The following is a 59,839-nucleotide window of genomic DNA, read 5'->3' on the forward strand; positions in this document are numbered from 1 at the left end:
TTCTGTCCTTCACTAAATACTTTTTCTGTATTGATCATAATTGTCCATTCTACAAATAAATAATTTCAAAAAATTAAAAAATTTGATAAAATATCATATATTTTCATTGTCATTTTTCTTTTTTTCACATTTCATATGCTATCACTCATACACTGTCTTTCATATGTTGTTTTATTTTCAATTAAAAAAATTGTTTTGTTGTACAGAAATACAATTCATTCTGAGTATCCTGGTGTAATGTATTTGTTTTATTCGTATACAATATTTTTTTCTTTTTCTGTCTTACATGCCTTCTCACTCTACATAATAGTTGATGACTTTCCATAAAGGGTCATATGCATATTGTTTGTACTTTTTTTAAAAAATGTTTTGCTTCTCTTAATTTAAACCTTTATTGTATGATGCTTAAATTTGCCCCTGCTCATCAGCCAGACTATAACCCTAGCTCGTATCAACACACATTCAGTACGTACTGTATATCTATAATGTGTAGGATGCTGGATAACAAGGTGCACCGACCGTAAAGAACACGCGTCTATATTTGTCTACCTGAACCCACGGCTTCTGTGCTTTCCATTAAGTCAGTGGCATGTAATAATTTCGCCACTTAATCCTGAATTGTTTATCATAGCCGCATTTATTTTGCCTAATTGCAAAATGGCGCACGACTTTGCTTCCTCCTCTCCCTCTGCATCTCTCCAAGCCACACATAAGATTGGTCATGTTGTCATCATCTACACTTCTAACAAGAGATGTCCACGAGGAAAACGGGCGTTTTGGAATGACAGCAAAAAAATGACAATATAAGAGTGGAAAGGGGACAGTGCAATGTGTGTGGGACACCGTTTAATGCAGGCACCCATGCACTCACCAGCCGGAGAAGACATATATACAGTAAGAAGGGAAAGGCGAGGGGGTGTGCATCTCCATAGCAACATTACCACCACCGGTAAGGGTGAAAAAAAATCTTTTAGTGACAAAGACATTCTTTAATATCTGAAATCAAGAGTATCTTTTTCAAATAGCTTTTAATTTTCTTTGAATATATATATATATATATATATATATATTCCCACACTATATGTGTATGTTTATTTTGAATAATTGTTTTTCAAAACTTTATTATACAGTTTTCCTATGTTATCACGGTTAATGGGGACCACAACCCCCCCGGAAAAAGTAAAAACCTCAAGGGTCAAACTTCCCTCAAAATTACATCCTTACTGACTGAGATTATACGACTATAACCGAAAACATCTATAGACACACAAATTAAAACACATAACACAGAATGGCAATTGAATGAATGGTCTTTATTGTCGTTATCCAAAAGTACAACAAAATTTGAAGGTTTCATCTTTCAGAGTAAGAAGGGGCTTTTAAGAACGGCTGGTTTGTTGCAAGCTAGCATCAGTTAACTTTAACTTTTCACTCTGGTTTCTGCAGTGATTAGAATACAACCGTCCCGTATGTAGCGGTTTCCCATGGGTTGTGGCTCCAGGTCATCCGTTTGATGGATAATGGATCTAGCGTTTGTGAGCTATAGGCTCGGTCGGGATGGCTTATGAGAGTTGTTAGAATTGTTAGAGTTGTTGCAGTAGGCTGGCCCTGCAGCCTCGCCATTGCCTATTTCCTCTCACTGTGTCTGAGAACACAATACATGATAGGTTGATATCAAAAACAATGAAAGTAGTTTAATTCAAAATCCATGAAACAGTTAACCAGCGATAACCGAAATGTGAGGGGTCTCTGTATTACTTCCTCATATATATATAAATAGATCTAGCTTTAGTTAATATTTTAATACATTTCCCTAATAAAATAAGTTGTATTGCTTTGTGTATTTAATCAAATACTTTTGTTTTTTGACAAATATTGTTTATTAAGGTAAGTTTTTTATTGTTCGCCATGTTTACATTGGCTCTCTTTAAATGGATTTCAGTTCTAATTTTCTCCCCTAATATATGGGATCTTCACAGTTACTTTGCCCATTTCAAAAAAGGTATGTACAATACAATTGCAATTTTTTTATTATGATGCATTCGATTGAGTTCAGTGTTTATTCACATTTTTAATTTCATTGCAGTCACGTATTAGGTGGATTCTATTCATGAATGGGGAGCTTTTAAATAAACCAATAAAAAATGGCTTCCCCTCAAGCAAAAGTGCAATGTGTCTCATGGTTTATTGAAACAAAATTGAATAGGCAGACTCAGCAAATGAAACGTGATTAAAAACTTTAATAACCACAGAACGCAATAGAGCAAACTTACCAGTAAATAAATGTTAATTATTTTTTTCATTGGCAGTGGCTTTACGGGTGAAGGTTTTCTTTATTTCTCATTTGTCCAACCCAAAATATGTTGGATTGATTCAGTGGCACGAAAGTAACATTTGCAAAGCATCTGTCCTCAGTGCCATTGACGTGAGAAGCCGTTTTTTTGTTTTGACATGATTGAAGCAGCAAAATCTTTTACTGCGCTTCTCATAGGGTCTTGTGGCTCTTGCCAAGAGTTTTGAATGAATAGTTGGGAGGGATAGTTTAAAAATGTAACCCGATACAGTTACTAGTTACCTGTTGAAAAATGTACCGTAATTCACATACCTTAATATTTTAGTAATGTAACTTCATTGCTGAAAGGCAAAGCTCTTGATCTACCGGTCGATCTACGTTCCTACCCTCACCTATGGTCATGAACTGTGGTTTATGACCGAAAGAACATGATCCCGGATACAAGTGGCTGAAACGAGTTTCCTCCGCAGGGTGTCTGGGCTCTCCCGTAGAGATAAGGTGAGTAGCTCAGTCATTCGGGAGTGTAGACCCACTCCTCCTCTGCATTGAGAGGAGCCAGTTGAGGTGGCTCGGGCATCTGATAAGGATGCCTCGTGGACTTCTCCCTCGGGAGGTGTTCCGTGCATGTCCCACCGGCAGGAGGGACAACCCAGGACACGCTGGAGAGACTATGGCTGCGTCCCATTCTTCTCACTTTCCCTCGCTATTTACCCTAGTCACTCCGTTTTGCACGTTCACATGAAAATGGGATGTGTCCCAATACTCTCAAGACCGAAGGAGAAGTGCCCTCAACCCATGAAATAACCACTTCAGATGGAGGGAGGTCAGGACCTGACTTGGAGCGAAGTCACTTCCCATAAGAATTTGCGAATTCTCAATATCAACAAACATGGCTGGAAAGGAACCCCACAAATGTATATGTCTCTAAGATGGCCTGGGAACACCTCGGGATCCCGTCGGAGGACCTGGAGGAAGTAGCTGGGGATAAGGACGTCTGGGCTTCCCTGTTAAGGCTGGTTCCCCGGATAAGCGGAAGACAATGGATGAATGGATGTAACTTCATTATTTTTGATGAATTTTGGATTAATCCAATACCCACTATAATAAGATAGAATAAACATGATATAAATAAAATTACAAATTTTTGATAAGATAAATAAACAATGTAAACACAAAAATGAATTAGAGGAAACCAATGTCAGGTAGTTGATTGCAGTCGTTGAGAAATGTAGGTGGTCAATAAGAGATCTTTTCTTCCTCATGCCATGAGGCTCTTTAACTCTACCCGGCAGAGTAAAAGCCCACATTAAACCACACCCCCTACATTGCATATTACCGAATTTTATTGCAATATGTATTCTGTGGAGCACTATTTAGATATTCTACATAACACGCTACTGTGGGCATTTGCAAGTCACATTGGGTATTTGTATATTGTATTCTTTTTGCTTTATTATTGTATTGTTCTCGGCTCAGGGATGCTGCTGGAAATGTGAATTTCCCTGTGGGGATGAATAAAGTATCTATCTATCTATCTATCTATCTATCTATCTAAACAAATAAACAGTTGACCAATTAAATTGAATAGCCCAGTTTGTTCTTATCAAACTCATCTAGGCTTTTCGGAGCACCACATACGTTTTTGGATCAATATATCCGGAAAACACATGGAAATGCCTTTTTAGTTCTTTGAGTGAATTCTTTTTACAGTTTTTGATATTTGAACGCACTTTAATCAAGATACACACTCTCGTATTTATAGATTTTTCTTTAACTAATCATCTACAGAACTTGAATAGTACACAAAAACAAGGAAAGGATAATAAAAAAACAAAGAAAGACATAATTGAGATCTTGGCTATCGCCATTTGGATAGAAAATCAAATGTAGATAAGATTTAAAGCAAGTGGGCATTATTGTAATTTGATAGAATCCCCCTTTGGTCTCGGTTTAATTATGGTGGTGCCAGTTCTGATGACCATGGTGGTAGACAGCAGTTGTCAAGGCAACCCGAAATGTTCCTCTGATTTACAAACGTGACCCCACTTCACGTTGAAACTCAGCGCCACATCAGATAATTGTTGCATAATTAAATTAGAGTTACCATGGGATTCAATGCATATATTTGACATTGTTTTATCATTTTTTTTTACATTCAAAACCCAACGTTGAATGTCCTACACAGTCCTACAAAAAATTGCCTAACTTTTAACCACATTGTATAGTTTATTGAGCAAAAATATAACTTTCTCTTTCACATGGCAGACATGATTGTCAGGACCGGAACAGGCAGGGGACTCAAATGCGAAATGTTTCATACAATGCTTTAGTAATGGGTAGGGGAAGTCAGGGCGAGAGGAAAAAGACAGCGATCTGGTGCTCGTTGGGCAGGAGCAGTGGGAAGCCCTCGCAAACGAAGCGTGGTCGGAGATCAGAACAAGTCGGGAGGCCGGGACAGGAGATGGAGCGTGGTCGGAGATTAGAACAAGTCATATAGCCGGGGTGAGCGAGAAGTGTGGGATCGGGGACCGATACAAGAAACGTAATCAGGCAAGATACAGGAAGCCAGGACAGGAGAACGGAGCTTGGATCGGAGATCGATACAGGAAAGAGAGTCAGGCAGGATACGGGTAGCCGGGACAGGAGAACAGAGCTTGGATCGGGGATCAATACAAGAAACAGTAAAGGTGGGGTACGGGTAGCCGGGACAGGAGAACGGAGCTTGGATCAGGGATCGATATAGGAAACAGAATCAGGCAGGATACGGGTAGCCGGAACAAGAGAATGGAGCTTGGATCAGGGATCGATGCAGGAAACAGAGGCAGGCAAGATACGGGTAGCCGGGACAGGAGAACGGAGCTTGGATTGAGGGTCGATACAGGAAACAGGTCGGAATCAAAACAGGAGCCAAAGTCCTAAGTGCTCGCCATGCATGCGTTGAGGCTCGCTGACGGACTGACCCAGAGTACACGAGACTAACATGCTTAAATAGGAGGATGACTAATCAGGGAACGAGTGGCAGCTGGGGTTAAAAGGGTGAGCACAGGTAAGAGCATTTGAAAAATCATGACAATGATATGCTCTGCTTTGGTTTACATTAAGAGGACATTAAAAACCCAATATTTTTTTCACACACCAAGTATTCACTTTTTACATTTCCAACAAATGCTGAGATGTCTTGGTTCCCAGTTCAAGTTTTACCTGTTGGAAGTGAATATTCATATTTACTAGGCTAAGTAAAACATTTTAACAACAAAATAACACAGTGATCATAAAGAGATTTTGAAAACACATCAACTGCAAAATCAAAAAAAAAGACAACCACATTTATTGAATGTCCTTGAACACATTACTTGCTTGCAACTGTGCTGGCCTCACAAAAATCCAGACTCACGCCAATTCAACAAGTAAGTGCTACATTGAAGGAGAAATAAAATACAGACAATTAGAGAAGTGATTTTACCTGCAACACAGCGTATGAGTTGGTTGAGCAAAAGATTGTGGCATAAGTACCATACGCGTGCCTCATTTCTGTTTCTCGAGTGTCAGTGATTGAAATCATCTCATCTCATCTCATTAGCCGTACCGCTTATCCTCATTAGGGTCGCGGCCATCTCCAGGCAGTGGGCAGGGGACACCCTGAACTGGTTGCCAGCCAATCCCAGGGCACACAGGGACAGACAACTAATTCGCTCATTCACACCTAGGGACAATTTTGGACCACCCAAATCACCCGAAATGCATGTTTTTGGAACGTGGGAGGAAGCCGAAGTGCCCGGACGAAACCCACGCAAGCACGGAGCGAACATACAAACTCCGCACAGGAAGTCTGGAGCTGGATTTGAACCCACGACAGGTTCCCATGACAAGAACTCTGCCGCACAAGCGCTAACCACTGCGCCGCCGTGATATGATAGACAGAATTAGTCTATCGGCGCATTATGTATATGTAAATGTAGTTTTGAATCAAATTGCAATCCTGATAAGTAATCTTTATTTTAACAATAGAATTAGAATTTGATTACTTCTTTTTTCTGTAACTAAACATAATACAATTAGATTTTTTTTGTATCACAATTACATGTTCTGTCAATACGGTAACATCTAGTCATTAAATATTGCACAACGTCACTTTAATTTTCTCAATACCTTCAAAAACTGTGAAATTGGTGAAAAACAATGGGCATGCAGCACTCCAAATTGAGACACCTGGCAGGCACTGAATACGTTTTTTTGTTTTTTTTTACCTCCCAACAATTGTGACTATTTATGTAGTGCTCCCAATTGCCTTGTTTAGGACAGTATTTAAGTGCATATTAGACTGTTTATGATCAAACATACACACCACGCATGTAACAATGCAAAAACAGAAACACATTTGGGGACTATAAGGGTGGTAAGCGTCTCCATAGAAACATTCCCACAGTGCAGAAGAGGGTGGAAACGTCATTTAGTAGGAAAGCCATTTGACTCAGTTCAGTGAGCTGAGAGAAGCAAGCAAAAATGGAGGGAGGAGGTGTTTTTAATGTTTCTATGCATGTGTGACTGCATGTCTGAGCGTGCTAAAAAGTGTTTTTACATCAGGTTGCACGAATTAGAGTGCTGACACTAGAGGGCCAGGCCTTAGCCGATAATGCTAATTAGCATAACAAGAGCGATGAACCATTGCAAAATCTCACAGACTTTTGACCATTATGTAACACAAAAATCATCCGGGTCAAACTTTCAATGCGACACTTAAAGTCAAGCTGTAGCATTAGCGATTACACAACTCACGTTCCCCACTGTGTGGTGTGACTAAAGTAAAGTAAAACAAATCATGCTCTGTAATTGCCAAACACCGAAGTGTGTCGGAGGCTGCAGCATTTCAACGCTGTTGTATATAATAAAGGCGGTACGGCGGTTGAGTTGTTAGTGCGTCCGCGGCACAGTTTTGAGGTCAAGGGATCAAATCCAGCTAGCAGTTTTCCTGTGCGGAGTTGGCATTTTCTCCCCATGCTTGCGTGGGTTTCCTACAAGCACTCCGGTTTCCTCCCACATTCCAATAACATACATGTCAGGTTAATTGGCTGGTATAAATTGTCCCTGAGTGTGAATGAGCGAGTGAATGGTTGTCTGACTCTATGTGTCCTGCGACTGGCTGGCAACCAGTTCAGGGTGTACCCTGCCCACTACCTGAAGACAGCTGGGATGGGCTCTAGCACCCCCGAAACCCTACTAAGGATAAGCTGTGCAGATAATGGTTAGATATTCTGCCTCATAGTTATGAATACTTTTTTTTTAATATACTGTATGTGCATAAAAATAAAAAATAATGCATTACAGATATGACAAACTGTAATTGGCGTGTAACAATTTTCGTACCAGATTTGCGATAAATGGGGACCAGAACCAATGTTCCCTCTAATTTTCCACGGGTCTGAGCGTTCACACAAAGTCGGTGAGCAACGCTTGAAACAACAGTGAGCAACGGCAATCCCAAGTGAGGCATGTACAACATTATCAAACATGTCCAAAACTTGACATCAAGTTACATTTTGCTGAGTTTCCCGGCAATGCAAAAAAAAAATTCACTTTTGAATGAATTGACTAATGTATTATTGCAAAGGTTTTACGTCCTACAAACGTCATTTGTTTTTACAACAATTCTTTCACAAGATTTTTTTTTCCTGGTATATTTTGACGCATAATACTAACATTTTGGGGGGCTTATTTTGTCGGTTGCAAGATACAGAACTGTATTTAATCACATTTTTTTAGTGGAACAACAATGTTGGCAACAAGATTTACTTGGTATAATTGGAAATGATTTGAATGCAACACAAACTTTTTCTTCTTTTTCCCTTTTTTTTCATTTGTTTTAATTCCTTTAAAATAATCTCATTGTGTTTATTTTTTTCCTAGCTGTTACTTTTTACTTTTTGTTTTCTATTTACTTTTTTCTTTTGTTTCTTTCTTTTCTTTTTTCTGGCTTTTTTTCTGATTTTTTCCTTCTTTTTTCTCTTCCTTTTGTTTCTTTTTTCTCAGCTTTTCACGGCTTTTTCATTTTGGTATTTTTTTTCTTTTTTGTTCCGTTCCCCCCTTCCTTTGGGTCATTTTGTGCACAATTTTACATAATATTTGGTCGTGTAGGGATTAAATAAGCAAAAATAACCTGAAGAGCCGTCTGGGACCCGAAAGAGCTGGATCTCTTTAGTGAGTCGAGCCGAAGAAGCCGGTTCTCGAAAAACTACTGACTTTACTTTTCAACTTCGTTCGACATTGACTTGAAAATACCAATACTAACAGCGTCAGGGGAACCTGTGTATTTTTACCTTCATGCACTGTAACTTTGACTTAATTCGCTTCTTAATAGAGGGCTCCGAGCTCTGTGCTAAAAACGAAGCCGTGTTACTATTTTTAGCACAGAGCTCGGAGCCCTCTATTAGCGATTTCGAGCCTAGATTTTTGTGCGCTGGCTAGATTTTCTTGTGCGCCGAGAATGTGCAGGCGTGTGCGATTGCGCACGCGCGCAGCTTGGAGGGAACATTGACCAGAACCACCCGCGAAAAGTGAAAATCCGCAAAGTAGCATTGCACCTTCATGAAAAACCCTCAGGATCAGACTTACTTTGAGATGACGTCATTACCGACTGGGAGTATACGAAAATGACAAATATAGTTTGACATAAAAATAACACACCACACAGAATTGCAGTTGAATGACTGGCTTTATTGTCACTATACAAATGTAAAACAAAATTGGAGGGCTTCTGAGGGCTTTTGGGGGAAAAAAGTACTTTGGAGAGCGACCGGCTAGCTGCCCCATGCATTGGTTGTCCTGGAATTGAACCAGTTCTCCACGGTGATTAAAATAAAACCGTCCCGAATGTAGCAGTTTACCACGAGTTGTAGGTTCATGTGATTCTTTTCATGGCTAATGGACCTGACGTTGGCAAGATACAGTGTCCGCAGCAGTGGCTCAGGCGAGCTGCTACCTTAGCTGAAGCAATAGGCCGGACCTGAAGCACTACTCTTGCCTTCTTCCCGACGCCGCCCCAGTCGCTTCTGGAACCCGATAACAACGGAGCACCCGCTGATAATTACCGTTTCGTTGCTCTCTTCTTACTTTCCTAAGAGTCCGATTTAATTGATAAATGTATTTTCAATGTAACAAGCCGCTTAAAGCTACGGGTTCTATTCTGCAGTTTGTTTTGGGAGGCTGCCATTCTAGCACTCACCTGCTTTTTGACTGACATACACCAGGCTATCGCAACAGTTGCGTACACAGAATGTCACGCCCACCCAACAAAGAGCACCCTCCCTAATCTGTCCCTGCTGTCTGCTGTCCATCAGAACACAATGCACGATGCAAAATGTTATCAATGACAATAAAGACAAAATCAATTCAGTTTAAAATCCGCCAAGGAGTGAACCATAGATAAACGAAGCGCTGAAGTAGCGAGGGATCTTTGTACTGCTATGTATAATAAGCCACTCTAAATTTAATGCAAGTGGGGAAATAACTAAGAAAAATACTAAAATAATTGTTTGTATTGCTTTTTTGGTAAATAAAATAAACGTATTTTACAAAATATTCTCTTTTTATTCTACATAGTCTGCCACATTGTGTTTGTAAGGTTTATTATCGCCTAAAAAGGGGAATTGCAATCATTAATAAGGGGAGCAATTAGCTGAGATTGACAGGTTTGATATGATCATTCTCTTTAATAGAGTATTTTGTTTTTCCTCTTTTATCTTATGTGATAAGGCAATAGTTTGTATTAGTCTCGAAAAATATTTCCCTTTTGGTGTAGTGAGCTTTTGGGTAGTATTGGTATTTTTGTATTTTTGTTATTCTTCATATACATTTCCTTTTGAGTGTTTCAGTCTTTGTGTAAGATCACAAACCAAGTTTGATTAATTTTGGGGAGTAGTATACAATAACACATTTATTTTATTATTTCCCAGAATTTTGCATGGTATTGTGAAAAAATAAGACAGGAGTTGGAAATTGAGATTTCTGGTAATATTTGATAGTAGGGATTCAGATTTGTAAAGCACTTTTCTGGATACTTTACAGAGAATACATTATCCCTGTCTTTTCACATTCACAGTCTATCAACCAATATTTGTGTCTTGTTTTTACCTACCATTTAATAAAGGTTTCTAAGGTGGCAGAGATATCAGTTTTGCCCTGATTATTTATTTTTTATTTTCTTAAAGTTTTCTGTGCATCGTTATTTCATCCTTGACGGTTTTTCAACTACACATGAGCATTTTCTAAAGAAAAACATTTTCCTGAGACATGATGCTGGTGGTGCTATTTCAAGCTCGGGGTTCTGCGTCCATCTGCACCAAATTACCTGTTATGGTCGCACCATCTGGCCCTCGGCATCCCAGCTGGGTACTGACATTGCAGATATGATTTGTTTCTATCACTGTCTGACCACATGACTGGCGTTTAACATTGCTACTCTGATGTGTTGTCTTTGGAAACAAGTGAGAGAGTGTCAGAAAGCAGGGGTGGGGGAGATTAGGCAGGAAGAGTGTTCTGTTACGCAAAAAAACACAAACAGAAAAGTTAAACTGTGCCCCACTGCCGCATCTCGCGTCCTCTCTGGGGAAAAAATCTTATATTTCGAATGATGACAGAGCTTTATACCCGATTTCTAAGAGAGCACCCCAGACTGTCATCAAGGCCAATTCCATATTGTACATAGATCGGGTGGTAACCAGAGGCCTGTGACATACATCAGGGAGCATTTAGGCGCCAACTGTCAAATTGAAGACTTTGCAATTCAACTTGATAAGAAACATTAAGGCAGCACGGCGGCGCAGTGGTCAGCGCTTGTGCGGCACAGTTCATGTCATGGGAACCTGTTGTGGGTTCAAATCCAGCTCCAGACTTCCTGTGCGGAGTTTGTATGTTCTCCCCGTGCTTGCGTGGGTTTCCTCCGGGCACTCCGGTTTCCTCCCACGTTCCAAAAACATGCATTTCAGGTGAATTGGCCGGTCCAAATTGTCCCTAGGTGTGAATGAGCGAATGAGTTGTCTGTCCCTGTGTGCCCTGCGATTGGCTGGCAACCAGTTCAGGGTGTCCCCTGCCCACTGCCCGGAGATGGCTGGGATGGGCTCCAGCCCCCCCGCGACCCTGATGAGGATAAGCGGTACGGCTGATGAGATGAGATGAGAAGAAACATTAAGTCCTCCACTTTGGACAGGCTCTCATCCCCAATGGTGATAAAGCAGTCCATACTTTTCCGACTAAGTGCAAGTATCCCTGATTTTCAGGCAATTTTCATCCCAATGCTTCAACATAAGTTGTTATTACAGAAATGTACTTTAAAATGGTCGCCCTTCACACCAATCAGTAACAAATGGTACCTCTCAGCTTCAAAAAAGTTGGTGACCTACTTTGGTGATCTACTGTTTTTTAATGTCAAAGGGTTGGCATGTGTGATGGTGTGCCTAGAGATTTTTTAGTGAAAAATAAGTGTGCCATGTCTTGAAAAAGTTTAGAAACACCGTGACAAGACACTGGTACCTCTAAACACAAAAAATTCCAGATACAAGTTTTATTTAAAAGAAAAATCTTGCTCCGTGTAAAACAGTAAATCCGGCTCACGAAACCACATGAGACTGTGCACCGCTCGTGACCTTTCACCTCCGACATCAGCTTATTCTAGTTTGTGCATGCAAATATAATTGGCAAAAAAAAGATGCTGTAAAAATGTTTTGTGCGTACATTTATCTGAAGTTACAGTAACGAATCTTAAGTGTACAGTGAGTTCTTACGTATCATCAACAGTCTCTTGATCACAAACCCGTCAACCCCAGTTGATCTCTCCCCGTATTAATGGCTGTAATTTCCCTTTATGAGTGATGATAACGGCACCTATTTACTCACAGCAAGACTATCGTGACGGGTGTCGTTTGTTAGTGCATTGTCGTTTGACCTAGATCAGTGGTTCTCAAATGGGGGTACGCGTTCTTCTGTGGGTATGTGAAGCTTTTCAAAATATCTATTTAATTGAGTAGGTTCGTCCATATTATAGATCTTGAGAAAAAAAAATTAAGTTTGATCAAATATAAACTTTTGTTTGCGCACTGAATTTTAAATTTGGTATTCAGTTTCAATATTCTTTGAAATTAAATTGTCCCCCCACACCAAGTTTGACCCACTGATGCACTCTTCAACGACATGTTGTTGCCATAACACTGTAACTATGGAGACGTGGCTAAAGCGCAGCAGCCATAATGTTGAAAGTACGGATGGACAAGTGAAGAAGACAAAACCAGAGGCGACGAAGTCCAGCAAGTATATGTGTAGCGAATGTGGGTGGGAAATAAATTATTCTAACAAAAAATGTATTGACCAGTTGGATTAAAGAGCCGTGTTTCGAGCGCCACATAACTTTTTTTAGATCATTATGTCAGGAAAACTGATGAAAAACCTTGTTTAGTTATTCTGATAGGTGGCTGCACACACTTTAGGTGAATTAACCGTTTTGATCGTTCAATATACCTTAATCAAGACACACACACTTTTTGATTTATGGACTTTTCTTTTACTAATAATCTACTGAAGACGCTTGAATAGAACACAAAACAATAATAAGCAAATAAAACAAAGACAACTAGAAGCAGCTGCTACCGTTTGCGTCCACATATTTATGTTATGTCTCCTTCTCACCAAAACAAAGCAAAGAAACAGACTATGCCTGTAGAAGAACTTGATCACTGCAGTTGCCTCCTTAACACCAAAAATGACAAAGATGCTTAGTGAGGTGCAAACTCAAATTTCTTATTGTAATGTAATGAGTACTATTTTTTCCTCCTGTTCATTAATCACTGCCTGTTATATGCTTTTCGGTTCAAGTCAAATGTTCAATGCAAAGTGATTCACATGCAATGTTCTTTTTTTTCTAAACGAGTTAACATTGATTATTATTAGTGAGCAAATCATTATTTATGATGTTAATTTATTTTGTAAACTAAATATTATTCATTTAGAATCAAGGTATGGATTTATTTCATTGGACAGATTTTTGTTGCTTATTTATATGTTTTATTTTATTTATTACTAGCAGCATTTTGCACATATGAGTTTTGACTGGTTTTATGCCTTCTGGTGGTCTACGTCTTCAGTTTTTCCTTTTCGTTTGCACATGCAATGTTTCCCATAATAATGTTTTTGTCAGGTTCACTGTTGTTTGGCTTGAATAAACCTAACTTTGCAGCATTGTACCTCTATTTTCTTCCAAACTGTATTACCTATGTCAGGGGGTACTTGACTGAAAATATATTTCCAATGGGGTACGTCACTGAAGAAGGTTTGAGAACCACTGATCTAGATGGTCCAGATCAGAACCGAAATGGTAAAGACAAGATCGGTCTTAAAAAAAAGCATCCTAAATAAACATTTTTAAATTGTTTAAACAATTTGAAACAGAAAATGAAACGTATAAAATACGGGAAAAACGTAAAAGTTGATAGTTCTTCGATCTCCGTCAAGCAAACGGGCCCACCCTCCTCCGCATTTTACTTTGTCAATATCAATGTATTTTGGTTTTATTGAACTACTATTTGAATGTGTTTTAGTGATCAGGATGATGTGTTTTATAGCTATTTACGGTTCACTTGAATGCTTTTGGTAAGACACGAACGGACAAATTATGCTTGAATTATTTGATATCGGGGAATTTCACTCGTTACGCGATCGATTAAAGATACGAGCACAACCCTGAACGAAATAAACTTGTAATAAGAGATACTGCTGTAAATGGACAGCAAAGCTTTTTATTCTGTGGCATTGTTTTTTTTTGTCCACTGTACATACCTGTCAACCTGTACGTTTTTGCCGTACAAATTACGTCTATTATGCATTTTAAGACGTGTACGACGTACAAGAAAATCCAAATTTGTCAATTATGAGTACCATCAGGTATACACTGACGATCACGAAACGGCAAATCAAGTCAAACGAGTTTGCCGCGGTAGCCTCTATCTCGGTATTGTTTTTTTCTGTGCAAACGGAGCGAGCGGTTTGATGCTACTGTGCGCATGCGTCTCCCGCCTGGGGATTTCCCATCATGCATCATTCCGTGGTAGTTGTGTAGTGAAAGGAAGTCTGTCTCTTTTTAGAGAACCGGCTTTTTCGGCATGCGTCTGCCGCCTGGGGATTTCCCATCATGCATCATTCCGTGGTAGTTGTGTAGTGAAAGGTAGTCTGTCTCTTTTTAGAGAACCGGCTTTTTCGGCTCAACTCATTAAAGAGAGCCGGCCCCCAAACGGCTCACTTGCTTTGATGCATTATATTACAAATTATTATGTTGTATACAGAAGTTAAGAAAAAAAGGAAGCATGTAAGGAGAAAATTAAAAAAGGCAGGTTTGTGGTTATCCCTTTAATCAGTATATTACCAACAATAATTTAATGCAGAAAATGAATTAATAATTTAATAACAAAATGTATTATTCTACTTAATTATATTTGCATGACTTTTTCATTCTACAGTGAACGTCCAAGCTAACTTTTTTTATAATAAACCTCATTCATGTCGAGCAACTCAGTATCTCACAACAAAATGTTAATTAACAATATATATGATATAACGAAACACATGTACAATATAACATGTTAAACTGCATAAATAAACACGTTTGGAAAAAAAAGTGTAAGATTTGTTTTGTATTTTGTAAGGGAAAGTACGACAGTTTGTAAGGGCATGGAGCCCTGGAGCTTGACAGGTATGACTGTAGATATTTGTCGGCATCTACTGGGCGACGTGACTTATGAGGGGGAAGCAGTCTGGAGAGTCAGCTTAAAAGAAATGTCCACTAAGGGGCACCAGAGTAAAAATATCGTCTTAAATGGCGTTCGAAGAAGATTTGAAACTATGTCACTTCCTTTGCGTGCTCATATACATCCCGTGAAAATACAACAAAACGCTCGGATCTCATTATGTTGAGCTTAATGCGATACTTACGTGGAATTTATTTTATTTAAACGCCCCATAAGAGTCATCTCTATCCTTTATCAGTGGTGGAAAATTGCAATGTGGTGACAGACGGACGGACATTTTATATTTACTCGCGTGAGTTTAAAAACCGGCGCCATGCTAATGGGGGCTCTTGGTTATACGTTTATATTGCTATTTCGATGATATGTTCCCCCTTTTATTTCTTCCCTTATAATGGAACTGAAACTGAACGTGATGCGTATGTTTGCAGCTATGTAGCTTGCCGTGATAACTATCCAGCAAATATTTTTGTAAATGGGACATTATTGTCAAGCATTCCAGCGTTTCTCAAGTGGTGGGTCGGGGCCAAAAAGTGGGTCGTATGTCTATTCTCAGTGGGCTGTGGGCTTTTGCCTTAGTTTAAAAAATGCTAAGTAAACAAAAAGAACTGAGGGTATTTTACAATCCTTAGCAGTAGATGGTCATAATGTCTTTCAAATGTGAGTTGACACCCGCTTTTTAACACCTCAGAAAGCGACTTTGAAAAGTTTGTTTACATAAATTGGGCATGGTGAATCCAGATACTGTAATCTGTTTATTGCGGATAATTGGGACCAGAAACCTCTGTAACATCGGAAATCCCCCACCTCCTCCCTCCCATTATAAAATGAGCTTTAACAATTCATTACATTTAAAGCATTTTGGTTTTAATTAAATGCAGCTAATTGAAGCTTTGGACGAAATATTACTACTTCAAGTCGTTTTGGTTTTACTGGTCATTTTGTTTTCTAAACAACGTGAATATATTCTATATTTTGTTTGTTTGTTTGTTTGTACATGATTCAATTGTTTGTTTGTTTGTACATGATTCAAATTGAATCTTTTCTTCCGGCGCCGTCACGAATGGCAGCCACTCCAGCAGCTCCCGTGTTATTTTCGATTGTTCTCGATTGTTCTCAGCTCAGGGATGCTGCTGGAAATGTGAATTTCCCTTCGGGGATGAACAAAGTATCTATCTATCTATCTATCTATCTATCTCTATCTATCTATCTATCTATCTATCTATCTATCTATCTATCTATCTATCTATCTATCTATCTATCTATCTATCTATCTATCTATCTATCTATCTATCTATCTATCTATCTATCTATCTATCTATCTATCTATCTATCTATCTATCTATCTACTATCTCTGGTTTTAGCTGCCTTTCATTCAAATAATTTGAAAAGTGTTTTTTTTTTTTATTTGGTTCACGGCTTGCAACTAGGGTGGGATGATGGGTCCTCAAGTCAGAGCAGTTGAGAACCACTAATTTACACTACAAGGATAATGAAACGTGTACATATATGTTTGACCCTGGTGTAATTGGGTGTTTAGGTCCATGGTGTCCCTCATGGATGCTTCTGCCAAACAAGGCAGCAACCAAGTGGCTGATGTGGTCTTTGTCATAGAGGGCACGGCCAACCTGGGACCCTACTTTGAATCCCTTAGGAAGAATTATGTACTTCCCGCTATTGAGTAAGGCCACATGAACTAAATTTCATCATTTTCTCATATATCAATTGAGATAAATCAGACATGCATGTGATCCTGCAGGTATTTCAATGGAGGGCCGCCAGCAGAAACAGACTTTGGAGGCGATGTGAGTCTTTATCTTCAAATTTGTACTATATAAAGGTTATAACATTTTTTTTTGCAGTTACCCATCATACTTTGTGCTGTTGATATATAACCTGACAGAAGTGATGGCAATCACATTTAAAAATGAATTGAGATTTTTTTTTGTGTTAAGTCTGATTGAAATGAGTATTACGGCATTGTGCAAAGGAAAAATAGCACATTTATCCATCTAGACTATTATGTAAATCCTCATTTGCGTGCGTTTGTATGTGTCTTTTAGGCTTAGAAACGGCTGAACTGACTTGTGAAAATTTACACAGTAGTACTTTAAGCCTCTGGGGCTGTCTTTTTGCTAGGTTTTGTGTCAAGGCACTCCTAATAAATATCAACAAAATCCATAAACATAGGCTTTCGTGTATAAGCTGCTCTGGAGCTGCATGCGGTCATACATTTCTTGGCTCTCTGTGGTGTCTCCATGGTGCTTTTTCAACAAACCACGGCCCCAACACCCTTGCTCAAATAGAATGCCCGTCAACGCTAATATTTTTGCTAGTGTTTACACAAACATGACTTCCTGAGCACAATTTCCGCCAATAGCGTGAAAAATTGGTAGATCAATGTTATTGGCTGGAGGACGCCTATGGCACTGTCCCACACACACCAGGTGCTGAATTCAGCTGCTCGATTCAGCCTGATTTTAAGTTGTTAAGGTCACATGTTTTCGGATCAGTTGAGAATTCAAGTTGGCTACTACTACAGAATGATATGACTATGAAGATGGTGATTACTGTGCCTTTTACTACTGAGCTGAAAGAGAAGATAAATGAAGGCTTAGTCGTGTCAAATGCTGTGTAATTTATATTTCAGTCAATAGTGTCAGGGCACTTTCAACATCCTCACAATAAAGCATTCTATGGACAATCCGGACTGATTACAACACAGACCGTGAAGAAGTTGTCTTTTTCTGTTTTTGTCATTGGTGTTTGCCACAGTCTCATCGTTCGTTGAGGGAACTATATAAACTGGACAATGACTCCGAAAATACAGAAAGGGAACCGCACCATGTAACAAACCCTTCTGTTCAAATCGGATGTCTTGCGTGAGGACTTGTTAGATTTGTGGTTAAAAAAGTTCAAATACCTTTAGTAGCATCCTGCCTCCTCTATGAATAATATAGACATAAACATTGTCTAATTTATCCCACACCGGAGGGTCTAAAATTTATGTGTTTATTTTTTTTTTTTAACTTCACCTCTGACACCGGTGTGTTTTGTGGAAACGAGCAGCTCGTTAATTTTCTCTTTGCCTGCACAGGAGAGAAATTATCACCAAAATAATCAAACACGTGGTATACACGACACTTACTCTTAATCTGTTTTTCCTGCAGTATGGGGGGACGCAGTACGGCTTGGTGGTGTTCAACACTGTGGACTGCGCTCCCGAATCTTATGTTCAATGTCATGCACCCACCAGCTCCGCGTTCGAGTTTGTTTCCTGGATTGATAGCATCCAGTAAGTCCACTTTTGTGTTAGGTGCTCCGATATTTTATTTGGGTAACGGTGGGAAATTTCAAGTGTTACCCTACTTGAATCGACAGATTCATGGGAGGAGGAGCGGAGAGTTGTAGCCTGATTGCAGAAGGCCTCTCCGTAGCCTTACAGCTTTTTGACGACTTCAAGAAGATGCGGGAACAAATGTGAGGGCCTTTACATCAACTTCTTAGTCAAGTCCTGTCATTAAGTTTTTCTGTTGTTGTCCTTTCTGTCAGCTTTTGTTTTGAAGGCCCAGTCTCGTCATAGCGTATTCCTTCATCAAATTCTTTACCACCCGTACCCATTCCCTGTCCTTGAATTGTTTACCTCTACCCCATATCTCTTATTGTTACTCTTTTCTATTGCCATATCATCAAGCCAACCGTTTTAGTCTGAGTCTGTGCCTTTCATTTGATTATTGTAGCACCAAAGTAATTGTTTTTTTCTTACAGTGATTGCTGTGATTTTTTTGTTGCTGCTTTTGTTCCTCAGTTGTTATTTTGCCTCTTGTTTTTCTATTCAGCCCTGCTGTAATTTCTTCGTTCTTACTTTCTGAATAATATAAAAATCAAGCCTTTTTTGTAGTCATGTAATTGGTTCATTATCTGCTTCTTTGTCACCAAGCAGAGCCAAACTTGATGCAATGTATGTCTAGGAAATGATAATTTATCATGTGAATGAGTTAAATATATAAAAATATCATTAATGAAAAAAAAATTGTGCAAATGGCTTACAAAATTCTCCCATATTGTCAGACCTTGAGGAAGAATGGCATACTTAATTTCCCAGTTCAGAGCCTGTTTTTTTCAGTCTTTTTTTTTATAGGTGTCCGATTATGACCAACATGTCTATTTATGGTCGTCAAACTGACTAACGAGTCTATACAAGTGAGTCATTTCTTTTGCACAATGTCCCTTTTTTCTGCCGTCACAAGAGGTCAGACACACAAAGTGTGTGTCCTGCTATGTAACTCTCCGCCATACTTGCTTCCCGCTGTGGAGAGCGTTAGCTACGCAGGCTGTACTGCCGACAACCTGGTCAAAATCATCAGAGATGTGAGTTTTCCCAGACACTTGTGATGTTTGGTCGTGAAACTAAGCTCATTTCAATGTACTCTCCTCAGCGAGGGATCCACTTCTCTGTGGTGGCCCCAAGAAAGCTACCCGCCCTAAGAGCTCTGTTTGAGCGGGCTTCCCCACTTGGTGGTGTAGTAGAGCCTCATCCAGACTACAGCCAAGACATGGTGCTTGTCAGGGGCATTTCACTGCCAGGTAAGTTGTAGTACATAGATAACCAGTATTCTAAATTTTTTGTGCAATTTATGTCATATCACTGGTCAATTGTTATTTAGGTTAAAATTAAACCGTCTTATTATACATTCATAACTAGAAATCTTTTAAAATACAGAGCGGATGTGAGCAGGATTAAAATGAATAAATGCATTTTGTCACAGGATCGGTTATCATCTATGAATAAGTACCACCGCTTATTGACCATTATTGAGTGAAAAAGAAAAATCTTTCCAAATAGGCTGTACAATTAACTTGACATTTTTATCAATCATCAATATATGGATGTGGCTCTGGACAGAGGTAAGATCAGGTTAAAATAATCCAGCCTGACCTCAACAGTGTTCTCGTTTGCCCGCGTCCCTGCGTCCTAGACGCATCATTTTTTGCTGGGGACGCATAGTCTCAAATCAACGTGCCATTGTCATTATAACCCGATTACTTTTTTTAACAAAGTTTTACTGCACTCCAAACCTTTCGTCAGGCATTTTTGTTTTGGTCTCGCGGTTCGAGTTTTCGTCTGTATGCCGATCTCGGCCATCGAGATGTCGTTGTGGAGTGAAAGGAAGTCCGTTTTTTTTTTTAGAGAACCGGCTCTTTTGGCTCAACTCATTAAAAAGAGCCGAGATCACTTGCCTTGATGATTTATATTACGAATTATGTTGTATAAAGAAGTTAAGAAAAAAGTATAAAAGGAGAAAGTTAACAAAAGACAGGTTTGTGGTTATCCCTTTAATCGGTATATTACCAACAATAATTTGATTCAGAAATGAATTAATAATTTGATGATTAAAACTGAATTAATATATAGATTTATATTACAGTGGGACCTCGCCACTTCGGGGTTCCACGTTCGCGGGCTCAGAGCTTCGCAGGTCTAAAAATAATAGAATAAAATGATTTTTAAAAATGTATTATTTTTTTAAAGCATTTTTGAAGGGGCGTCGCTACTTCGCAGATTTTCACTTTTCGCGGGTGGTTTTGGTCCCCATTAACTGCCGTAACCGAGGAATTACTGTATATATTTATCGCAGATTTACGATTTCAACCTCGATAACACAAAATTTTGGGGACCTATAGATCTCTGTTGACACCCATAGATTTTTGAGCATGCGAGTCCCCGGGACCCATCACTTTTCAGAGGTAAAATGAACTCTGCCTCAACATAGGCCTGCAGGCATTAAAACTCAACCCAGCCCGAACCCAATCAATAAACTTGATTTGCCTGTAGCAAAACAAACTTTTCATATCATACTTGTGTGGACTTGGGAGGAGAGGTTAATTAATGATAACAAATTGTAATAAAAAAAAGTTAAACAAGACTGTACGAACGATTATATGTTTTTATATTTATGTATGTAGTGGTTACATTTACTGACAATTTTCCATCATTGACAGATTTTTATAAAAGTTGATGGGAAATTTTTTAGGTCGTCCGTTATTTTGTCCGGTTGAAAATTGGGCCATGAACAGTAGCAGCAGTGTGTACGTCTTTTAAGATGGGGTGTGTCATTTGAGGTGTCATTAAAAAGTTGAAAGTTAATCATTTTCCCTATCAAGTTTTATGTGTTAAAAGAGCACTCATGCTTTATTTTTCACTTCGCCTATCTGCTTCTATGTTACTTTTGTCAGAGCTGTTCGGGGTGTAACACATATGGTTCAAAGAATGGGGGCTGGAGGAAGTCCTGGAGAGGGAGGTCATGCTCGTTCCTGCGTTAATTAACATGAAAATAGTGAAAGTAAGAAAATGCTCTCTTCAAGTATGGTCCAATACCAACCCAAACGCCAAGAAAGCCGGGGAAAAAAATTATTCACGCACTTCTAAAAAATGCTTGTACTTGCACGCGTATCATGAATGAGCTGTCTAAGGCTGCAATCATGACTTTAAGGTAGGAGATTGCAGCAGAGAGTGGCAATGTTTAAAATTCCGTACAGTTGATGATTAAATTAAACTTAGTAATACTGTCAATATTATCATTGAATAGTGATCAAGCATGATAAACCGTCTTCTTTTACACTTTCAGTGTCCTCAGCTGGAGGCCCCATGCCCATGAAGCCTGTCCTGCCTCCACAGCCGCTGTCTGTCAATCAGCCTATGCTCGTAGGCCAACAGGCTCCTCCCCAAATGAGCGCCGCACATCCTTATCAGGTGCGCTGCCAGTGTCCAGCAGCGGCACTCTTAATTGACTGCATTTTTCGTCTGGCAGCCGTTTACCTGGAATTGTTTTTGTTGCTTGGACCAAAATATTTGATCCAGCTTTGTCTTCCTTTTTAATCCGCATGCCAACAGAATCCACCCACCATGACTGCTGCTCAGGTGGCTGCACAGATGGTTGTGGAGGCAGCCAAAGGTCAGAAAAACCGATGTGAGTTGCCAGCTGACTGTTTTTGTTTGCCAAGTTTCCACTTGTTTTTGTCTCGTTCTCTTTCACTTATTCCGCCGATGTGCTTTTTGGATGTAGTTACTAACGAGAAGTGTTAATGCACGTAAATGTGTCATTCCACGACAGAGCTGCTATTAGGTCTTTGTAGAATGTAATTTATGAGACACATAAATGGTAACAGCCACGCCTGCGCCACGGCATAATTTCAAATTATTTCGAATGTGCACTTGTGCATCAACTAATTTTGTGACCGAACAGTCTTTTTAAAAGTAGACGGATTAAAAGAAATATGTTAACGTAGCCATTTACTTCATTTGTGCAAAAGCTTGTGAAATACTTTACTAAAAGGCTTTAAAAAATAATTTGGCCCAACAAACCTTGATAATTTTTTGAGTGCAAATTAATTTTGTTACACCAGTGCAAACAACTAAATAAAGGCTTTAAAGTTTGAATGCAGGAAATGATCCAATAATAATAAAAACATACTGACTGATGTTTATAAATGTTATGAATAAGCAGTTTTCATCCTAATAAAGAGTAATCAATCTGGTCGAATATAAAATGCATAAATGTTCATCCATCCATTTTCTGCACCGCCTAGCCTCTCCAAGGCTGCATGGGCATGCATACATGTGAACTTATAAAAACATCTATGTCTCTAGGCAAGCCTTTACAACAAGAGCAATAATAAAACAAATAACTGTTCCACTAAAGCTTGTATAGATAGCACAGTGGTAACTAGATTTCATTAAATAGATGGTACCCAAACTTTGTAGAGGACCCCAGGTGCCAGCTGCTTGTTACAGTACAAGCAATGACAATAATATGATATATCTGAGCAAAAGATTGGTGCGATAAAATTGTCCCTGTTGTGTTGAAGGAAATAAACTATGAAATGCACACTCTGCTTTGTTTACAGTCAGGCTGACCTTGCGAGGCTTGTATTCGATCAAAAATCCTAAAGTGTGCCATTCAATTACATGGAACAATACACAAATAAGGCCTGGGGAATCTTTTAGTCGAATAAAAAAATCCTACATTTAGACAAGAAAACTGCAGAGGGACCGAGTTAGTGGCTACCTAAGAAAAACACAGCATGAGATTTCACTGTAAGCCAAATTCTGTAAATGCAGGTGTAAATTCAATTTAACTTGAGAGATTAAGCTGGAAACGCTGGCACTTAGTTGCATTTCAATTAATTGTTAAGGGAAAATATAATTTAAGAGTACCTAAGAAGTAATCGTGTACCTTAACTCTCCTCTGTATAGTACACGATTCACAAGCTTAGGAGACACTGCCATTACAGTCTATGGGTATTTGTTTTGTTTTTTAACCAAGCCTCATTGTTTCTACTGCAAACGGTAAGCTTGATTCAAATACATTGGTATATCTTTACATGAGCATATTTGTTGTATGGGTGAGCTCCGAATGTGAATTGCTTGTCTAAAAATAATTTTCCTGATATAAAATAATTAAAAACTAATTGGTCCGCTTATACTCCTAAAGCCATCTAACTGGAAAAATCCTTTGTCCAGTTTTTTTTTTTTTTTTTAATTATTATTTTTTTTTTTAAGAAATTCCATTTTATTGTCATTCTTTGTAACCATGCACACAGAACGACATGTCGATACACCTGACCCGTACAGTTAAACTGTAGCGAGCCAATGCAGCCGCAGCCAAACAGGGTGCAGCCATGTTAGTCATTAGGTGAGCAAACCCCCCAATTCCAACCCTGGGTGTCTTGATTATTCTGAGATAATAATGGGGCCGAAAAGAAATCATGCCTCGGACAAGACAGAGGATATGAGAAAAATATTAATACTATTCTTTATATATATATATATATATATATATATATATATATATATATATATATAACTGGTATATACGAGTTTGCGCATGCACCTTCCACGATAAGGCACCTGATTACTGCATTTTCAGGTTCCAGCTTGGTTGTGAATTTTTTTCATTCCGAGCAACCGAGGACTACTTTGAGAACTTTCTTTTTGATTTTTTTTTTTTTGTTTCCGGCTACTTTTGGCTTTGTTTTTTTCCGCGTGCAAGGTGGTTTTCGCTGCGAGGAGAAGTTTCCAGCGGTGGCGTGAAGGGAAGTTAGGCTAACTAGCGTGGTCCACTGACGGGCATGCTGACATGAGCAGGGCAACTTTAGAGTGTCTTGATTATTCTGAGATAATTATGGGGCCGAAAAGAAATCATGCCTCGGACAAGACAGAGGATATGAGAAAAATATTGGACTTTCTTGCAAACAAGGTAGAAGATATTCCAGACAAACAAGATATGCTATTTAAACTGTTGGCGGAGATGAAAGAACTAAGGATGCAAATTGTAGAAAAAGACAAAAAATAATTCTATATTGGAAAGGAAAGTGGATGACTTGGAGCAATATTCAAGGGTGAACGATGCCATTGTGACTGGGCTTAGGATCAATGGGGTGGAGCCCAGCGAAGAGGCTGCTGCAGGTGCAGAAGAACAGGTTGTGGCGTTCCTCACATCGAAAAACATAAAACTGAACATTGACAACATCGAAGCTTGCCACCCTCTACCAATAAAACAGAACAGTATCCCAGCTGTGATCTTAAGATTTTCTAACAGGAAGAAAAAAGTCTAATTGATAAAGCAGGGAAGAAAACTCAAAGGTACTAATGTTTATCTTAATGATACCACTGTAATTCATTTCAGAAGTGGAGTAAAGTTTTATACTTGCCGACATAGCAAACTTAATTCCCAATAAATGCCCACCCTTCTCTCCAGTCTCTGGGTTAATCGGCGCAGGACCGCCATTTGCTGGTCAGCCGCCCATGCCTTCACTCTCTGGAGTGAAGCTTAACCAGCCCAGCATCTCCACGGTTACTACAGCCGGTCAGTCCCTTATGGCACAGCAGCCGGGCACAGCTAACCAGCAGCAAGCTGTGCCACCCGGCCCGGCGCTGCCCAATCAGCAGCCTCCACCGCCTGCTCAACAGCAGCCGGCACCCAACCAGCCCATACCACCAAATACACAACCCAACATGGTATGATGTTTAAGCGTTGTGCCCAATCCTTTTGTAACGTGCTTTGAGGTAAGTGAGTGAGTTTTTTTTCTTTTGGGTTATCAGGCACCACAAGTGAACCCAAATCCAATGGGACAGCAACAAGGCATGGCCAATAAAATTGTGGCATGGAGCGGTGTATTGGAGTGGCAAGAGGTAATATCTTTACACATACACAGCAATTTTACAGCATTTTATTGCCTTCATTTTGGTGATAGGTATAATTTTTACAGGGCCTATGTGATTATTGGTAGTTTTGAGGCCAAAAACTCAGATTGAATGCTGATATTTCAATGTTCTTGAAGGAGCTGTATGGAATTTAAAATGTTGTTACTCTGCTGCCATCTCCTGGCTCAAAGTCATTTTTGTAGCCTTATCTTGCTCGGGGTTTGGGTTGGTTTTTGGACCAAGTCGGGCCGTTTCTCACTTTGAACATTTCCAGCACTCCCCCAGGCCCCTTTTCCCTAAACCCAATGTGTTTCGCATTGAACAACTCTGATAAATGTAAGATGAACGCAGATAGACACAGTGTAAAATAAGGCGTTAGGGCCTTTGAACTCATTTGGGCACTCTTAACACACTTAATTGGGAGAATAAGTTACTTTCAACTTTTTAAGGGCACATCAAACAATGCACCTCACTTTTAAAGGTGCTGTAAAGAATTGCGAGCGTTCTTGCTCGCTGATGCCATCTTTTGGCTTAAGTCATCATTGCAACTTGTGTCAAACTCCTTATGTTGCAGATGCAAGTATGTGCATTTCTTAAATAAATGTCTTTTTCATAGAATAGAATAGAATATGCCTTTATTGTCATTGTTACAACATGGGATATGCTGTGACAACGAAATTGGACGACTCCAGTTCCACATTTACAGTGAGGATAAGGAAACAAAGACACAAACGAACAAAGAACTAACTGACTTTGTTGTCCTCGGGGGGTGGGGGGTTGTGAGGGTCAAACAGTTGCCGGACACAACCGAATGTTTGATCTTACATTACACATAGTCCAGCGTTTTTCCGAATTGCTCAGTCCACAATTGAATGGATTTGGGAGTACAGTCCATAAACATGCCCGATTAAAGTCGCCGTCGACGATAAAGCTCCTTTGGGGTGTGCAAGCTGCTGTTTAGCAGCGGGCAGGAGATTTAGCGCTATGCTAACGTTAGCATCCGGTGAAACTGTTAGCGGTGGAAAGTATACAGCAAACACAAAGACCACAGTTAACTCTCCCGGTACATAGCTAGAAACACCATATCGAGTGAGCAGTGTGTGTCAATGGTTCCGCTATTATTGTAGCGCGTAGTCTCCAACCCTTGTTTTTACCGGAGTCTTCGTCTCGTTCGAGCCGGTGATGTAATGCGGCGTCGGAAAAGCCAAGACTCCGTGATGGCAAAAAAAAAAAAAGTCCTCCAATTCCGGACGTTGTTGGTGGCGATCCGCAGCTCAATTCACTCATTGTGGACGATGGATCTGGCGTTGGTTGAACATGCTTGGGAGCGCTGGTCTGTGTGGTCGCCTTCTTAGCTTAGCTCAGCCTTTGCTCCGTCGTTGTCATTGTCGGCAGGCGGCAAATCTTCCAGGGAGATCCGGTGGTCTCTGTATATCCCTCGGGATGTAGTGGATATTATTGTAAATGCGAAGGGAGTCGAAGGGAAAATAAGAGGGATCAGGGGACACTGAAAAACAAAAGACGAACTGGAGCCCGAACCGCAGCGTCTGCACAACGCGCCGCCATCTTGACTCATCTATTTTGGGGTTTGATAAGGCATTTGGACTGAACTTGAAACTGTCCTTTTCTTACTTTCACCAAACTGCGGTGACAATAAAATGTCACTTTCCTACCGACCTTGAAAAGTCTTAAAAGTCATTTAATTTTTCTCTTTCTAATAATAAGCCCTTAATCAGCATGAAATGGCTTAAATCCAATTTGAGATTTATGTGTGTTTGAACTAAAATTATATATTATCATTTATCAATGGTCCTTTTTAATATTTCACCTATTCACTTTCGTGGCAACACCACGTGACTATCAAAGCGGGGATGTGATTTCAGTCGGGTCTTCCAGAGCAGATGCATGTCTTAGGTCTTCCCACGATACACATACTGTAGTAACTTCAGACAGAAACGTTAACTTTGGTCAATGGGAAAGTGTCAATTTAATGAAAAGTTGCTGTCTGATGAACGTTTTTCACCACGGCTAAAAGCTGTGCAAGATGATGTGTACGAGGTACGATGTATTGCGTGCAAGAAATATTTGTGGGGGTTTTTTTGTCTTGTTGGTTTCAGTTGTGCTTTCTTCTTGTCGATTTGATCTTTACTTTTATTTTACAAGTCATCGAAAAAGTCTTAAAGAGTCTTGAATATAACTTGTATTAAGCTGTCGGAACCAATGTTCCCTCTAATTTTCCACGGGTCTGAGCGTTCACACAAAGTCGGTGAGCAACGCTTGAAACAACAGTGAGCAACAGCAATCCCAAGTGTGGCAACTAAATCATTATCAAACATGTCCAAAACTTGACATCACGTTACATTTTGCTATGTTTCCCGGCAATGCAAAAAAAATTTCACTTTTGAATGAATTGACTAATGTATTATTGCAAAGGTTGTGCGGCCTACAAATGTCATTTGTTTTTACAACAATTCTTTCACAAGAGTTCCATTTCTTTTTTTTCCTGGTATCTTTTGTCACATGATACTAACATTTTTGGGGGCTTATTTAGTCGTTTGCACGATACGCAACTGTATCTAATCACACTTTTTAGTGGAAGTACAATGTTGGCAACAAGATTTAATTTTTTTCTTTTTTTCTGGCTTTTTTTCTGAATTTTTCCTTCTTTTTTCTCTTCCTTTTGTTTTTTTCTCAGCTTTTCACTACTTTTTCATTTTGTATTTTTTTCTTTTTTGTTCTATCCCCCCCCTTTCTTTAAGCCATTTTGTGCATAATTTTACATAATATTTGGTCATATAAGGATGAAAGAAGCAAAAACAACCTGAAGAGCCATTTAGGACCCGAAAGAGATGGTTCCTTTTAGTGAGCCAAGCCGAAGAAGCCGGTTCTCGAAAAACTACTGACTTTACTCAACTTCGTTCTACTTCGACCTTGACTTCAAAATACCGCATTAAGAACACAACGTCAGAGGAACCCGTGTATTTTTACCTTCATGTACTGTAACTTTGACTTAATTCGCTTCTTAATTAGCAATTTCGAGCCCTGATTTTTGTGAGCTGGCTAGTTTTTCTTGTGCGCGGAAAAGCTCTGGGTAGTGCGCAATTGCGCACACACACGCAGCTTAGAGGGAACATTGCGCTGGATAGATTTTCTTGTGCGCTGAGAATGTACGGGCAGTGCGCGAATGCGCACGCGCGTAGCTTAGAGGGAAGATTGATAGGAACTCTGTATTAATGAAGAACAATCCTAATGTCAGACTGTTTGTTGAAGTTGTGCAAAATTTTGAATCAAACAAGATAATCTATCTTTGGGAGGAGCTGACACAAGATTTCTCTGATTGACTAATGCTGCGTTTTGATTTGATGTGAATTATAAATTTATTCTGTTGTGAATTCCCGATTTCATAGTTGGCTCCCTTGCGAGAATAATTGAGTGACGGATTTTCTGGGCTGCAAGTAAAAAAATACAGTCAAGCGTCTTGCAACACAGCTCCAACTCTAGACAAATTCTTCCTATCAGGGTGATAAACAACATCAATGGACTGGGTTGATTGCCCATTGATTTTGAGTCATCCTACTGAAGTTTTAGGGGTGTTTTTTTCCTGATGTTATTTCAAAATTTCCAATCACCCTACCTCTACCTGATAAGAGATCGTCGCAATACTGCCATCACACTGGATATACATTAAAGATGGACTGCAGGGGTAGACTTTTTGTGGCTATGAAATAGATTGATCACTATTTTGGCGCAGTATACCCCTTTGTACTACATCTGTGTATTCCAAATCTCAAAGGATACATATTATATAGATCATTCAAATTAGTATTTGTTACACGTTAAAATGGAAAGTTATACACATAGGTGCTTTTAAGCCTTCCAAGTTTATTCTAGAACGGTTTCCAACTTTTGGACTTGTTACATTATCCCACACTAGTGATTAGTAGTTTATAAAGTGATGTTAAATGTTTTTTGAGTTGTGCAGGAAAAACACTTCGATAAAAAGAGGCATTTCGCCATGTATTAGATCCCCCGCAAAATAAGCACCTTCGCTCCTAATTCATAACCATAAGTTGTTGAGCCTGCAGTGCTGTGCCTCGTTTAATTGTCTTGTGGAATCTTTCACCTCGTGGCTTCACATATCACACACAGTGTAAGTGTTATTTTTCTTCCTCTTGCAGAAACCCAAAGCATCCTCCATGGATACCACCACCAATCTGACACGTTCCCTGCCATGTCAAGTGCAAGTCAACCAGGGGGAGAACTTGTGAGTGGACAGGTCAACCTTTTGCTTTTGGTGTTTTTTTTCCCTGACTTGTTACAAAAAGATTTATTGAATCACAGAAACACAGACCAATGGCCCCAGAAACTCATCATGCAGCTGATTCCGCAACAACTTTTGGTTAGCTGCTTTCGCTTGTTTTGTCAGCTCATTTTTTTTTGGGTTTGACCATTTTGCTCTCTCCCCACAGACCACATTGGGTCCCCTGTTCAGGAACTCACGAATGGTTCAGTTTCTATTCACCAACAAGGACATGGAGTCGCTCAAAGGCCTGTACCGCATTATGGCCAATGGTTTTGTAAGTATCAACATGTGGAGTCCAAATCCAAGAAATGTAAACATCTTGTGTCACTGTTTTATTCTAACACAGATAGAAGCCCATGTTCTAACATCACATTGGTTACATTCAGAAAAATCTAAATTGTTACAGGCCTCACATGTAATAGCTGGTATCCTGAAAATAGTTTTACTGGTTATTTTAGAGTGAAGAAAAGACAAGAGTCGTGTCTTGCTTGTGAGATGGCATCTTATAGTTGTCTCAAGAAATCATTACAGAATATCACATTTACGCACAAAACCAATAGACAAAAAAGACGTGTCAAGTATTCTTGTTTAACCTTTAGTAAATGGCATAAACCACCCAAGCATAACCTATATTACACTTGAATTTAAATTCGCATATTATTATTTTTTTTAAGTAAATGCCCAGGAGCCATACAAAACGTCAAGAAATGGTCGCCAGACCGCCATTCTATGTCTTTTACAAAAAAACGTAAATACCCTTGTCTTGCTCCTCAAACAGTTTGCTTTTCGATTTTCCAGACAAAAACCCAATTTACACATTCCAAAAATGCCCCACTGACCTTATGACTAAATTGTGTGATACCTTAAAACTTGTGACCATAAACATAAATATTTTAAGCGTCACAAAATTACTAATTCAAATACTGAATGTGTTCTTCAAGGAATCACATGTGGACAGCTCAATTCAACTGGCATCTATTTGTCAACAGATCCCATTTTGCATTATTATTATTATTATATTAATTTAGTTTTTTATTCTTGAAATTGGCTGACCTCTGCATTGGTACCATGTTATTACAACACCACAATCGATCAATAAATCCTCACTTTGTTTGTGAGCATTTATTATCACAACAACAACAAAATAGGAGCATGATGATACTGACATTGTTAGGGCCAAAGTTCATATTCATATGATTGTGGGCATGTTATTGTGTTCTGCAATAAACCGAACTAATACGTTAAGTCACTTCTATCCATACAAGCTCTGTGTTATTGAACGGCACCAAATGCTTAGATGAAAAGTGCAATGTTTTCCTAAGGCTCTGTCAGGAATCTTTAATTTCCAACAAGCATAAATTACAAAGTTCCTTTATATAGAAATCCCGAAAACATGAACATTAAGCTAATATCATGTGAGGCATCATCAATAGCCTAGCATTTCTATTTTTGCAGAGGTGAGCTAATTTAAGAAAAAAATCAACACATTTCTACTAATCATGACTTTGAAATATTTTTTTAAATATAGATTAAAATACAATACAATAAATTGCAAAAAATTATTAAGCAAAAACAACGTTTTTAAGGAGAACAAATGTAAAGTGAAAAGAACACATTATTACTGATGTATGATACAATAATGAATAAAATAATCTCAGGGGCCGTAGAAATCCTCGTTGGCAACATCCAGCCATCTTGCCTTGACTTTTACATGTGTGCTTTAGGTAATCGTTATACAAATCTCTAAAGTACAAAACCTTTCCACATTTTGCATAAGTATTGAGCTGTCAATTGTAATTGACGGGTTCTCTGAAGAACAAAGGCTAGAATGCTGCAAATAAACATTCTAAAAACAATACAGAACGTATTGTATTCAATATATTTTGCAAAACCGATCCAATCATAACATCATTTGATGTGTGCCGAGCCATAGTTTGCAGCATCTGTGCGACTAATGCCCCTGCTCTCCAATGCCCCGTGTGCTCAACACAGAAAAGCAGAGACTCAAGAGTAGACCCGACTAAGTTTTGCTAGTCTACACTAAAAAAAATATATATATACAAAAAAACATAAGTGCTTGGAATCTTTTGGGCAATGGATTTATGCTGATTGAGTTTTTTTTAGTAGTATGACATAATTCAACCAAGTGTTGGGCCTCTCTTCTTCTATTGAACCAATAATTATGACGTAATATTTTACCTTTTATTTTGTCAAGTCACGTCTATTTGTAAAGCCCCTAAACACAAAAGGTCTCAAACGGCCTTACAGACCACCATTATACCATCACCTGATCATTTTGTTACCTAATTGTTTTCACTCTTAAATATCCATAGATTAGACACATTACAATATTTGACAAACTTTTTCTCCTTTTGGTCCTAGGCCGGATGTGTCCATTTCCCGCACACTACATCCCCATGTGAAGTGCGTGTCCTCATGCTGCTCTACTCTTCTAAGAAGCGCATCTTCATGGGCCTCATCCCCAATGACCAGAGTGGCTTCGTCAACGGCATCCGGCAGGTCATCACCAACCACAAGCAGATTCAAAGTCACCGTGCGGTGAGTGTGCACCCATCATTCGATGGTGCTCCAATGAAGCGGAAAGATGATGATGATAAGGGGAATTTAACAAAGGGAAGTGCCGGGTTTTTTGTGGTTGTCGCTTGTGAAGTTTCATTCAGTGTAGGCACACCACTGCATCTGATCAAGAGGCTAATGGCAGTAGTTTAAGCTCTCACCATCAGCCTGTCTGTAACTAACTAAATCATCTGTCAAAAGATCTAATTTGGCTGATTTCAAGTATCGTTAATAATGTTATTGTGACATATTTGGTCAAGTGTGGGGAAGAAAAAGGCAAGAGAAAACCGTTTCTCTCGCATCTTATCCACTTAATTTTTTAATACTTTCAGTCTTTTCATCTCAAGACATACTGTTTGCTACCAAAATGCAGCAGTTGTACTTTTGTGAAAGACAGGTGCTCGAAATTCGAGCTCATAGCAAGTTGCCATCTTGTCGTGTGGTTGTTCTGGCTTACAGACGACCATGCGACCCGTATGCATTCGCAAAGAAGATTTTTGCCACCTAGATTAAGTTTTAGGCTCTTAATGTTAACACTAATGTTCATTTTAAAACACGACCACATGTATACACCATTCTGCTAAATATACAGTTATGCACGTGGAGTTTTGCTTTGCACAGTTGACTAGTTTATAGTGTCTACAATAAAAAAGAAATATAATTTTTGTTGGGATAGTCAGCTTGCATGGCTGATATGAACTACTTAGTTGTTACCTCTGAGTGCATGCTAAGCGAAAGAGCCCTTTAATGCAAGGAAAGGTGTATGTAAGGTACTCTTTTCTCTTTTAATACAATTTCACAAATTAAGAGAACTAGGGTTTGGAGATGATATTGCTTCCCTACATGTGCCTTGTTGTCTAATGCAGGGGTCCGCAACCTTTTCCCTGTCACAGACCAGTTTTAATGTCTCACAATATTTTCACTGCCCAGCCCAAGGTTGGCTTTAAACATGTACTTTTTTATTATAATTTCAATAATGACAACAATAGTTATAAAGTCCAATGTATAGTCGTATGCAATACATGACATGACATGGGCAACACACTCTGGTCGCTATCTTTACAATGAATGAAAAATATCATGTCGAGTCGCTTCTCAAGTAATTAAAAATACAAACTAACTACCGTACTTTCCGCACTATAAGGCGCACTGGGTTATAGGGCGCACCCCAAAAAAATAGTTTTTTGGTCCTATATTTGACATACATAAGACGCACCGGATTATAAGGCGCTACAATGGGAACGTCGACAAAACAGTCAGATAGTTCAGTTAAACTTATTTCCCCCTTAACATTCCAAAAGCTTGCAAAGAAGCAAATACGTGTCAAGAACACGTGCGGATGCTGTGTCCGCACGATGTCAATCAAATGTATAGTTCCAAATATCATTCGGAAGGTTAAAGTCTTGGGATTCAAGAAATGCCAACCATTCCTTAGTTTCTATTTTCTTTTTCGCTCGCAACTTTACTGTGCATATGACAATGAACTTGGAATTGAGTTTAATTTAAAAATAGACACTCCATTCCATCCATTATCTGCACCGCTTATCACAGAAACATCGAGTTCAGTCTGAAACAAGATACAGGGAAAATATATAGCCGGAGTAGCTCACCGAAGTCGTTGTCTTCAATAATCATGTGCAGCCATGGTCCTCTTATATCCGTGAGTTTGGTAAATCCAGGAGAATAAAATATTTACAAATACAGAATAGTAAAAAAATGCTTTTTTCAACCACGTGCTATACGCATTCATCTTTTTCGGCCAATTGCAGGCTTTGTTTTACAGCTTAAGCCTATGCCAGCCAGTAAATGATAAAAAGGATCCGCCCCTTGACCTCCAAATTACTTTAGCCAATAGTGATCGATTCAACTGATGATTGACACATCTTTTTCGGCAATTGTAGGCTTTGTTTTACAGCTTAAGCCTATGCTAGCCTGTAAATGATAAAAAGGATCCGCCCCTTGACCTCCGAATAACTTTGGCCAATAGTGATCGATTCAAATGATGATTGACACATTGGTTAGCCAATGAAACGCCGGTAAATAAATCCCAGCATACACGGCGGACTACTTGGCGTTCGGGGGGAAATCTAATCGGCGGCTGCAAGTTAGTTGCAAGACTTTGCGATTTAAAATTGATCCATAAATAAGGCGCACTGTATTATAAGGCGCATGGTCAGCTTTTGAAAAACATTAAGACTTTTAGGTGCGCCTTATAGTGCCGAAAATACGGTAATTAAAAGTAAGTTAGTGTTGTGCGGTCTCCTTGCACTGATTGTTCTGTTGTCAATATTGTACATCAAACTGCAATGATAGATCCTTTCTTTATTGCCATTTTTTAATGGCTTCTAGCTTGGTTTACTTGTGTATTTAAGACACATCCAGCATAATAATTGTCACTTGACTTAATGGGCTGCTGTTAACCGTTCTCCACTCAGATTTACCTGATGTAGAACACCAAAAATTTGGTTTGATTCAGCGGGCAGGGACTTTGCTTCCAGAGTGAGATTTGCAATACCTGACGTTGGATACCTGTGCAAACCATATTGTCTTTATTTAAAACGCACCACCTCAAACACCTGGTTCACATTCATAGTAACCATAGTGGTGTCACTAGAAGATTAAACCAAAAATATCACAACGCTGTGTGGCCAAATACACTAACAGATCAATACCAGTCCGGCAATTGGGGATTTTGTAGTGTTAAGATGAAAAACAATAAAACCCAAATTCAATTCCATTTGAATACGTTGTGGATTGTACCAAAATGAACCAATATTAAAGTCGAAACCTAAATCAAAGAGCTCTGGTTTCTTTTCAAGCCTAATAAGTAAGGTTAAGGGCCTAAAATGGGTTTGCTGCAATTCCCTAGTCCCTGCCTTGATTTAAGCACTGTTGATAATTATAAGATCGGGCATAGCTAAAGTTGGACTGTCTTGAATAATAGAGAGCGGGTAGCGCAGTTGTCACATATATTGAAAGAGACATGACATACATGCAGTATGCCAATCTACAAGGACTTACGAAGCAGCCCCCTTTAGACTCCCTCCTCTCTAGTACTTTGTTAAATGAAACCTCATTTGCCTTATCCTTGCTATTCTGTAATGCTTAATGGTATTGTTTTGATAGAGGTTAATTGTTGAAAGGACCTCAGAAAAATTGCCATTTTAATTTTCAGGAGAGAAAGACTTAACAAATGCATTGAGTCGTTCAGAGTTGTTCAGAGTAAATTCTTCAGTAAACTTATGTACTAGTAGTTCGTTCTTGTAGAGAATATGCAGCAATGCAGAGACATATTCTAAATCTACAATTATTCTGCATGAATGTGTCTTGCCTGTTTCCAAAGGTTATTGAGTTATTCAGCTAATTGTACATCCTCACAAAGACTGTGCGTGTCTTGAGATTTTAGATGCAGCCAAACACATAAAACAATAATGATTTTTTTTCTCTCTCGCGGCCTCTTGTGTATCATCACATATTCAGTGTTGCATTGCTAATACAGGCAGCAGCAATCCTGAGAAGTAATTAAAATTTAAATTTGCACCCGGTCGTCGGGATAGGCTGAACGTACTACAGACTGCTAATGTGTCATGCTTTTCCGTAGAAAGTATGCCGGAAGTCCGGGGTTCCGGCACATTAAGGATCTCCACACTACGCATGTTTGTATTACTATGATTTTGAGACGATCTCTATTTTCTTCACTCTTAATCACTTTCTCACATTTAAATCGGTTTCCTTCTTGCTTCGTTTTGGTTAAATGAAGCATATTCAGTTATTTTGTATAATGACACATTTCATTCTACTGACTGCTTGAATTGATGTCCGAGTAACCTGCACAAATGTGATACTTTTTTCTCATGTATACCTTTTGAATTGTGCTTGCTTCTATCTGAACATTATCTTTAGGAATTCATTATTAATTAGAATTCTGCTTGAGTTTTACCTTAGGAAATTGAAGAAAATACTTTGACTCTCAACACCAGTGGATGGCAGTGTGTACATACCTGATCTAAGATTGTTGTCATGCGAAAAGCACCACTAGAGGACCAATTTTATTTTCAATGTTTATGCTGAATATTGTCGGAATTATTGAGCATGTTTAAACATTCTCCCATTTTATGTAGACCACAAGCAAAATTGCTTCAATGTTATTTTATTCAGTCTTAATTGTATTGAAAACGTTTTTTTTAACCAAATCAATTAAACTGACTGACTTTGGCAATGAGGTTCTAATGAATTGAAATGAAAAGTTGATATTTAACCGTTATATTATATTTAACCATTTAATCTGTTTCTTCACTTAAAAACATTTCTTTGGGCTATTTAATATTGTAATGTTGTCGTTTTCGAATCTTTGGTTTTCAGAAGAAACATTTTTTTATGTTTTGGTATGTAATTATGGTTTGTTTGCAAGTCACCCGTTTTAGTACACTTAAACTACAATTTGATGTTTGGTAATGTTTAGTAGATTTGAACTAAACATTTTTTTCAACAATGCAAATTATTTACTTCCTAAATTCAAGTTTTTACTTTAAGTAGTATTCTATCAGTTGTATGCTTAGTGTTTTAAATATTTTGTCATATGAATTCATTCATACAATGGAGTTTTAAATTTTTTAAAATATGTTTTAAATTTCTTTAAACGTTTATCATTAGGCAATGTGGATTCCAATTTTAGGGACTGTCAATATTTAGATTTTTAGGACTGTGATTATTCTACTAACTTAATTATCATATTTTCCGGACTATTAACCCACAATCCTTTCCAGAAATTTAAATGTGCGCCATATAACCCAGTGTGCCTTATATTCTACAGAATATGGCCAATAAGATTGGAAATGCATACAGTTATTATTGGTATGTGTTAAAATACAAGGTTTTACGTATTCAAGCAATGATATGCAATGATTTATGATATTGATAAACACCCATCCATCCATTTTCCAGACCGCTCATCCTCACCAGGGTTTTCCCAGGTTCTTATAGCCTATCCCAGCCATCTTCTGGCAGGGACACCTTGAACTGAGTGCCAGACACTCGCAAGGAACACAGACAACACACGCACTCATTGAGACCTAGGCACAATTTGGAGCTTCCCACTAACCTGCCATGCATGTTTTTTGGCACTATGGGAGGAAACCGGAGTACTTGGAGGAAACCCACGCAGGCACAGGGAGAACATGAAAACTCCGCATAGGGAGGGTGATAGCTGGAATTGAACCTTGGACCTCCACACATATATAATATGTATATAGCCCAGCTGCCGTGCCACCCTCAATAAACATTGCTGACTATAATTTCAAAACATTGTATAAAAACGGAATCAAACACGAGAAGTTCCGGTGAGTGTGTCGACACATTACCAGTAGACCACCAGTTGTATAAATGACATACGAAAAGGCCTCTGATCTTTTTTATTACCACACTATTTTTACGCATAGTGATTTCTGGTACCTTAAACAGTCCCTCCACTTTTTCACCTATGAAAATAAAGTCTTTCAACAAAATACTATACAGGTTGTTTTACATACGATTACATATAAACCAAGAAGTTATTGACACACGTGTAAGGGAGTGGGGAAACCTCATAATTTGGTGTGCCTTTTAGTGTTTAAAATACAATACTTGCTTTATTTGGGCAGATGAGTGGAGGCGCTGGTCCAATGCAACCTGGTCAAGTCCCATCCAACCAGAGCTTCCTTAATCGCCCTCCGGGCCCCATCCCTGTCTCCCACGGCAACGTGCAGCAGCAGGTTGGTAACAACAGCAACAACACGTGCGCACACACAAAAGCTCACACTGCCTGGTGCTGCTGACCTGCATGCCTGTACTTCCGCTCACCCACTTCTTTTAACGGAATCTTTCTTTCTTACTGATTACACCACCAAAAACCTTCCTCCTTTTTGCTTTTCTTTTCACCCTCCTCCTCTTCAGTCGGTGGTGGTGGGCATTCCTCCTGTTAGTCAGGTCACTATGATGGAGGAGCAGCAGAGGCAGAACAACATGGTGAGATGTGCTTACATAGGCAAATAGATTTGAAATTGTTTTTATTTTCATTGATAACAACGTAGTGAACATTGCTTATAAGCAGGTGGTCCCCAAACATTTTCTTTTGAGGGACACATAACTTTTGCCTTCTCTGATGAGGGCCCGGGTCAGTTTGTGACAAGAAAAAGTGTGGCAATTGCAGGAGGGCCTAAATGTAAAAATGTATTGTTTATCAGAAAGCCAAAATCAACATCTGTTTTCCTAACTATACAAAATTCATAAAATAAACATAAATCCTATCAGAGTTGTGTTTGTGTTCATTGATATTGACATTAAACATTGTATGTGACACACTCAGGGTTAAAATAATAGCTGTGCAATGTGACTAACCAGAATATCTCAGTTTTTAGTATATTTTTTTAATGATACATGCCAAACAAGTTACCTGTATGTGCAGTCGATTCTCAGAAAACAAACAAGACCCAACATTCATAATAGGCACACTTAGAAGGCTGTGCAATTGGGCAAATAGTTAAAAGGGGTGTTTTTTTAAGAATAGCAGTGTCTGTTGTTGACTGTACAAACTTAAAACTATTTAGAATTTCCCCAAAAAAGTTAGGATTTAGCAATTCTAATATTCAGTTGCATGACTACAGTTTTTAATAGCTGCTTCACATCTGTATGGCATTGAGTCAACCAGCTTGTGGCACCTTTCAGTTGTTTTCATTCCATGATTGCTTAACAACATTCCACAATTAATTTATATTTCTTGGTTTTGCTTCACTAACAGCATTTTTGATACCACCCCACAATTTCTTGATTGGATTGAGATCTGGGGATTGGGCTGGCCACTTCATAACATTAGTTTTATTGGTTTGCTGTTGAAACACCCATTTCAAATGCGTGTCCTCTTCAGCATAAGGCAACATAACCGCTTCACATATCTTGACATACTTAAACTTATCCATGATCCCTGGTATGCGATAAATGGGCCCAACACCAGAGTGGGAGAAACATGCCCATACCATGATACTTAAACCACCATGCTTCACAGTCCCACACGGTCTTTCACCCTAGACCTCATCAATTCACAAAATGTTCCTCCATTTTTCTAATCGCCTATATTGGCTTCATAATATCGCAATTTAGATATCCGTCAAATTCCCAAATATCAGTGCCAGTTTCATTCATTAACAAAAAAAGAGAAAAATAAATAAATCATAAAATAATAACAACCAACTAACCCTTTCTGGATTATTCACAGAACAAAAGTCAGAAAATAAATAATAACACTATGAAAGAAAAGATACCCAAATAACACTGTGGGTTCTTCACATAAAACGTCCATAAAACATAAACTTTCTATTTTGCCCTGCAGTCTTAACAGGTCCAAGTTTAGCTTCGTTTTCATAGCACTGGACCACCCGTGGTACGGATGACTTGCGAAAAGGCAGTCGATTATCACTACTTATCACTCTTTATTTATTTATGGTACCAGAGATGAATGTTAATTTTGTTGTGCGTTTCAGATGTTATGATTAAAAGAAACTATTGTATTGTAAGTGACACATTTATTGTCCTCGTAACATGTGAAATACACTACTGAATTCATTTTAATTTTCGGTACTGACTAAAGAAAGTGTAGTTTGGGGCCCTTTGTTTATTAGATATCCTCAACACAGTCCAGCATTAACAAAAACTTGAGATGTTTGTGATATCTCTACTTGTGCTATATTTAACGTTTCCCATGTTTGGTATATTTAAGAATAAATATAAGAAAAAAATCAAATTGAGTTGAGCAGGGGACCTCTCTGTGGTTCCTGTATTTGGCTGTGTGGACGAAGCTACTCCGTGGCAGGGGCATAAATTAGTCATTTTATCAGAGACTGAAGTGAGTTAAATCACTTACAATAATGTCTTATTCAGAGGACAGTTCATTTAGTTCTGTGTTGGACTCTTTAAATGTTAATTTCGATGGCGGACAAAATGTGTGCTGCATATTGCATTTGCTTTGCCTGTCCCGATCTATTTTGACTTCTTACCTTTTCCTTAAGGGATTTTGTGAAGACTGACCCCTTCTTTGCCCTTTTTGTTACATATACCTTTTTGACCTTTTTTTTTTTTTTTTTTTTTTAATATTCTAAACTCATTCTGGAAAAAGCCGCTTCACACTACCTCTTAATGTGCTTTCTCAATACTTGCTTACCAAATCTAGGGAAATTATTACAATGAAATAAATAAGAAAATCCTCAACTGTAGTTTGATTGTCCGCTTTTGATCCATCCCGAATGTATTCAGTATTCTCCGGGGCCCTCCATAAAAAGCATGCTTGAAACATGTACTAAATAGCATGATATTTTAACAACACAGTGTTTTTTTCATGTCATCATGTCCCGAGACTTTAACCTCCATTCTTATTTTACATTGTAGCCGCATGCCAATGTGCTTAACAACATGCATTTGTAATGAATGTTGTAATAGGTTACTTGTATTCATGAAAAATATATTACGTATTCATTGTAACTTGTGTGTGCAACAGGGTGGAAAACACAATATACACTGAGCCAGCGGGCATACCAACTAACATGTGAACTTTGACTTTAGATGAGTATGAGAGCCGCCGGCCCCAACAGCCAGCAGCCGCCAGTCGCTGGTGCACCTCCCAATCAGGTGACGCAGGGAGGCCAAGCTCCGCCTCAGGGCCCCATTCTTCGTTTGGCCAACCCGGGGGCCAACCCACAACTCCGGAGCCTCCTCCTAAGCCAGCAGCAGCCGGTCAGATTCACAACACTCGACTGCAAGTGTGTTTGTCTCGAGAATTAAGGGCAGAAAAACTTTGTTTCTCTCCCTCACAGCAAGGGGGCGTTTCTCACATGCCCGGCATGATGTCGCACCAGGGACTCGGCCAGCAAATGGTCCACTCGGCACCTGGACCAGGTGCTTCAATGCAAGCGCAGTGGAGGCAGCCCATGCCAGGTTATACTCATGATATAGCGTTCCTTGTTTTTTAGAGGGTGGGGAGATGTCAGTTTTCAAAATAGCCAACTTCTGAGACACACTCACAAAGTTCAACTTAAATGTCTTTGGCTTTTGTCCCCCCATGGTCAGCATCAGTAGTCGGCAATCTTTCTGTACCACAGACCGGCTTATTGTCTGATGATATTCACACGGCCGGGGGCCAAGGGCGGCATTAAACATGTATGTATTTTTTTAAAAATGATAACAATTATAACATTTATTAAATAGATAGATACTTTATTCATCCCTGTCGGGAAATTCACACTTCCAGCAGTATCCTTTATTGTTTACTAACAGAATGCCCTTAGGGTGCTGTGTTGTAGTTTAGCAACCGCGGAGTGGATGACGTCACACGCTAGTCCAAAAGTTCGATGTCCCTGCAGCAGATGGAAATCTTTGTGCCCAGGGTTACACCACCTCGTATTCACGTAGATGGCGAGTCCACCTCCTCTCCGCTTCCTGCAGGCTTTCGTGTCTCTGCCTAACAGCGCTGAAGCCGGGTAGCTCCTGGTACCTCCACGTTAGCGTCCGGGATGCTAGACGTGAGCCACGTTTCCGTAAAACACTGCAAACTGTACTCCCTGTACAGTACCTTTGATGTTTTTCACCAGCACTGCTAGTTTGTCGGTCTTATTTGGTAGAGAGTTCACATTTACCATGATTACGGACGGTACCGAAGACTTATAACGCCGCTAGCCGCTTAGCTAGCTCCGGTTCTGCATTCACGATAGGGCCCCCTCATCACGCCGGCACGAGAATTCTTCAGGGCAAGGAGTTGATTCCTCGAATAAACGCATTTTTGTGCGTCAAAACCCATAATGATAGGATAGAAAGTAATCATAAGTGTAGTTGTCAAACGGGACGAAAAACACCCGAAACAGAAGCAGACACTTAAAACAATAAATCACAAAGTGTGAAATAACACGGAGCTGCTGGAAAGGCTGCCGCTTGCGGCGGCGCTGCTTTGATCTTAGTTATAATAACAGTAGTAACAACAACGAGTGTTAATTCACTATATAGTAGGGTTGGGCGATACTTGGAATTTTTGTATTGAACCGTTCCAAGTAAATGCAGGTTAGTATCGATCAATACCGATCCGATATTTATACTCTTAGCTTGGAAATACCATGAACATTAAATAATTAAACCCTTCCTCCCTTGAGTTAGCTTTCAACTACGATAAACACGGCACAAAGATTTTACGCACTAGAAATGTTTTTTGTTTTTTTTAATTAAAAAAAAGAAACTTAAAATGGACTGTATTATTTAGCACCTCCTAGGGCTAAAGAAAACTTGTTTTTCTAAAGAAAAAAAACAATATGGCTTTAAGTCAAGATATAAAAAGGTGCAATCTTTAAAATACTCTAAAAGATAAATGAACTGTCATACAAACGTGCATTTTTTAGAATACTTGTAAGTTGAGAAAGGTCTGACATAACATGAGCCTCACCTAGGTTTAGCTGACATCATTGTCAGCCATCTTCCTGCTACGGGTACACAAAAAAAGTAAAAAAAAAAAAGGCTGTGCAAAAGATTAAGAAGAAACATGGTGAATATTTGACACCATAGTTGGTTTTCTTCCCTGTTCTTTTCAGCAATAATTTTTGGTTGCATTACACAGTACAGCGACATTTAGTGGTCAAATAATACACATTGTCCTTTTAACAGTATAAAAATGAATATAAATAGTTCTATTAAAACTATTTAAGTTTGAAATATGAAGTTTATAATGTATGAATAATATTCCAATTTAGTAGTAGCTTTATTGTTGCGCTAGTTAAAATGGTAAGACAGTATTGAATCCAGGAGAATAGTATTGTTCAAAATCCAAGTACTTTCTCAGTATTGATAATATTTATATTTGGATGGATCCGCCCACCTATACTGCATAGTCATGTCAAACATTTAGATGTAATTGTAACATTGCACCAAATTCACATTCATTTTCAGAACCGCTTATCCCAACAAGGGTCGCGGGAGTGCTGGGCCCATCCCAGCCATGTTTTTTGAATGGTAGGAAACCAGAGTGCACAAGGCCACAGGGAGAACATGCAAACTTCACAAAAGGCGGCCGGTAGCTGGAATTTAACCTGGGACCTCTGAACTGTGAGGTGGAAGTGCTAATAGCAACACACTTTGGTTGCTATTGTACAGTTTAACACAGAATATCACATCTATCAGAGTGCCATGTAATTAAAACAAACACCAAATGACCCAACCCCGCAAAAAGCTTGTTGGTGTCATGTGGTCTGTGTGTCATGTTCTTGACTTAGGAATCGATGCATCCTCCAACTGAGTTGCCTAAAGTTTTTCCATTGCGAAAACTTTGTTGACAATTTTTTTTACATGACTTAGTGGGCTGTAGTTGACCATTCTTCACGCTGATTGGCTACATATGAAAACATTTGTTTTGATTCATCCTGCACTGCAATAATCCTGGTTTTCAATGTGACACACTGATTGTAATTCAAGCATACCACCTCAAAGGCCCCGTTCAAGGTCAGTCTGAAACGTAGCAGTAAAACAATAACAAAAAAATAATGGAATCCATTTTTCTTTTTTGTGTGGCCTGGTACAGATCCGCGGCCCGGTGGCCGCCAACCACTGAGCTACATTATTAACTCCATTAGTTGTGTCGTCCTTTATATGATTAAACAATACAGAATTACTGTCATGACGAGGTAGTAACACCCAAGTGCTTTGGACCAGTTATTCTTAACTGCTCTGAATTCAGGACCCACCATTTCACCCGAATTGCATGCCAAAATCAAGAACAAGTTCCCATCCTTCAAATGAATTAAATATTTTTTTTTTTGCAGTTTTAATGGTTCAGCCTTGTTCAACATGTGTAAAAAAAACTTTATCTGTCTTTTTGTGTTGTGTGAAATGGTGAGTGTCAACTCACATTTGCAATTGTCGCCATCTACTGCTAAGGAGTTAGGGTTCCGTTGTTCTTTTCTTCGAATTGTGTTGGCAAGGCAAAGGCCCGTGACCCACTGATAACAGGTCCACAACCTACTAGTTATGAAACTTCAGCTTCAGATGCTTTTACTTTATATTAACAGCTGAATGCAAATTTCCACCTGAATCAACTCACTATACTATACAAAGTTAAGTGAGAGCTATAAAAAAATATCCTTTTTGCCCTTATCACGAAATACAAAATAAAGATTATAGTAGTGCATGGTCAATAAGATTAAACTACATCAGATTAAACTACTAGGCGCGGGCAAGACTTTAAAGTCTGCATCACATTTTCAAATGGACACATCACGTTGAGAATGTCTTTCTCAACTCATTTAATCTGCATTATGGACGTCAGTGCTTTTACACATTTACTACCCTCTGGTGGCTGGAGAGAACATTTGGTTTGCATTTATTAAAAAAAAAAAAAAAAAATCAAAAACTTTTGATGGAAATGCCTGGCTTCTTTTTTTGACATACTCCGAAATTGATGGCGGGCCAGATGAACTCATTCAACGGCCATATCCGTCCCGGTTGCTGTATGTTTGACATGCCGGGTTTAAGGGTTCTCACATTATGTTTTTGTAGGTCAGATGCTGATGTCCGGAGGCCAGCGAGGAGCTGTACCCCAACCGGGGATGCCTCAAGTCTCTAGTGTCATGGAGGACGAAATCCTCATGGACCTCATATAAGGGGAGCAGGTCTAATCCTGGACTTACTTTTTTGGACTCTTTTGTACTTATTTTTCGTTGATTTTTGAAGCGGGATAGACTGGGTGTTTGCGTGAATGTGAAGTTAACTGTTTCAAACCTACAATGTTTCAGTAATCATGGCTAGGTAAACAATTAATTTCGTAAAATAAACATGGTCTGCTGTGTAAATTATTTTCCCTTTATTTGCAGCCAACAGTGTCAGCATGTTAATTTTAACTGCTCCAATATGTCAGCCCCTCCCAGCCACGCTGTGAGGCGCTCATAGCCAAGTAGTCCTACCAGATGGCGTTCTCGGTCGCCAAAGGGGCCAACCAGGAACTGACGTTTTTCGTCACCAAGGAGATTGCAAAAGAGAGCTTATGATTTGTTTTCCTCCTGTCTAGATGGACACTAAGGGCCTTTCCTCAGGTCAATTTACAGGGGCCTTTAATATTTGCTTTGCTTCAATGGGCAACACTACTGGGCCAACCCCTTAAATATCCATTCACCAAATAATACTACCTACTTTTCACTGGGTTCCTTTATCACCAGTGTTTTCTTTTGAGAAAAAAAATCTGTGGAAAATGTTAAACAGCATTTTGGCCGGCATTTATTTCTTTCATTGTTTGAACCGGATACAATGAGGTAAAGCAGGGGTCAGGAACCTTTCTGACCCAAATAGCCATGAAGGCAAAACATTTGGCTCTTTTTTTGAGAGCCACACCATATATTTTAGGACAAATTTCACCAAACCTGCTCTCCAGACAAGCTAGTTCTTTGGCTATTTCACTGTGTTCCGTTTGATGATTTGATAAAAATTTATGAAATTATAATAATCCCAGAGCGTTTGCCCATTATCAATATAAATACCTATACAACTTTAAAATTCATCACCCTTCTGCAGTTAAATGAGAGTGTTGAGGCTCATTCTTAACAACACCAATAGCAACTCCTCCACCACCTTTGTGTTTGGAGGGTAAGCACTATAATTTAAATTGAAACAACTTTGAAACCATTGAGGTAAGTTATCTGATCAGAATACTCAGCCACCATAAGGTAAATGGGATACAGTCATTTGTAACAATTGATTAGTTCATTAGAAGGTGGGAGTGGAGGATGCTATAGTATACATGTTACACCGATCCCTCTCTCACCTGGATAGGGCGAAGGGGGCTGTGAGGATTACATTTTTGGACTCCTCCAGTGCCTTCAATACCATACAGCCTCTGCTACTGAGTAGGAAACTGACAGAGATGGGAGTTAGCTCACACCTTGTAGAATGGATTACTGACTACCTGACAGGCAGACTCCAGTATGTGAAACAGGGGGGCTGTACATCGGACACTGTGTCTAGCAGCACAGGATCTCCGCAGGGGACCGTTCTCTCTCCGTTCCTATTCACTCTATATACATCGGACTTTAAGTACAACTCTGAGTCCTGCCATGTGCAAAAGTTTGCCGACGACACTGCGATCGTGGGATGTATCAGAAACGGGCAGGAGGAGGAGTACAGGAAATTGATTCAGGACTTTGTCCGATGGAGCGACGCAAACCACCTGCACATAAACACCACCAAGACCAGAGAGATGGTGGTGGACTTCAGGAGAACCAGAACTCACCCGGTTCCTGTAACCATCAAGGGAGAATGTGTAGAATTTGTCCAGACCTACAAATACCTGGGTGTGCAGCTGGACAACAAACTGGACTGGACTGCCAACACAGAAGCTCTATGTAGGAAAGGGCAAAGCCGACTTTACTTCCTCAGAAGGCTGGCCTCCTTCAACATCTGCAAAAAGCTCCTGAAAATATTCTATGAGACAGTAGTGGCAAGCGCCCTCTTCTATGCAGCAGCGTGTTGGGGAGGCAGCGTCAAGAAGAAGGATGCCTCTCGTCTCAATAAACTGGCTAGGAAAGCGAGCTCTGTTGTGGGCAAAGAGCTGGACAGCCTAACAACAGTAGCTGAGAGACGAGCACTGAAAAAGCTGAGGTCAATCATGGACAATCCATCGCATCCACTACACAGCATTATCTCCAGACAGAAGAGCAGTTTCAGCGACAGACTGCTGTCACTGTCTTGTACTACGGACAGACTGAAGAGATCTTTTCTTCCTCATGCCATGAGGCTCTTTAACTCCACCCGGCAGAGTAAAGGCCCACATTAAACCACACCACCTACATTGGATATTACCGAATCTTACTGCAATATGTATTCTGTGTAGCACTATTTAGTTACTCTATATAACACGCTACAGTGGGCATTTGCACGTCACACTGGGTATTTGTATAATGTATTCTTTTGGCTTTATTATTGTACTGTTCTCAGCTCAGGGATGCTGCTGGAAATGTGAATTTCCCTTAGGGGATGAATAAAGTATCTATCTATCTATCTATCTAGATTAGAATTTTGAAGAAAAATGTCGACATAATTCATCGTTTTGACGTTTTTAAATTACCAGACCTAAAAAAAACCATTCTGCTCTTTTCGGGTCCTGTGAAATCCAGTGGGAGGAGATATCAAAATTTGTTCACATGGCACACAAGTATGCCTCGACGCACTTCAAGAAAAGCACTGCTCAAGGGCTCCATCGCTGCTTCCCTCTCACTGGTGTCCATTAGGTCCCCTACATTTAGTTCACCGCAACCCAATTTTCGGGACCCCTGTTACACAGTACCCCTAACCAGCTTCAACCGCCCCCGGTCAAAGACTCCTGTGTTGCTCATCCCCTAATCAGCAGTAGGTCTCTCAATGCCGGACTGGCGTCGCTCTCGCCTACCTTCATCTGTCTCGCCACCTCCATGCTCCTGCCCCCGAACGGCTGCGTCTACGCCCACACTCAGCTGCAGCACTAGACATTGTCGTCTGAAGCCCCTTTTAAAGTGCACGCCCTTCAGAAAAAGTACTTACAGACGTCTTCTCTGTTACCTTTTTTCTTAGAACTACATGCAAAGTATGCACCTATTAATCTTCACCAAAGCGCATCGTTTTCTTGCCGAGTCTCTTTTTCTGAGGTTATTGAGCCCTGAAAAGGGGAGACATATACAACTTGTCTTTACTCCTCGGTTGATCACATTGGTCATTGCAAAAAGAAGACCCTGAAAAAACAACCCAATTTAACACACTAAAGTTAACATTCCCTGGTACGCCCCACAGGCCAATGTACTTTTCTCGCCTGCTCAGAATTGGTAGAAAAATTAATATCGAAAACGAGTACTCCGGGTGATGTATAAATTACTGCGATAATTAATCTCACATCAGTGATTAAAGCTTTTTGCCAATGCTAGAATCCTGTTTTCGATTTGTTGGATATGGTGCTGAAAAAGCAATTCAATGTGTCAGTATGAAGTCTGCTTCATTAGTTTAACTCTGCACACTGGAGCATGTTCAACATTTGATTTTGTTACATTCCAGTGCTTTCTCCTGCTGTTTCCTGATCATTTTTTAAGTATTCAATATGTGCCAAAGTCTACACCATATTGCTTTTTTCCTTTATTTCTTCACGTTAACAGGCTTTTCAAACATATTATTTGACTTATTTTGTAATCAAGTAACAAATCTAAAAAACGATCAGCCTTTAGAATCTGTGGGCCCCTGAAATTGACAGGACTGCTTGTACTCTACTGGATTTCTAAGGTTACACTATTGAACTGTTTCCGTGGTTGTGACTGGCTGGCAGGCAGTTAAGGGTGTGCCCTGCCCACTGCCTGAAGATAGCTGGGGATGGGCTCCAGCACCCTAGCGACCCTACTGAGGATAAGCGGTGCAGATAATGGATGGATGTTTCCGTGGTCTCGACTTAATCTTTCTGCTTAGGGTAACCACAAACTCGCCCAGTTCTGCGCGGTGGGTGTCAACAACAGGTCCGGGTGGTAACACTATTTTGAATTGCAAGGTTGTTGTAAGAGGCTGGCAACTTCATACTGCCGTTTGGATTTCGTCCAAGCTCCCCTAAAAGTTGGGAGCAAAATAGAGAAATGTGGAGGAGACTTATCATAATTTGATTGAATTTTCTCCTGAAGTAATTGCTGATTTCTGAAAAAGACTATTTTGGATTTAGCATGGGTCAGTCTCAAGACATCAGAACATGTACTCAAAAGTTTCAACTCAGCAAAGTAAATGCAGCAGACAGAAGCTCTTCACCAAGGGCCTCTTTCATAGGGATCACGTAAAAGCGTTTCATACTCTTCTGTCTGGTGAGCTAAAGGAATCCTGCTTCTGTATTTTCTGTCCAAAATTTGTTTTTTAAGTGGTCACGCTACATGAGCAATGATAATTCATTAGGCTGTGGTCAACAACCTGTGGCTCTGGAGCTGCATGTCGCTCTTTTGCTCTAGCCAAGCTTCTCCTTGGAGCTTTTTTCGAAAAGTTTAAAAATGATGGTGAAGGGAAATATTTATTTTTGTAATGCTTTTTTGTATGAATGTATGAAAACTTTATTCAAACATTAAAATAAAAACAACAAAAACAATAACTCAACAAAATAATATTACATAATATGTTTGAAAAGGTCAGAAGCAAATGCTTATATTCTCTAACCTTTCATCTTCCCTATAAAACACACCAATTATATAACTATACTTCACTATTCACTACTAAGGTATAAGAGTAACATTTTTACTAAATCATCTAATTTTAATAGTTTGGACTGCAGGAATAAAATATTAGTATGATCTTGATATCCTACCCTGTGTATAGTTCTAATTGCACGTGAACTTTTGTAATTATTGCCCCAGACTTCTGCACAATATGTTAAGTATGGCAGAAGTAGAGAACAATATAATAAATACAATGCATTATAGTTTAAAATGAATTTGGCTTTATTATTGAAATGCTTTAGATACTTTAGTTTGTATGTGTCTGATGTGTGTTTTACAGCTTAATTTATTATCTATTATGACCCCTAAAAACTTAATTTCTGATACAGCTTCTATTGCAGCACCATCCATTTTTACTTCTAAGTCTTGATTTGCCTTGCGATTACCAAATAATATTACTTTTGTTTTATTTAAATTTAAAGCTAATTTGTTAATATCCTTCCATACTTTTATATGAATTGGTTCAGGATTAATACAGGTTACCAAATCAATGTAGTTATCATTTGAATAGAAAATGTTAGTGTTGTCTGCAAGTATTACTATTTTCAATAGTTTCGAAACATTAAAAATATCATTGATATACAAATTAAATAACTTTGGACCCAGGATAGAACCCTGTGGTACTCCACAACAGATGTCCAAGTATTCAGACGACAACTCTCCCATTTTTACATATTGCTTCCTCCCCGTCAACTAACTTTGAATCCATTGCAAAGCCACGCCCCTGATGCCATATATTTCCAGTTTTTTTAATAGTATATTATGATTAATGGTATCAAATGCTTTTTTTAAGTCAATAAATACCCCGACTGCGTATCTCTTTTTTTCTATGCTATGGGTGATTTCTTCTACTGCATCAATAATAGCCATTATTGCTGATCTGTTTGCTCTAAAACCATATTGACTTTCATTAATCAATTTATGTTTATCTACAAACTTTTCTAGTCTATTATTGTAAAGTTTCTCTAATATTTTGGAGAACTGAGGAAGCAGAGATACCGGTCTATAATTAGTAAAAATTTGCTTGTTTCCATTTTAGTATATTGGTATAACCTTTGCTATTTCAGATTCAGATTCAGATCTACTTTATTGTCATTCTAGTACACGTGTATACAGAACGAAATGTCGATGCATCTGACCCCCACAGTTTCCTTGAATGTACAGATATAAATAAAGTTGTATTGTAATTGGCTACGTATAGTATTTTACCATAGTGCCGATAGTGCAAGAAGAGTAGCTAACCAGATGTGCAAAATGGGCAGTCAGGTTAACAAGTCAGGTACACAGTAACATTAACACTGTAACAATAACGCTGTAATTACCATAGTGCAGAGAGCAATGTGCAATGAGTGGCAAGCTATAAAAAACTGCCAGTAGTGCAAAAAGTCAGATTAGCAGCCGTTTAGATTTAAGTTAACTATATGTTAGATTGACCATTTAACAGTCTAATGGCCAGGGGGACTAGACTATTGCGGAGCCTGGTGGTCCTGCACCGCACACTGCAGAACCTCTTCCCAGAGGCTAGCAGAGTGAACAGTCCATGATGGGGGTGAGAGGGGTCCCCGGTAATGTTCTTAGCATGGGATAGGCAGCGCTTCTGGCCAATGTCCTGAATGGAGGGAAGTGTAGTCCCGATTATTTTCTCTGCTGTCCTCGTTACCCTCCTCACACTACCCCCAGTCGGTAGTCTTTCATTTGATTTGGAAATTTGCCTGTTAGAAATGATAGATTACATATGTAGGTCAATGGTTTCACAATGTCTGGAGAGGACAAACATGATAAAAACATTCTTAAAATTAGAAATATTTTAATGAGATATGAATTATTATATGCGAGTGGTTAGCGCATTTGCCACACGGTTCAGAGGTGCAGGGTTCAATTCCAGCTACCGGCTACTCCGTGCAGAGTTTGCATGTCCTCCCTGTGCCTGTATGGGTTTCTTCCAGGCACTTCGGTTTCCTCCCACATTCCCAAAACATGCACGTTAGGTTGATTGGCTGGTCCAAAATTGTCCCTAGGTGTGAATGAGCGAGTCAAGTCATGTTTATTTGTATAGCCCTTAATCACAAAAGGTCTAAAATGACTGTACAGACTACCATTATACCTGCGAGTGCATAGTCTGCCTTCGTGTGCCCTGTGACTGGCAGTGCAGAAAATGGATGGATGGATAATAATTGCCAAACTGTTATGTTAAAAACCCTTTTTTGCTTTAATTTTAAAGATTTTTTTTTTTTTCGTGGCTGTAGTCTAGACATATTTGTTTTTATAGTTTTGGGGGCGTGTTATGTCTCTTTCTACAACTTGGGTTACCGACTGCTGCATTTGGTAGTGTGCTTAAATCATAAGTGTCGAACTTACGACAAGCGGGCCACATCCGGCCCGGCGTACAATTATATCCGGCTGTGAAATTATTTTATAAACACCTACTATAATGGCCTGGCTCTATGAAACTATAACTCTTAAACTACAGATCCCACAATGCAAGACTTTGCGAAAATGTTCCCGCATCAATCGAGTTAGCTGTAGACTGACGAGCGCAGCCACTTTTAAAACTATTCCCTACCTCAGTCAGTTGAAAAACAAGACCGTGATGTGCATTAATAGGTGCGGTGGAATGCTCTTCCCCCTGAGATCCGATCTGCAACCTCAGTGGAAATGTTTAAATCTAAACTTAAAACTCACTTATACTCCATTGCATATGAATAATCTATATTTTTTGTTGACAACATCTCTGTATTATTTGTAATTGCAACATCATTGCAGCCTGGTCATCCTGAAAGGGGGATTACCACATGTGCGGTCCCTTCTCAAGGTTTCTTCATTTTCCTCATGTTGAGGTTTTTGAGTTTTTCCTTGCCCTCATGTTGGTTTCAGATCAGGGGATGTTCTAATAATAGTCTGAAATAATAGTCTATGCAATAACCTGTGCAGCCCTTTGAGACTCTTTGTGATTAAAGGCTATACAAATAAAAATGACTTGACTTGACAATAGTGAGTCTTGAGTGTCAGGAAGCAGAGACTTGACGCCCAGGGAAGAACTTTTATCTATCACAAAGGTCTCCTTTTAGCAATAGATTCTGGTGCCTCATCAATGTTACTGCTGCTGGATCTCAGCGCTGCTTTTGATACTGTCAACCACAACATATTATTGGTTCGTCTAGAACGCATTGGTATCTCAGGAACTGTACTCTAGTGGTTTAGGTCCTACCTGTCAGACAGGATGCACTGTGCTAACTATGGCAATCTGACCTCTAAACAATCCAATGTCCCCTGTGGTGTTCCTCAAGGCTCTGTACTTGGCCCCCTTCTTTTTAGTATTTATATGATCCCGCTTGGTGACATTATCGGCAAGTATGCAGATGACACTCAACTGTATGTGCCACTGGAAAAAACAGGACATTTAAGTTGTAGAAATCTGGAGGCTTGCCTTACTGAGATTCAAAGATGGATGTCACTTAATTTTTTACGCCTTAAGCCAGAAAAAACTGAAATGTTGATTATTGGTCCAGCTCACTGTCGTCAGTTGTTTTCAAACACTACTTTGAACCTAGACAAATGTAATATCACCCATAGTGACTCGGTCAAAAATCTAGGTGTTATATTTGATCCTAATCTGTCGTTTCAGTTCCATGTGAAAAAATATGACTAGAAAAGCGTTCTACCACCTCCGTAATATTGCGAAGATTCGTTCGATGCTGTCCCAATCAGATGCAGAGGTTTTAATTCATGCATTTATTACTTCTCGGCTTGATTACTGTAATGTATTGCTTTCTGGTCTCCCGATGTCTAGCATTAAAAGTTTGCAGCTGGTTCAGAATGCGGCAGCTAGACTTTTGACTAAGACCAAAAAGTTTGAGCATATTACTCCTGTATTGGCCAACTTGCACTGGCTCCCAGTCCACTTAAGACATAACATATAAATGTTAGCATGGGCTTTCACCCTCTTATCTTTCTGATTTGATTTCCCCCTATGTTCCTGCACGGAGTCTGCGCTCGGAAATGGCCGGTCTACTTGTGACTCCGAGAGCCAAGAAGTCTGCAGGCTCGAGAGCGTTCTCCATCTGGGCCCCGGTGTTATGGAACGCCCTGCCTCTGGAGATAAGATCTGCAACCTCAACGGAAGTTTTTATATCGAGGCTTAAGACGCACTTCTATTCCAAAGCTTATGATTGATGCCCACCTCATATTCTGTATTGTCCTGTCTTTTTCCGACTGCCTGCCTGGCTTATACGAAGGTGAAGGTCGATTTGAGATGAGTCAGCGGACCAGCGTCTGACCTGAAGCATGTCAACCCCTATTTACAAGTCGGCAGAGATGGGAAGCTGCGTTGTGGCCTTCATAGACTTTCTGGACTAGTTTACTGGCTGGGGGCGTCGTTGGTGTCATGCTTTTTCCGGACATCTTCAACATCATACCTAATGTTTACTATTCTGTGTACAGTAATGCTAATTGTAATTCATCCTGGTCAATCCTGGAAGGGGGATTACTACGTGTGAGGTCCTTTCTCAAGGTTTCTCTTTTTTCCTCACACTGAGGTTTTTGAGTTGTTCCTTGTCCGCATGCGGGTTTAGGATCAGGTAATTGTGCAATTTTGTAATTGTAATTCTGTGCAGTCCTTAGAGACATTTTTGAGATTAAGGGCTATATAAATAAATGTGACTTGACTTGACATGTACCGGAAGGCTAAACAGAGAAAAGCAGGGTGACTTTTCTGTTGCTATGCATTACTCAGATGCTGAACTTTCACAATGGGAGAGCAACAAGTTGATTCTGAAAACTGAGCCTTTCAAAACGGATCGGAGGCTGAATATTTGTTAAGTGGCCTTGCTGGGAAACGTGTGTGGAGCTAATTTGTCCGTAATAAAGGAATTTCATGCAAAACGGCACTACAAGACAAAATATCAGAATAAGCTGAAAAACAACTACTCAAACATAAAGATACAGAAGATTAAAGTGTTAAAGAATGTTTTTCACCAAAGGAAAATTCTCGAAGTGAAAAGAACACATTTTATTTATTCTTCTATTTTTTTCATATTTTGAATTTGTACAGTTTTGACAGGAGATATTTTCATGGAGAGCAAAGTTTTTTATGTTATATAATGTTTGTTTGTTTATTCTTCAATAATAATCATGTCTGTTTTAAATTATGTCACGTTTAAAGCTTGTGATTGTAGTAGAATGAAGAAAAGAGCACATTCTGAGTCTGAGATTTACGTTTTTGAAAGCCCTTCCATTGGAGGCGCGTAGTCCCAAGATCGGCTCAGGGAGGAAAAACACGCTTTGTCTCTGGCAGGAAGCTCATTTATTGGAAAACACGAGAATGAAACAACACATCTAATTGGTTTAAACAAGATAACGTGAACACAGGAAACAAATATGATTGGTTTAGACAGGAATCACATGTTTGCACTGTATAATGTTGGTCGATAGATGGCGTGTGAGTATAATTAATAAGCAATAAGGATGGTAAAACTTTGTAAACACAATGCATCTCTGTAATTTTAGGGAGGCAAGCTCTCGAGCAAGGTTGGATTGTGGGAGGGAAGCTCTTGAGCGTGCTTCCCTGGCACCAAAAACGAAGGCTATCTTGATCACTAGTTAGCAGGCCCCTAGAGGCATGAGGAGTAGCCTCAGAAACTGTTAGTGGCCTTTCAAGTTTTAACTTTTCAATTAGAGCCACACTGTTTGGTGCTTGGGAACTTATTCTTTTGACCTTGGGGGTGCTGGCCTCTGAACATAAGTCGAAATCATAAAACCACAAATTCATTGAGTATACTATAACAACATAAACGTAACTTTCGGCAAGTAACTGGGATGTTAACCGGTAACAGTAAATCTCAGTAGATCAGCAAAAAAAATTGATAAATGCAAGAACTGATAATTGCATGAATTACGAACAGTGTTTTTATTAAAACCTGACATGTCAGGCCAAATTTTTAAGACATAATACTGAAGTGAGTTTAATGATCTGCAATACAATTTGTAGGAATTGAGAAATGTACTTTAGGTGACCACTGAAGAGAGCCACTCCGGGCCTTCAATTCAAAGCTAGCTTTCTCAGCATTGCTGGCAACCATGTCACCTTTTGAGTCTGTGTAAGAGGACTCACTATCGGCATTGTACAAAGCCAAGCCAGAGAGTGTGATGATTGAGTCCTTGCACACTGGCAAATTTGCTTTTCTGTATCCATACCAGTCAAACATAAGAGCCAAACTTCATTTATTTGATGAGCAGTGTAAAAGGAATTTTATGGTCATCTGACTCATGTCTCTTTATTGCATCAGCGGGCTGTGCATATCACACCTAAGTCTTTCAGCCTTGTCTTTTAGTGATGTTGTTTGCAAACAAACCGGCTATACAAGCCCAATTCTCACCCAGGGAGTAGTTTAGCTTAGAACTGCAAATTCTTGGGGAGGCAGTACCTCAGAAGGGAGAGCGGTCCTCTCGGGACCAAAATGGTTCCAGATCCGATTCTCAGCGCCTTTGAGTTAAATGTTGAAGTGTCCATGGGCAAGACACTGAACCCCTAATGCCACCGATATGCAGGTAGTCGCCTTGCTGACTATACTCTTCGTGCGTGAATGTATGTGTGTGTATGAGTAAAGTGTGAAGTCTATTGTATAGCGCTTTGGAGGTTCTCAGTCACTGGTAAAGCTCCCTGTGTTTTTCAGGGCTAATGTATCTTACATAACAAATGTAAAGTGTAATTTTGTATTTCATTGTATACTTGTTGTGGCACTAAAAATTCAATATTTGTCATTTACATTTTGTTGTGTGTGTATTTTAGGGATTCTGAGTTGCTTGACATTAAAGTTGCTTAGTATTGAAAATGTTAAAGTTCAAATGAATTAAAAGTTTACTATAATTTAGTAGAATAGATTTTAGACTTCGGTGCAACACCGCCCACTAGCTGCAGCTCCAAGGCCTTGCAGAAGGGCCGTACTCTGCCAACTTGAAATCTGATTGGCTAAACCAACGTCTTTATCGAACACTGATGTAATGCATCAAGCCCTGCAAATTTCTCTGGGTAGATTTCTGAACCTAGAAACAAGTAATGGCTGAAATGTGATTGGTTAAATGCTTCCATTTTGAAACACACATCCGGAAGCAGCACTGTCAGTTAGAAAGCAATGAATGGAAGCTGACAAAGAGTTTGAAAATATTTCAGAATAATGGACTGAATAAAAGACATCACTCATTCAGATATTTTTTCAGTCTTTGTGGGTCTCGACGGCCCACAACTGCTATATTGTAAGCAAGACTCAAACTTGAGTCCCTTCAACCTAATAATCTGATTTTAAAATGTAGCTGTGTGAAATAATCCCCTTATCTCATGAAATAAACAATCTTCTGATAAACTCCAAAATGCCACCCAGGGCGCTTTCAGCCCAAACACCAGCGGCCATCTTTATCCAGTCTCAAACGATGCGTGTCTCTGTGTGTGCGTTTTTTGTGCGTTAAAGGCTCTGCTGCGCAAACAAGAAAAGGAGGGGATGTGGCTGAAGGGGTGTGTTTGCAGGGGTGTGGGGTGCTTATTTGAATAATGAGGCAGGGCAAGGAGGGGTGTGTAGTCAGACTGGGTGGTAGAGTGACAAGAGAGGAGGGAGACATCCGGAAAGACCATAATACACACAGTGAGGTAGGAAGGGGGGAGTGTTGGGACGAGTAGGAGGGGAGGGATCTGCACTGCACTGTTGTGTGACTGGAAATTTAATAGCAGCCACACTGAGGGAGCCACTAAACAAGCTGCCGCTGTGTGAGGCATCAGAAACGGCGGGCCCTCACTGCAGTTGGAGTTGGAGGGGGAGAGGCAGGGTTTTAATGAGCAATTACACAGTGCTCATTAAGTGCACGAGGGGCTCATGCAGCAGGATCTGGTGTTCAAATAGGAGAACAGGTTCCTCATCCTGTTGCTGTGGAAAGTTATCTTACGATGCACAATTAACAGTTTGAAAATTCAATTATTTGACACGTGGAAAACAATCTAAGGCTAGGTTCACACCACAGGAAAATCTGTTTTATTTTTGCAGGAACGTGACCTGAATCTAATCTGTTAAAGTCCCTCTGAATGGCACATATCCTATTTTTTTCCCACCAAACCCAGGCCACTTTCATATGTTGTCCTAAATCCGATACACATCTGATCTTTTGAATGCGACTGGTCAAGACACATTCATGCAACCTGCAAGTCATCAATAGGCAACAGAAGTCACTATTCTGCGTTCAATGAGGTGGGAGGAAGTGAAAAAGTCAACAACCATGGCGGACAAAAACACAGAAAGCATTCAATGGAGGTGTGGTTTGGATTAATACTTGGGGAACAACTCAGGTTAAGCCTCAGGTAGCGCAATAATTTTCAATTAGCTAGAAACACTCACCGATAGCGTCCATGAGTACTTCCGCTAATACTGAACACTTTCCTATTCTGTGCATGCGTGACACTTGACGCGTTCACACAAGAGATTACACAAAAGTCAGACGTGATTGCATACAAGTCACATTTAATTGGAAATTTTAACGATGTCAACAAAACTTGGTTCTCACCCCCAAAAAATCAGAATTTAGCATTAAGCTCTGCAGTGTGAACCTAGGCACATGTGTCAAACACATGGTCGTGGGCCAATGTTGTTCTGCCACATCATGGACTTGCTGGGGTGCTTCGGATCGCTGTCCTGCTGCATGATCCAAGAGTGTTTGAGTTTGAGGGAACCGACTGATGGCCAGAAGTTCTCCTTCAGGATCGTCTGGTTAACACCAGAATTCATTATTCCTTCAACCACAGCAAATTGTCCTGGTCCTGAGAGAGCCCCAGACCATCACACTACCACCGCCACGCTTTACTGTTTGCATCATGATCTTTTTGTTAAATGCTGTGACATTTTTACAAGAGATGTAACGGGCTGCACTGCTACCCAAAAGCTTGTTTTTTAACACATCAGTCCAGAGAATGTTTCTCAAATGGTTTTGAGAATAACCAAGACACTCTTTGGCCAATGTGAGACGACTCTTTGTGTTCTTTTGTGACAGCAGTGGTTTTTGCCTGGGAAATCTCCCATGGATACCATTTTTGGCTAGTGTTTTTCTTATAGTGTAGTCATGAACACTGACCTTAACTCCCCAAGCCAGTCTATAACATATATGTATGAATAGCAACATTTTTTCAATGCAGCTGAAACATTTGACTATTTTAAAGAATCAGTTACTTTACAAGAAGGAATAGTTTCATTCATTTTATACAATATTACATTTGATTACCTTGCAAGTGACATCAGGCCCTTTGAGGGCAACCATTATGCTGATGTAGCCCTTAGTGAACATTAGTTCGACACCCCTGATCTAAGGAAACACCCAACTACTACTAGTAGTAAAAGGAACTTGTTGGTGAAGATCAGGGGTCAGCAACCTTTTCGGTGCGGAGTGCCACTTTCAAATTTCCTCGTAAATCAGCGTGCCACACCAAGATTAATGACTCGCACAACATTTTTTTAATATCCAAAAGTCCAAATAGTGTTTTTCAACCCTTTTGGAAACACGGTACACTTTTATCTAAAAAAAGGTTCCGAGGCACATTGTCTGTCGAATATGTTTGAAAATGAAGTTATGTCAAATATTTCACTGTACTACCGCGTGCGCAGATAATTAGTATATAAAAAGAAGATAATACTTCAAATAAAAAAGAATGATTTATGTTTTTATTTTTTACAGTGCAATTTTAAACCGCTTTGTTAAACAAATTAAGTTATTAAACTTACTGTGCTACCTCACGAGCAGAGAATTAGTACATAAAAAGTATATAAAAATCTGCTGCCACCTACTGATATGGATGACTTTTACAGTTCCTTGTCTGAAGAGTGCAAAATTACTGAATGATGGCCTGATTTTTTGGAAAGATAAAATTCCAGCGGCACACTAGACAAGGTCTCACGGCACACTAGTGTGCCCCGGCACACTGGTTGAAAAGCACTGGTATAACTGACCAATTTATCTTCCACTATTCTTGTTCATCAATCAACTAAAATATGAATATGAACAACATGTGGAAATATTTTACCACAAGAATTAACCAGAATTAACCATTTCTCATCAACTATAAACTACAATCAAAAAACAAGTAATATGGTCAGCTACTATACCAATCATCAATGATATCTTGTTGCAGAAAATATCAAAACTTGAAATAACAGCAGCAATGCAGAGGTTTTAGGTGCATGATCAAGTTATGATCATAAAATGTGAAAATTCAGTAACCTTAAAAAGAAAATCCAAACTTTGTGAAGTGAAACGAGAAATTACTTTAACACTGAATAGATAGAAGTTTTTTTTTTTTTATATAGTGAACCCTTTTTGATGTGTTTGCCATTTATGATGACCGATACGAAATAGTTTATATTTCTTCTTTTTTATGTTTATTATATATTATGTAC

At 39.4% G+C, this 59,839-nt stretch overlaps 1 protein-coding gene across 3 annotated transcripts; it reads left to right on the forward strand.

The window, feature by feature from the left end:
* Nucleotides 1–15,184: 15,184 nt before the first annotated feature.
* med25 (mediator complex subunit 25) lies at nucleotides 15,185–45,011 on the forward strand. 3 transcript variants are annotated; one of them, XM_088339770.1, is made up of 20 exons: nucleotides 15,185–15,370; nucleotides 16,617–16,757; nucleotides 16,836–16,881; nucleotides 18,247–18,371; nucleotides 18,458–18,556; nucleotides 19,327–19,447; nucleotides 19,516–19,663; nucleotides 21,706–21,830; nucleotides 21,972–22,047; nucleotides 24,838–25,097; nucleotides 25,182–25,271; nucleotides 29,462–29,547; nucleotides 29,625–29,682; nucleotides 29,753–29,860; nucleotides 31,969–32,145; nucleotides 37,803–37,913; nucleotides 38,095–38,166; nucleotides 40,753–40,923; nucleotides 41,004–41,124; nucleotides 44,719–45,011. In XM_088339770.1, exons 2-20 carry the CDS (start codon nucleotides 16,621–16,623, stop codon nucleotides 44,820–44,822), a joined length of 2,235 nt encoding a protein of 744 aa, XP_088195896.1. In that variant the 5' UTR covers nucleotides 15,185–15,370; nucleotides 16,617–16,620; the 3' UTR covers nucleotides 44,823–45,011. The 3 variants fall into 3 exon arrangements, with proteins under 3 accessions (XP_088195896.1, XP_088195905.1, XP_088195913.1); XM_088339779.1 differs by having other exon boundaries at nucleotides 21,972–22,032; XM_088339787.1 differs by lacking the exon at nucleotides 38,095–38,166.
* The last annotated feature ends 14,828 nt before the right edge of the window (nucleotides 45,012–59,839 follow it).

The sequence above is a fragment of the Urocampus carinirostris genome, chromosome 1 (assembly GCF_059441175.1).
Source record: "Urocampus carinirostris isolate Australia breed hairy pipefish chromosome 1, RoL_Ucar_1.0, whole genome shotgun sequence".
Lineage (NCBI taxonomy): Eukaryota > Metazoa > Chordata > Actinopteri > Syngnathiformes > Syngnathidae > Urocampus > Urocampus carinirostris.

Coding starts and splice junctions, on each gene's coding strand:
- med25 (XM_088339770.1), top strand. CDS start 16,621: ATGGTGTCCCTCATGGATGCTTCTGCCAAACAAGGCAGCAACCAAGTG. Junction 16,882..18,246: donor AAACAGACTTTGGAGGCGAT/GTGAGTCTTTAT, acceptor TTTTTCCTGCAG/TATGGGGGGACGCAGTACGG. Junction 25,098..25,181: donor CAAATACACAACCCAACATG/GTATGATGTTTA, acceptor TTGGGTTATCAG/GCACCACAAGTGAACCCAAA.